Here is a 70,603-nt window from a genome sequence, read left to right as displayed (position 1 = left end):
ATACACTTTTAAAAAAGGTGCTTCAAAAGGTTCTTCAATGCCATAGAAGTCCCTTTTGCTTCCATAAAGAGCCTTTAACATCGGAAGAACCTTTCTGTTCTTTGGATAATAAAAAGTCTCTATGGAACCAAAAAAAGGTTCTTCTATGGCATTTTGAAGCACCTTGATTTTTAAGAGTGTATATATACTGAATAACAAAACAGAAGTCAGATGGATTCTGAACAGCAATTCAAATAGATTTTAACAAACATTTGCATAAGGCCCATGAACACTGTTCTGTCGTTCATATGCATTTTTGGAATCAATAAATGTTATGTAGATTTATTTTAGGACTTTAATCTTCGCTTAGTCTCCATAATGGCCACATTACTGTTTGCTCAACAATGTAGGAAAGTCTAAACATCTGAAGGTGCCATTCACAATTCACTTTGCATCCAGGCACATTGTGCAGCATCCACAAATTCACAGATGTGTTGGAGGGAGTTGTGAATCTTTGAAACTGGGAGTCTGTCAATTTTTGAACCCTCCTCATTTCACTCCATGCCCACCAGATGTATACCGTGAAAATTGCTCAGTTTCAGCAGTTTTATCAGTCATCCAGACCTCTCACTGTTGTCCACAGATAACAGCTGTGTGGAGGAGGTTTGATTGACAGAGTCTGGCCTAAGGTGGACCCAGGAGATTCACGAGGCGGACTTACATTGACTATTCTGGCTTTATTTTCCTCACCATTGTCTCCTTTCAGTACTCAGGTCTATGGTCCAGGGAATACATAAGCATTTCTTAATCATCCTTTTTCTCTCAATGTTTTTGCTCTGAAGAAGTGGCATCATTGTTCCTGTTAAAGGTTAACAAGTCGGTAGACAGTCTGTTTATGATACTCTTTATGAGGTAATTGAAGAAGCAGGCTACTGTCTGAAGACTTGTGTCTTCTTTGCTTAAAGATGGAATGGAATAGTTGAACTTATGCAGGTTATATTTCTAGTGTTGATGTATTTCCAGCAGAAAGGCAGAATATATCTAAAGATTCGTCTTAAAAATATGAATTTCTAACAAGGCAAAACTGAATGAAAATATACAACATTTTTAACTGCAAAAAGAACCTTTAACATTCAAAGAAACTTTCTGTTTCAAAGAAGGATCTTTGTAGAGGAAAACTGTTAGTTAGAAGAAAGAAAGAAATGGTTCATTAAGAACATTTGAATGAAGGTTCTTTGGAAAACAAAAAGAACCTCTTAAGAACCCTTTGCATTTTTAGAGTGTAGAGAACTTTTCGTTGGATGATCAATTGTAGACTATAAGAACAAGTCATCAGCATTTTAAATTTAGAAATTTACAATTTCAATATGAATATCTGCCTAGTGTTTTGTCAGCTTTCAAGTGAAGCATATACCGTAGAGGCAGTTTTTAATACACACGAGGAAAAGCTACGCATGAATATCATAATAAACTTTAGGCAAGACAAAGATTGAATGGCTAAGGTGTGAAAGTTAACACAGAAAATGTATTAGTAAGGAACATCTAATATTGGAATTGATTCAAGGTAAGACATCGGATAAGCAAAAACTGTCCATAGAACTTCTTATCTGTCTATCCAGGCGAACCGAGGACCAGAATTTGCCAGGATGGTGCTTAGGTAATCTATGACATTGAAGAATGGCTGTCTATGATCTGTTGCTTCAGTTCATGTGATATTTTTTAGTTGTTTTATTGTCCACCGGGTGAAAATCACCCAATCGATTTAACAATAGCAGACCATTCCACTACAAGCCAATAGTTATATTCAACTACAGGACAGCGATGTAAAAGGATCAACAGTGGTCATGGACACATTTTTCAAGAATTGGGACACAATTGGTTCAGTCGAACAGGACCGCTGCAGATGTGCAGCCAACGGGCTAAACAAAACAAAAATTTGATGTAGGTTGAATAATTTACTCGGTAAGCTGTGTTCACTTTTCACAGGGTTTCCACACAGCATAATTACATGATGGATGCATGTTTTGGTATTTGTTGTAAAATTACATTAAAGACTCCAGATGAGGCATCCGAGCCCCACAGCAGTTTTTTAAAACGGCAGTAATAATAGCAAAAGGCTTATCCAATGAAATGCATCCTTTTCGCCTAGACATAAACTAATCTGGAACAACCTATTCATCTTGGCACCAGAGACAAAGGTTGGTTTCAAATCCACAGCAAGCTCGATATTTAATTTCGCGCAGTGAATGTAATTATGTCTAAGAAATGATACTGTGCCCTGGATTAAATTAGGGAGTTATTGAGAGCGCCTGTAATTTTCATTCTGTTAGTGTGACATTACAGAAGACCCTCTGAGAAATGATAGCATTGAATGAGGGAAGATTGCCCCCTTGTGGCACACATCAGAGATGTTGCGGTATAGGAGTGAAATGCTTCAAAACATGTCATAACAAAAATTGTTTTGAATAAAAAAAGTATATTATAAAACATGAATCAACTTTTTGTAATGAAAATAAACTAGTTCTCCAAATGTTGTGTCTATTTTAGTTTTGTCCATTATTTCCAGAGCTGATTCTTAGTAAACTTATTAATGTAAATTAAGTTATTATAAGTGTAATGAGGACTGCATTTAATTGTCATTTAAATTAAAAATATGAAATTAAACATAAGAAGTACAAAAGCCAGACAGCACAGGTACGTCTGTTAGATGTCTGCATAAGATCTGGAATCTGCTCTGCAAAAACATTGAATAAACGTCTTATTTACATACATTCTAATTCATAAACATCTTACAGACAGCTTCTAGATGTCTATATGACATCTGACAGCAGACAACTCTTAGAAGCATTGCAGAGGAGCTAACAGTAAAAACAAATACGTAAGATGTAAATGCACGAATAGATGTCTGCCAGATGTATGTGTCAAACCTTTTAAAGTACAAAACAAGCTTCCTCTTCAATAATGGCATAACAAATATGGTATTGTATAAATTACAAAAGGTTTTTGAGAATGCTAGATCAATTTGTTGAAAGCATAAAAGACTTCAACTTAGCAAAAAATAAACAAGCACAACCAAAAGGAAATCTATTTGTGTGACATTATATTTGCATGTTATTCTAAGCAATGTTCGTCTAACTTTACATTGCAGACATTCTTTTTAACAAACAAGACAACTCGTGTAGATTTTATATTATTTTAATTACACATTAAATAAATGTGGTGAGATTAATGGGGAAAAAAACAGGTTTGCGCTGCATTTATAAAACTGTGCTGATCTGAGAACAGCTTCCCTCATTTTAATCGTATATTCACCAGAAAGAGGTGAAAGTTGATCTATGATCAGCACTTTATCTGAGACGTTAACACACGACCCTTAATTACAGGTAAGCGTCATTCATTAAATGAAAAAAAAGCAGCACAATTTCCAAAATATTCATCTTCCTTATCACAACCGCACAAAGGTTGTTAAAACAAGGTCCATATTTATACATCTGAACCATTTTATCAACATTTGCAATTGGCACATGGAGAGAGAGAGAGGACAATGTAGAAACCATTCCAAAAATATCAAAGAACCTTGTTGCTTGCATTACAGTCTGCTATTAACGTGATTTAAAGGGAACAAAAATCACTTGAAAATACTTTGCATAAGAGTGCACCATCCCGATCCACTTTCCTTTAAGATATCTCATTTAAATTCAGTATTAGTAATAGTCAAATTGTGTTAACATTTATCAGAAAAGTATAACTAGTAATGGTTAAGAACGCACGCTACAACAGTTTACCAAAAGTGTGAAAGCAACCATCTGCTTTTACGATATCTCCTATAAATGACATCATTTCATGACATCACCAGTATTGCCACACAAAATGAATCTAGATATCACTCTCTTTGGTTTGAGTGATGGCTGAAATTTGCCTTCTTTACAGTCAAGTTTTACCACGGCAAACTACTATTTCGAGACTGCATCTTGGGAACCTATCAGAGTACAATAATTCATGATTTAAATTGACAAGAATAGGGCCTTTAGAAAGCATCTTCATGGCAGCATTAGCAAACAAGGCATTTGTTTTTTCTTTTACGTACATTTGCATCACAATAACTAATAACTAATGGTGGGTTATATCACCATTCAAAAACTAGACTTCTAAGGAAATTTCAACATTATCGAACATCTAAGGCGCTGTTTGGCTCGGCAAGAGAGAAAATCTGAACCTATGCGGCTTTCACTAGTGTAGACCATCAGAGAAAAATACTTTATTCTGATTGGTCGAAACAGTATATTGACTTCTAAGAAAGGCCAACATTCTAACTTCATACTCGTATCGCAATAAAATAACCGTGTGCCGATCACCCAGTCAAGTGTTTCTTTCCCCATCATTTTTTACGACCTCAATGTACAACATCCCTTACACCAGACAGAAAAAATATTGAAGCTCATAGTGGAATTGGTCACTAATCATTAGCATTTGGTTAAAAAAATAAAAAACCAACATGACATTGGTCACATTGGCTGTAAGACACAACCGCATCTGAGCTGGGAAAACCCACTCGAAACTGTCAACAGCGCCTTTTATACAGTTTTAAACATTGATGAACCATTCTCTGTAGGTTTCAAGAACAAAACACAGCATGCAACCAGGGAAACAAAGATTACCAAGATTTAGATATCACCATATATACATTACCATGGCTTTAGACTGGGGCTGTAATATCACTACAATAATAGTTTACATGCAGATCACTTCTGGATTTTTGTAACATCCGAAGGCATGGTAATACCGCGGTAAATATTAAAAAAATTACCCCGAAAAGTGTTGGTCCTTAAGTTTCAGGTTTCAGTTCCTTGTAAAATCACACGGCCTTTTATCTTAAAGGGATAGTACACCCCAAAAGGTATTCTGTCGTTAAAAACTAATATTTGAAGTAGATAAAGATCCTGAAAAACATCTAAAAGATAGTCATACATCATTCATTTTTAGGTGAACTATACCTTTAACAGGCTAGTTTTGAAGAGCTCATTTTGATTTTTATTACATCAGTATTCTTCAAATATCCTCAAACTATTCAAGGTCGACCAACTAGCAAGGCAAAACCACCACCTGATAAAACAGTCCACTTAAAATGTCTCAAAGGACCAATATTTCTGGGGCAGCTGGCACTTAACGAGAAACAGCTTATTTCTTTTAGCGGCTAAAATGGGGGATTCGTTCTGTACTCTGAGGCGGCTAATAATTTAGTGTAATGTACAAAATGCAGCTGTGGAACTTTGAGTCCATGATTGGAAAGGTTCATTCACATTAGTACACATTTTGTCTTGGACTTCTTTTTCTTTTTCTTGCCCTCCTTGCTCATCTTCTCCTTGTGTTTCCGGATTTCTCGGACTAACGTGTAGAATGCGTCGTCCACGCCCTTTAGGATGAAAAGGAATACAATTTTAGGCATTTTGGTGACAACGTCAAAAGTGACAATGCTGAGGAGTTGAGACTGACCCATTATTATATACATCTAAAACCATACTTTCACCAAGGAGTTCTGAACATTAGCAAGAGAGTATAATGTAACTTGAAATCTCATGCTACGGAGATCCTTTTAATTTAGAGGGATATTTCACAAAAAAAAAAAAAAATCAATTCGGTCATCATTTGCTCACCCACGAGTTGTTTCAAATCTGTTTCGATTCGTTTTTTTTCATTTTAACACAGAGAAAGATATTTGGAAGAATGCTTGCAACCAAACAGTTCTTGGCCACCATTGACTACCATGGTAGTCAAAAGTGTCCCAGAACTGTTTGCTTTCCTACATTCTTTCAAATATCTTCTTTTGTGTTGAGCTGAACATAGAAATGTATGAACCAAACATTTCCAACTATTGGAGTCAATGGTGGCTAAGTATTGTTTGGTTCCAAGCATTCCTACAAACATCTTTCTCTATGTTTATAAGAACAGAGACATTTATACAAAATTAACTTAAGGGCAAGTAAATGATAACAGAATTAAAAAATTTGGGGTGAACTGTTCTTTTAACCCTGCCTATAAGAGCCCAAAAAGGTTAATCTTATGAAGGAAAAAAAAAATCACTCCATAATCAGCTCAAAAAAGACTTCAACATTTTCAAGAAAGTTTTCCAGTTCACCCAAGAGCAGGTCAAAAGCTTTGCACAGACATTGCACCCCGCACCTGGGTTATAGATGGACAGTGCTGCCCAAACTTACCCCTCTTTACATCAAAGCACATTTTTTTAGCTTGATGCACCGTGGCGTCTTTTCTTCTTTACTGTATTTTCTCAGCCGGTATTGCCTTATCTCCCGTACTAGAGTATAAAAGCCATCTTCCACTCTCTGCAGTGCAAAACACAACTCCCTTCAGTGTTAATACGCACAGAGGTCATTACTAAGAAGGGAAACCAGTCCGAATTGGATGTCAAGAATCTAGCAGAACCATTAAAGATTCATCAAAAGTTCATGATTACGAAAACCTAGATGGCTTACACAAAAAAAAACTAATTTCCACTTTTGAATATATTTAGGATTATAATGTTCCTGAGAACCACATAACAGAAATAAAAACACAAGAGACTCTTGAATGAATTAAATTATAAATAGGAACGAATCTGAAGTCACCGCAATGCGATTAACAGGAGCCACAAGGAATTATGGGTGTTAAAATGCAGCACTATTGGGGTGGTGGAGGACCGGAGATCAGTGTTTGCAGCAGATAAAGAAGTTAAATCAGTAGTTTTATTATATCACAGCACCAAAAGGACTTGTGATTTCAGCACTGCAGAGAGAATACAGCATCTGCCTTGAGAGGTCCAGACAGAGAGCAGTTCAGCTCCTCCAACATATACTGTGATTTAAACCCTTGATAAATCAATTCAAGATGCATTCCCCGCATTCCCTGCTCACAACAGATTCATATATGGCAAGGTGAAATCAAACCCAGAAGCACATTATGGTGAATGAACAAGAGAGACCAGGCATGAACCAGAGTGAGATCAGTTGTGTTGTGCACCTGATTGATTATTCATAAAGCCCATTAGAAACCAAGAATGAGCTCATGCATAAACCCAGTGTGACAATATGAAACATCCAGCTGAGATTATAATTTTAAAATAGCATGTAAATTACATTCAACTCATACATTTCACCCCAAATTCTTTACATTTGATTATGTTACATAAATTGAATGAAGATTTTTGGTTTGGTAAAATGTCTAATACCAATACAAATACAATATTTTTTATTGTATATACAGATGCGCCATCCCAAATTTTAATGTTTGTAGTTCACTAAAGAACTTATTTTGGTAACACTTTGGTATTAGTTACCTTTAGGAAATGCATTTACTAACCTGAACGAACAATGAGTAATATTGATTTTCAGCATTTATTCATCTTCATTAGTAAATGTCAATACAATTATTTATATTAGAGTATTGTGCATTAAAGTTAAAACACTTTTAGTTTTAAAAAAGTATTTGCAAATGCTGAAATTAACATTAATTTTGATGATATATATGCTGTGCTAGTGTTGTTCATTGTTATGGCACGTTAGCTAATGCATTAACAATTACAACTATATTATGTTACCAACATTTTATAATTCAATTTTTTTTTAAATGTAATTTTTGTTTTGGGGTGAAATATGACCCAAACATGTTCCTGAAAGTTTCTCTAAACCTACTACTGACTTTCTATTAAACTGAGCTGGGTCTTACGCTACTTAAAATTCTGATTTTATTCTACTTCAATATATTGTCGCTGTCCTTCTAAAACCTTGTATGTCCAAATTTACCGTTTTTCTGGAAATGGTAAACACTAGTTTCTAAAAAAAGTTAGAGGGATATTTCACCCCAAAATGAAAATATTGTAATCATTTACTCAAATTCTTCAAAATATCTCATTGTGTGTTCAATGCATCAAAAAAACACTATTTTATTTCCTACTATGGTAGTGGATGATGTCCAAGAACTGAAAATTGCTAGCAGTCCTCCAAATATCTTTCTCCGTGTTCATTGGAACAAAGAAATGTGTATAGGTTTGAAACAACCTGAGGGCGAGTAAATAATGGCAGATTTTTCATTTTTGGATGAACTATCCCTTTAACAAGCACTTTTTAATACTTTGTATTGGTAAGATATTTGCAAAACCCAGTGACAAACAAAGGTTGACTAATAATAATGATGATTCGTGGCAAAAAAACAAAAATCACGAAATATGGAGATATAAGGTTTCAGAAGGACAGCAGCCATATTTAATGCACATTTAACTTCAACCGCTGCCACAATATGTTAGTACGGCATTAAAGACGACATGAAATGTCCTTTACTACACAAATTGTAAACTATTCATTTAATTGTGTCTTCATATCAACTTTTATACATTCAAACAAAATGTTTAAATGACCTGTATCATAACAGACGTATAATGAAGTATTTCACATCACGATCAACTGGTATTTTCCATACCTGTCTCGTCTTTGCTGAGGTCTCTATAAATGGAATGCCGTAGCTACGTGCTAAATCCTGAGCCTGCTTGGTGTCCACAGAGCGGGACGGAAGATCACACTTGTTCCCCACAAGGACCATGGGGACATCTTCGGAATCCTTGACTCGCTTTATTTGCTCTCTGTGAAAGCAAACGCAGCATAACTTGACTACAATATAACGCGAATGGAGCGTTTCACAGACCTGAAGCTGGATGTTATGCAATTGCCACCCCAAATTGGTTTTGAGCAAAGCCGCACCTGTAGTGATGAATGTCCTCGAAGGACTTTGTATTATTGATGGCAAAGACGCAGAGGAAGCCCTCTCCCGTCCTCATGTACTGGTCTCTCATAGCGCTGTACTCCTCCTGACCTGCAGTGTCCAAGATGTCCAGTAGACATGTCTCTCCATCGATCACCACCTGCTTCCTGTAGGAGTCCTGCATGGGTGAAGAAGGTATTCAGTATTTGACGTAAAAAAACTAAATATTTAAATTTTAAAAAGGTAATTTTTCATCCTCTTTAACCACCTGTATAATACATTATCAAAAGTTCTATAACTTCCTGATGTACAGTTTATATGACTCTACCAAAAGCCTCAGATTACATTACAGAAGCAAGACTACTAGAAAAAAAAAAACCGTTCGCAGATTGATGTTAACATTCCACCACAAACGGTTTCAAGTAGTTTTCAATCATATTTTTTATCATAACGATTCAAAAAAATGCATTGACAGAAAAAGGGAAAGGTGTAAGACAATAAACGCAATCTAAAATCTACCTCTTTTAAAACGAGAAAAACTGGATTACGCTGTTGTGTCTTTGACTACATTTTTGCATAGTCACGTGTGGGTGAGTTTCACAGCTTTGCATGGCTGTTTGAAGCCCGTATGAAGCAGATCCGTTTCAGACACATGCCTCACCTCTATGGTTGGGTCGTATTCATCCACAAAGTGGTTCTGGATGAGCTGGATGGTAAGTGCGCTCTTGCCAACGCCTCCAGCCCCCACGACCACAAGCTTATATTCGGTCATTCTTCACCTGTTGGTAGATTGAAATGTTATAAAGCTTGTTAATCGACATCATGCCATCTTGAATGTGGCACTATCTTGGGAGGATGGCTGCTAGTGTGTTCAATGCAGTGTTTTGTTTTTCTAGTTCAATTTGGAAATATAACTATGGTAGGTCGGTCTTACGGTGTTAAAAAACTGCAATAGCATTACGCAGAGTCGTTCAGGAAAAGCCAATGGTTCTTTCACTTTCGATTTATCCATATATCACACAAAACAAGTAACGGTACATGTCCACACAATAATAGGAGCGGAGTATGATCCTCCCAAGATGGCGGCACCACAGCAACAAAGGGAGTGACGTCAGCTTCACATTCTCCATTAAAATTAGGGCCATCACGAAAACAGACTTTCTCTGTATGTCCAAGCCTAAAGTTCACAATACCGGTTTTATTACGACAGCAATCATTTTTTTCTTTGAAATAAACTCATCAGTCAACCTCATCTTTGATTAGGAAGTATGAAGCAAAATATTTAGACAAATTCGACTTTATAACAATTCTCAAACCATACCAAAACAATATACCATAATTTAAAGGGATAAATTTCCCCAAAATACAATTGCGTCCTTTGGTTCAAAACCATTATATGATACAAAAGATAATATTTTGAAAAATGTCTCTTGGGTATTGATTCAGTGTTGTTTGGCTGCCAACATTCTTCAAAATATCTTATTTTGTGTACTTCAGAAGTAAGTGACAAGTGAATACATTAGGGAATTTTCCTTTTTCCACTATCCCTTTAACACCGTATCGGTATACGATAGAAAACCCATTTCTATGGTCTCACCAAATACCATAGCATTGGCAGTAAAACTATTGTAATACATCTTGGAAAGACACCGGGTTACAACACTTTTACTACAAAACTGGCTTAACAAATCATTGACTAAAGCGCACATAAACATTCTACCTCTTAAATTATATTTTCATTTTGCCCTTAAAGAGTTTTAAAGCGTTTTTAAAATGCGATATTAAAGGGACAATGTCATTTAAACATGTACGTGCTCATTCTATCGGAGGGCCTGCATTCACTTGGGCACGCTATTAAAAATAATACACTAAAATAAAACATACATTAAAACGAAATGTCAACTCGAAACGAATTTTCTTTTTTGTGTGTATTATAATGATCACAAAGGATCGTCAACATATCTGCTTGTACGCATTTCCCGTTGTTTTTACCTGTGGGTTCGCTTTAAGTTCCGCGTCAGAAAAGCAATAACGACTCAAGCCTTTATCATGACCTTGCCATAACGCTTACACATAGATACTAAATGTGAATCCTCATATCCGCCGACAATCGGAATAAATACAAATCGATTATTCTGATCGGTATAAAACAATAACAAGGCGCAAAGAACTATGCGTCTGTCCTTCCCAGGCTACATGGCCTGTGTTCGGAGGCTGTGCTTTACATAAATTTGGGCGGATACACTTACCCCAAAATACAAACGATTCTCGGCTGTATGCGATTATTTTTAGTAGGTGGATGAGTTTAAAATGATGAGTAATGCGGAGTCAAGCAACCTCTCTCGAGCATCAGCATGCATCTTGCATTATTAGAGTTGAAACATCTGTAGAGACGAATAGTCCAGCGTCCGTTCAATGAGATGTGCAGAGCGGAGGGTTCGATCAATAACTGATCGATAACAAACACCGCCAATTCCAAGTTGAATTTCGTTTTTAAACGAAAATAAATGTGTCTTAACTGCAATGTGATACAACACGACAATGTGCTAGGACATATTCGACACACAATAGCGACCGGCTTTTGACAAGAGCTCAAGGCAGTTTTGGCTGAGACTGACTGGGTCCTTAAATAGGCCCTAAATATAACCGGAACGTGCATTTGCGTACGTCATCGCGTTTGGAGATTTTTATTGGGCGATTCTCCTGTCGATCAACATAGCTGCCTTTGCATACGTCGTGCAAGTAGCCAATCCCACGCGATTATCAAAAGACTACACAAATTATTCGACCTAGTTGTTAATCGTTTGACCTGATGTTTCACTCTGTATTTAAAGTGTCATAAAAAGACAGGGGCGAATTACGTTTGTTTTGTGTAGCTATAAATATCTTACTATGAGTTAACCGGTTTAGTTTCACTCTACACTAATCAAAAGGTTTCTGATTCGTAAGAACAACACTGACGTAGAGAAAGTTTTTGTAATTGGATTACAGTTGATGATTCATTATACTACATAATGCCATAGGAGTTATCATAAAAAGCAAAGATTTTCATTTATACACTATAGCATAAATTATTTGACCAGAAATGTCGGCCTATTTAAAAATATATATAGTACAAATACAAAGAATGTGGAAAATAAAATCGTATTGTATTTGTATTATAAATGTATTCTTTATATTACACAATAACGTGTAACATTTACATAAATCTAGGTATTCGAGTAAACTTCAAAACAAGAAAGACACAAGGGGTCAGTATATTCAAGTATGTCTCTATGTTATTCACTTTCGACATAAAAATATAATGTAATTAAATAATTATTTTTATTATTTGCATATAATAAATCTAGTATCCATGTAATTGTCAAAACTACTGTCAAAACGTCCGTTTATTTTTTGTGTTAAATATATTTATGTTATATGAGCCGTCAAATGCAGAAAAAATAAAATTAAACAATGATACCTTGCAATGTCATTTATAATACTATTTTTTGTTACAGTTTTTGAAAATAGAAAGAGATAAATTAGGTGGAAAGGAAATGATAAAAAGGGTAATGAATGGTAAACGCTTCAAATGGCTGCAAAAAGAAGGTAGGAGGTTGTCCCAAGATTGTAAGGTACGATGGGTCAAAATAATACGTTTTCTATATTACATTTTCTCAGGGTATTTTTTCAAATACATGCCTATTAAAGTAGTGTCATTAAAGTGATACTTCACCCAAAAATGAAAATTCTGTAATCATTGTCTTCCCTTCGAGTTGTTCCAAATGTGTATAAATCTAGAATCTAAAGATATTTGGAACAACGCTTATAACCAAACAGATCTCAACACCCATTGACTACCATCTGAGAAAAAATACTTTATCAGTTATTTTATTATGCTGAACACAAAGAAGTCATCTTGAAAAATGTAGGACAGCAAACAGTTCTGGGGCATGTTTGACTACCATCGTTTTTTCCTACTATAAGTCAACGATGGTTGAGATCTGTTTGGTTATAAGCATTATTTCAAATATCTTTCTCTGGGTTCTTCAGAAGAAAGAAACTGATACACATATGCAACAACTCGAAGGTATGTCAATTATAACAGAATTTTCGTTTTGGGTGAAGTATTCCTTTAAAGACCTTCTCACGTGGCCAGTGACATTTTTCACAGCGCTGACCACAGAGTGGACCAATCGGAGTTGTTGTTGGTGGTTACTGTGTAAAAAGTCGTTCGAGCGGATTCCTGTCATATGGACAAATATTTAGATTTTATAAATTAAATGAGTGTATTATTTATTATACAATATGCTTTAATAGGAAAAAATCTAGATGGATAAAAAAAAAGCAAAATAATCATCCGACAACATTTTGCCGCACAACGTTTTTCCCACCCGTACTCCAACAAGACCCGCCTGCAACTGGGGGGTGGACTACTGGGAAATCCTGAACACATACATTTGATTGGACAATTGGTAAGTCATACACGTAGTCGTACCAATGATTGCACAGTGATCAGGTTGAGGGCGGGATGTTGATGGGTGAAAAAAACGGGCTCTGTGATTTTGAGTGAGATCAAATGGTTGATTTTCCACACAGGATCGACGGACTGAGGCACAGCGTGAAAACTTTTTCCTGTGGGGCGGTGAGCTCTTCAGAAGAAATCCGCTCATATTTTGCGCGGAAGAAAAGAAAGTAACGTTAGTTTAAGATCTGATAGTTCATTTTAGATGATGCTTTCGAATAGAGTCTAACAGTACTTGTGTTGCAGAAAGTTTGGTCAACGTAACATCGGCTTGGACAAATCTGGACAAAATAGGTCTTGATTTTATATACAGAAAGGTAAGAAAGCCACGGTTTTTCAAATGTATTGTTAATAATGAAAAGTATCCGCAGTAAACATTTGAGATCTGTCTTATATGAAACTTGAGAAGTTTAATATTTGCATAATGTTTATAAAGACTTGGTGGTTGATTAAATAAAATACAATAATGTTTGATTGTACTGAAATTATGATTATTACAGCGGTATAGTTTTATTATTGAGTACGCCGCATAGAGATCAACAATGTACAACACAAAAAGCATTAAATAAACATTAAGTATCAACAAAATACTTGCTAAACAAATTGAAACAGAATAAGTAACATATGATCTTCACTTACAATATCAGCATTTTTAGCAGTTTTTTGAGAAATACATTATATTTGGTAGCTGCAGACAGTAATACCCAATTTTAACAACTAAATTAGGTGTATACAGTAGACATTTTACAATAATATATGTTTTCATATTTATATTTTAAAGGTCACTTCAAGGCTTTTTCATGAAAGAGCTATTTTAGAATTTGTATGTGGTAATTTGTAGTAGTTTTAATCATAAACACAATTTTTCATTATATATTTTATATTATCTAGTATTATCTAGATATTATAGTTAATTAAAGTCTCAAAATGCATTGTTCAACAAATTCATGTTGTCATGCACAGAATGCCATACACACAATTTACCAAAAATTTTGGCTCCTATAAAGGAGATTTGTAGTCACAGTATTTATTTGGTTATATATTATTTGGTTTATTTGGACTGAAACATTCAAAGAGATGCAGTGCTATAATGGCTTTTTTGTGTGTTATTTTATAATTCCTCAGAAAATTGTCCACATTCTTCATTATGGTTGTGCATAACTAAAGGAATGATATGAGAGATTATTAATAACCACTTAGTCATGTCGACACTTCATTCAGTACCTCGGTAACTTGGTTATTGGCTGGTTCTTCAAAGTCAGCTAGCTGATCCCAACCATGGCAAAAGAACAAAGGCAGCATTATATCGAGCTAAACCTGCCATCCAGATGTTAGCGATCCTGCCAGTCTCAACGTCCTGACTCTGGTTGTGGAGGTGGGCTTTGGGGGGTGTAGCTTTTTTATTAAAGCACCTCAGCTGAGACTTAAACTCAGAGAAAGTTTTACAAAACAGCTCTCGATGGTCCTTCATTTAAATAGCACAGTAGGAAGTCTGTTCTTGCAGTCTTGTTTTTGGGTCTCTTTGTTTAAAACTTGGCACGGCTTTATGTAATTCCTCAAACTGTTGTACGCTAGTTACCTTCAGTGAAAGCTTTGCACCTTGTTCCTTTACACTTTGAGGCTAAATGTGCCAAACTATGTGAAAGAATCAAACAAAGGAAAGTACATTTGGACACCAAAGGGACTTAGAAGTCAAGATTTCGCTGTGAATTCACTCACGTTCCTCCAAATGTTCTGTACCTATGGTTATTGTTTTACTGGGGTGGGGAAAGAAAGGCTTGTTTTTCTTCCTTTCTCATGCCAGCTGAGAGGTTTGGTGAGGACACAGATCTCCTGTGTTTGGATGATGGGGAACTCTGGCGTGTTTGTGCGTATGCAGCGTTGTTGTTTTGGAACATTGCGTTTGATTTGCACCTGCATTTTTTGTTGGGAATTGACAACATACAGTATATGAAGCTTCACATACAACAGCAAAGTTATAGCAATGCAAAGGTTATGTGTTATAAAAATGCAAAATAAAAATGTATAGCTTGAATGCAAAAAAGCATCTGTAAAATGCTAAATTGGAACACATATACAATAAGACAAGACATCGAGTCACATTTTCTTAAAAATGTACAAATCCGGTTTGTTGTTTTAGTACTTTGTTGCTAAGTTTTAAAATCATTCAAAATGGTTTCCTGATGCAAGTCAATGGCAACTGGGTTTTACAGGATAGCTGTTAGGGATTATACAATTCATAGATCTTTCAACAGAATGAACGTACGGTCTTTAACTAGAAAGTAAAGTATATCTCAAAATATGAGGAAAACACACCCCACTGCTCCTCTGACTCACAAAACACCTATTTTAGCTTTTGTGCGAAGCAACAACAACATTAAACTGCGTATGAGGACAGTCATTGTCGGTCCCATGATTAGAGAGGGAAGGCAAGAAATGTCTTATCTCATTCAGGACTCACAGAATGCTCAGCTGTGTGGAATGTGTAACCTCCATATTATCATTTTCCATTGGGTTACATCAAGGCCCATGTCTTCATATAACCTTCTGCATGTTTGTATGGCTCAACAATGATTCAGTCACTAGCAGTGACAGTGTTGTTATAGGGATATTTAATAAATAAATAAAAATCTTGCACGTACATTGTTCAAAACCTATATATGACTCTTTCTTCCGTAGAACACAAAAGAAGATATTTTTAGAAATGTCTCAGTGGTTTTGTCTACAATGGAAGTCAATGGCGGAATGTGGAATGTTTGGTTTCCATCAAATCAACATATTTCCTCAAAATATTTTCTTTTGGCTTCTGCAGAAGAAAGTCATTCGTGTTTAAAGCCCCTGTGAACCGGAAGTTGGGATCGTTTTTACTTCAGTATTTTGACACCTTTTCTGAGTGAAATGGAAGGTCGAATGAGAAAAAGAGGCGACGTGGCATGCCTTTTTCACTTTGATTTGATTAGATGTATAAATACAGCAGTTGTATTTTGAAATTGAACTGGCATCAGACTGACATTTGAAGGGGAGGAGTTAAAGGATGCTCAGCCCAAGTCGTCTAACATGTGTCATTTAAGATGGATAGTCACTATACAGGGTGGAAGTGCACTTTCAGATTTTAACTAAAGTTTATGAGGGCACATGGCATGCATTTTAAAAGGAGAATGACCCACACTGGTAAGCTATTTACTAGAGTTGAGCCGGATACTCGGCTGAAACGAGTATCCGGTACGGATAAAGCACTTTTGCCGAGTACGAGTATCATACGAGTAATACGAGTCAATATCTGTGCTCGGATTGAATAAAAATACTCATTGTGTTGCTGACTGTTTCCCGCTCTGCTCACTCACACACAGAACACTGAGAAGAGAACAGCGCTCTGTCTATCTGTCTCTCCCTCAGTCACTCAGGTTTGCGGGTCTTTTCCGTTAACGTTTAGGGTTTCTTCAGCGTCAGGTTTGTTTTTTATTTCGGTTTGTAGTACTTATTAACGAGAAGATTTCTGGTAAACGTGGGGTTTGTTCAGACGTGGTGCTTGGTAGAATGCGCCTCGCGTTGCGTCTCCGCCTGTCGGAGTTTATTTTTCTTTTTTAAACCGTCAGCTGGCTCTAACCAGTTTTTAATTACAAGTTAAAAAAATAAAGTTATGTTGAGATGAAAACTCTTGTTCATTACATTTTACTTCATAATTGCAACCGCATGTGTTGTATTCATTGTTGCCAAACTTGTTCTGAATATAGTTCGTTTGTTATCGTGATCAAAACCATTGATCTGAAGCTCAATGCTGATGCTGTCATGTAAATAGTTTTATAATCAGCAATAAATATAACAATTTCTGATCAACCCATATCAATTGCATGCTTAAAATAACATACCGGTTAAAGCCCCGCCCATATCAAGACAACCCGACCCACTTCCGGGTTAAATCCCGCCCATTTCCGGGTTAGGCCCATCCCAGTCCGAGTACAGATACGAATACAGATAATTCATATACTATTTACAATAAACGCTACAATATGTCATGGAAAAATAAGCATAATAGAATTTCCATTTTTTGAGTGTACTTTCCCTTTAAGCTACATCTAAAATGTACGAATGTTGTAGCCCTTTATTCTGTCTTTATGTTCTAATAAAATCTACTTGGCATGAATTTTCATGAGGTTCTTTGGCTATGGCTAGTTGCACTAATGCTTGACAACTGTAGAGTTTCAAATACTTTGACTTACTTTTGGTCAGAATGTTCGGTATGTATAGAAGCTATATTCCCTATTATCTGCGTATACATCTCAAATGCTTTCAATCTTGACAAAGTTTCAGCAGAGGCCTGCAACCAATTACTGAAGAGTGCATAAATTGCTAGTAATTACAGAGCATGGCAGCTAGCTTAAGCGCAAGGAGAATGCAAAATAGCTCAGCAATAGCTACACCACATCATGATATCTTGAGAAATTAGTTTATTCTTTTTGATTTTGGATAGAAGCTGGTACGGGGCCTGGAATCTTGAATCATTATATTTTAATTTATGCGTTCCAGGGGCTTCAGGGTTTAGCCTCTGTCAAGAGCTAACACGATAGCCTAACAAACAAAGAAAGGTTTTGGACATGCTGTGTTTTCATTTCCTATATCATTTTATAAAGGTAGGTTGTTCTGCATAAACCTTTGTAAAGGCTTTGTTTTAGACATATTTTGAGTCCCTATAATAAATAACTAGATTGAGAAGAGCTTGCCCATACAAAACTCAACACCACATTTCTACGTGGTTATGACTATTCACCAGCCTTAAGGTAATTGCACATTGGGTCTGAAATTTGCCTCAGAAATTTTCACACGTTAAAAAATGTATATGATCTCATGTTGTTCCAATCAAATTTACACACTGCCTCTGATGTTTTCATGAATTTTCACATGTTAAAAAATTTATATGACCTCATGTTGTTTCAATCCCATTTACACACTGCCTCCGATGTTTCGCAATGTCATAAAGACATTCTCTGATTTCTGCCTTTTTCGCATCCGTAGCAAGCATTTTGAGGGGCATTTTGACAATTCAGAGACACCAAAATTTCACAGTGTATGTGCAAAGACCTTTATTGATAAATAGATATTCTGGTCTGAACAGTAGATAAGGTTAAGGTTGACTCTACAGTTTATTTGCAATTGAAATTATCTTTGGAGTTTTTTGGAAACCCAAAAAGACATAGAGTTTATCGTCCAACGGGATAACATTTTAGGTGGGATTGCTTATAAATGCAATAGTAAACCCCTTTTATCAAGTTGGCCAGCATAAACATCAAGTGATTCAGTGTTGCACTGAGCCTAGTGGGATAAACATGCATATGGTGTGTCCTGTCTGACTCAGACACAGTCAGCACTCCAATGGCTTCCTGCTTGAGGAAATCTGGAAAGATCACAGGGATTCTTCCTAAAAACAGCGCAATCAATATCATCATCTTGGGAAGATTGACTGTTTCATCAGCTTCGCTGTTGAAACGGAGTGTTTTTAATGGTTACCAGGAAAATTATCAGTTATATTGCAATCTAAAAATTTTGCTAACTGAACATTGGCGTACTTTGGCATAGAGGAATGGCATAGACTTAAAAGAGAATAAATACTGCTGTTGTTGTTCCGTTTCCAACGTTCTTCAAAATATCTTCTTTTGTGTTCTGCAGAAGAAAGAAAGTCATACAGGTTTGAAATGACAAGAGGGTGAATAAATGATGGCAGTTTTTACCTGTAAGCTTTATTGCTAGTTTTGCTAATTGCAAAATTTAAATAATCTAGCATCTTTATGCAATAACAAGCTATAAAAGTCAAAGGTAAAATAATTGTGGGACATGTGGACAAGTGGCTAAAGCAAGCATGCAAAAATGGGTCGTGTTTGTCAAATAAATAGCGACAACAGCATCGGGAGCGGTTTAGATTTTGCATTTAGATTTATTTTTGTTTCTCATAGGTCTAGCTAGACTTGTTGTTTTAAAGACTGAACACAGACATTAGATGTTAATGGTTCAACGGATTTATGGGGCCGATTCAAGGCCAGCTTTTCCAGCCAAGAACCTGCAGTTTCTTTGGTGGAAGGTGTCTAAATTGAACATCAACATCCTTTTGATGGGGACAGGGTATTAGTGACAAGAGTTTCTTTGGTGTCCTTGAACCATGTGAAGAGTACATCTAGTTCCTGTTGTTAAGCTATCGAATGGGGTGTCTTTCCGATGACTCAAGGATGGGACAAAAACAAATTTTACATATTAACACACATGACACAATTAATTTCATATTTTGTGTCTAATGTTCAAGTACAGTAGCATGTTATTAGCTAGCTACTGAATGAATATTCTAATGCACAGTGATTTTTCTATATTCGACAGAAGCTGTTGTTCAAATCAGGTTTGGCGAGTCTGGTCAAAGCTAAAGTCAAATTAGTTAAAAAATAAGAAATTTGGAACTTGTTGTGCAATGCATTCATGACTCATGTCACAGATATGTAATTGTGGCATTCAGAAAAAAGAGACTAATTTATCCTCTGTGCTATGGTATAATAACCACATGTGATTTGTCGTTGTCATGTTTATTTGCAACACTTTTTAGGTTAGAATATACTGTAAGGATTGTTTCATAAATCATGTCTGCGTGTTTTTATTTCATTATATTTACAAGTTATAGTATTAAAACTCCCATGCAAAGAAGCAATCCAAGTTGATTTATGGGGTGATATTTGCTGCGAGTCGCACACTGGACTGGGCTCAGCTGAAATTTATCGCCCCAATATTTTGCTTTGGTTAATAAATATATAGTTCAAAGGGTGCCTTTAAACACCTAGTTTCAAATGGATCACATGCTGTATGTACAATATTAAAATATGGCTTATGCTAATGAGTTAGATAATGCTGCAATTATGTAAACGTCCAATTCTATACTTCTTAAGGAAGAATTTTGTTGATACATATGTTTATATCTCATATCTAATGCAGATCGTGGTTGCCTTTGGTTTTGGCTGCTTTAGTCAGACATACAGTATGCAGAGGAAGTGAAGTCATCCGTTAACAGGACTTCCTTGCTTCAGTGAGCACTTGTGGAAAAATGTCAGGATACAGCAGGCCGCACGCCACTTTTGTGTATTTTATAAGAGGACACATAAAATGGTCCGGGCTGATGCCCCACAATGCCTCACATCTGACACTTAGCCACGGGACTCCATCTGTTGTCACGAACGCTAAGGGCAGTAAGAATGAAGGACACAGAGCTATTTTGTTCAATAAGGACATAAAGTAAAAATGCAGAGAAATAATTTGTAGCCAACAAGAAATTTAAGTATGATTGAAATAAAGTTGTGGAATGCATAAATGTGAATTGTATTTTGAATGTAATTGTGTTCTCTGGTTTGGCTTAACTGCTCCTGAACCTGTATAAATCAAATCAAATTTAGACTTTTGGCTGTAGCCCGATATTGACTCCAGTTCATTTGGTTGTGTTGTAATAAACCATCATGGATTATTTTGGCTCACACTTCTGAGCACACTTATAGGGGTTCCACTGTACCATATGTCAATATACTGCACCAGAGATGGTCAAGTCTATATCTCTTATGGGGGTCTATAAGGCTGACCAAAATTGAATTGGAAGGGCAGCGTCGTGTTAAGTGTATAATTGTAAAGAGCTATTACCAGGTGATTTGGCCCAAACTAAGTACAATAATGTATATTGGGTCTACATTTAAATTTACATTTAGGCATTTGGCAGACGCTTTTATCCAAAGCGACTTACATTGCTTTATCCTATACATTTTTACATAGGTATTTGTAATCCCCTGGGATCGAACCCACAACCTTGTGTTGTTAACGCAATGCTCATACCACTGAGCTACAGGAAAGCTATAATTGTATAGTCGTTGACACAATCTCACAATAAGTTTTTTAGGAGATGACTAATTCATATTCATGTTAATTCGTCCTCATAGTATGATGCCAGTTATGTCAGTTATGCCAGTTATGTTAGGGGTTTTAATAATCATACGTTTTTTATGATTCACATTGTACAATTTCTTACGAATGAACCATCTCATAAAATAGATTGGAATTCCTGTGACGTCAGGCGGATGTATTACATTCAATATCAATTATTGTTTAAATTGGTAATTGGAGATTTAAGAGTGCCATTTTGTTGATCATGTTACATACATGAAAAAAATGAATGAATAAATAAATAAATAAAAACTAGTGTGTATAGATAGTGTGTTGTAAAATTTGAATGTGATTATATTTCCATATTCAGGTATTTCTATGCTTAATGCCATTACATATAAGTTTCTACTGCTTGTTAAAATAGTTTTTTGAAGCCATTAGGTTTTATTTTCAATTATAATGATATATCGTCATCTTTATAAATCTTCATTTGAAAATGTTGGTTAGGTAAACTTGGCAAGCTCTTTGTTTTAGCCACCTGATTTTCAAGCTTGGACAGAATCGTCCTTGGAGGACTACACTTAGTTTTTTTTAAGAAGCACATCATCTGGTGTGCTTGCAAATTTTATTTGAGCGGGTGTAGTATTTCATTGAGAGTAGAGGCTTTGTCCATATGCTGTGGTGTTTGGCCGAAGCAAAGCTTTACCTTTCCAGCACAATGCCCCATACACACACTAAATCATCTTTGCAGCCAACCTTACAGCTCTATGAGTCGATATGAAAAAGAAAGAATTTGTATTCACGTTAGCTTTAAATAACTAAAGAACTGCAGAAATTGCATGACAGACTATGCAGAATCCTTCAAACGTTGAAATTAAATACAGCCTGGTTTATAAAATACACTGAGTTTCACAGGTGCAGTTTTACTTGGTTTATTAAAGAAGTTAGTTCACCTAAAATATAGAAATGAAACATCTATCCAAATCACATTACAAACATATATATATTGTATATTCTCAAGTTGTTTTTTGTATTTTCGGGCACTGAAACTTATGATAAAAAAAGGCCAACGTTCTTTAAAATATCTTCTTTTGTGTTCTGCAGATAAACGTCAGTCTACAGGTTTGAAATGACAGGAGGATGAGTAAATAAAGAAATTATTTGGTGAATTATCCCTTTAATCCTTTTTTTATCCTTCATTATGATAGAATCAATAGTGGTCTTTTTGAGTCTTTTCTAAAGCTGAAGATTTGCTCAGGCATGTGCTTGCCAGCTCGCTGTCCTAAAATCGTACCTACTCGCAAAAGTGGGATGAAGATAACGTCAGGTCCAGCTGGTCTCACTGAATCCAGCAGGACATCCTTAATGCAGCCAACTGTTTATCTTGTTTTCCTCCCTCTTTTCGCACCCTCAGCACACCTCCACAACAGGCATAGATTCACTTTATTTCTTGGAAAATATGCTATTTCGGGACCACGCGTGAGCTGTTGTTTCACAGAGACTGAACTTATTTGTAAAAGCGGTCTTATTTCTTTGTTGAAAACAAAGTAAAAGCCTATCGTTTAACAAGTCGGATATCAGAGGAAGGAAACGCGCCCTTCTGGAAAAACAAAGGTCTCCTGCTAGAAACACAGTCATTTCCTTTAACAAAGCTTTCCTGATGAATAGACAGATTGCATGTAAATTGATATTTGTTGTTTGCTCAACAAAAAGATTTTGAAAACAATCTTGATTTTCTAACAACAAATTATGTTGTCATTACAGGTGTATGTTTTCTGTCGACTCTGCAAGGCAATTAATGTCTTTTCAATATGTAAGTAAATGTAATACTGTGTTCACACCAAACGTGAGTAAATTACATTCAAAATCAATGCAAAGACTCAGGCTGAACGATGCGAATGAAGTGAATCAGGTGCGAACGCATGTCAATCTTATCATCCACGCAAATTGAAAAAATTCTGAATTCGTGCTCATTGACACCTAAGCTGCATCAGAAATTGCGTACTTTGACAGCACATACTGAATTTAAATAAGTACCTACCTATTGGCCGTAAAAAGGGTTTGTTCTATATAGTATGAGTGGGAGTAGTATAAATACATTCCTGACATACTGGTCATGTGACCCATATGCTCTTTGACCTATGACGTATTAATAACAACCTACACATAATTTAGACATGAGAAATTCATTTATTGGTACGTACATTAAAAACGGATGTCCGCCTTAAATTTTCCGCTATATTTATTTGATTTACTTTTAGAATTTCACTTTTGCTCAGCTCCCGTTGCCTCATGGGATAGAGAGGTGTCCATTCAATCAACACTCACGAATCTCGGCGGAAGTAGTAGACCAGGGCTATTCAATTAGTTTGTCATGGGGGCCAGTTCATGAAAAGCATCCCAAATGAGGGGCGGGAGGGATATGTCTTGCAATATGAGGTATAATAAAAACAATAATAAATATTTTTTTCTGTTAAAATGTTTCTGAATTCTGTGTTTTACGTCCTTCACTTATCAAAAGTAATATATTTGCACACATCAAAAAATATTTCAGAATACTAAGTATTCACTTATGAAAGTTTTTTTTTAAAACCTGCAGTAGATACGTTGAACCATACATGGAAAAAGTAATAGAAATAAAAAATATTTGTTTTTAAATCTACTTAAATGTAAGAAAAAAAGTCTTAATTTTTAAAAGGTTATTTTTATAACGTTACTAAATTAAGTTTACTAAAGTAAATAATATGTTGTGGTAAACCAGACTTTGATTTTGACGGGTCGCAGCAAAGGGTGTTTGACAGTTGCTTTTTTCAATTCTCACATGAAACAGGAACAGTAGCCTACATGTGCACGTGTTCTCTGAAAGCTCCACCAGCACACGCAAAATAATTGCAGATTATATATTTAAACACTATTTGAATATTTCTAAAGTAAAAGCACAATTTGAATTTGAAATTCGTTCCTACATTTTGGTTAAGAAATAATACATTTGCCAGATTCCGTGCCATTCCACGTTGTACAGCAAACATGCCTGGATTATGCGATTCAATCATAGGGCCCTATAATGGGAGCCAGTATGTTGTATTTTTACATTTTTGCTCATTGAGACACCTAAAGATCTTTCCTTCATTTAAACATGCTGATTTGTTTTTTAAAACTGCATAACAACAACATTGGTGTGTTATAAGATGCCAATGCAGGCTTTTCTACATTCAACATGTTCATTGGTTGTATTTTGAAAACAAAAAAAGAAATTCAGTGAAACAACATTAACCTAAATAGGCTCTGTTATCCGACGCGTTACTCTCCGCCCTTGCCTCAGTACTTTGTAAATGGTGGTCCTATTCGTGCTAGCAAAAAGTTAGAAATGAAAGTAATGAATGTTCTCATCCGTCATTGTCCTGCTCACCGCGTCTCACTGGAGAGACTGCTTGATAGTCGCGCCACTCATCTGTGTTCACATCAAACTTGAGCAATCGCATCTATGCGCGTCTTTGCATTGACTTTGTATGTAATTTACTTTCGCCAAACTGTGCTGCTGCAGATCATGCTGAATTGAACAGACGTGTGTCACTTTATAACTGTAGCATCAGTTCCCGACTGAACAAATATATTCTAGAGATTCTTTTTCACACTATGATTGACACCGGAACAAATTTCAGGCCGCCAATTAAATAGCCCTATAGTAGACCATCCGGGTTTTTCTCGCCTACTGTTTTTTGCATACAGAGGTTTCGGAGATACTATTCATGACTCATACTCATTTTCGCCTTTTATATAGTATTGAAGAAGGCGATTTCGGACACAGCCCTACTGTTTGACATGTCCAGACACGTGAAGACACTCTCCACCATGTGATGTTTTTCTTGTCACTAAAAAATAACGAACTAGTAATAAAGAGAAAGGGAGGCGACGCTTCACTTTTGGTGTAGAGTAGACACAACGTAAGTGTAGTGGAGTAGGCGGGGTGAGACTGTGGTTCGAGTCCGGTGAGTAATTGTGAATAAGCGCCAGCTAATATTTATATTAAAACTTGTTTAAATGTTTGCCGGTTCCCGACTCCTTCCTTCCCTTTTATGGAGAGTGTTTTACATTGGTGCCGAAACCCGGGAGGAAGGAGAGACATACTGTCGGAGAGCCCTCGCTGCTGAGGGGCATTGCGCCGCTGAGGAGTTCGGGCAGCGCGGACGAGCGACGTCCGCCAGTGGCTGCCCGAGGCGGTGGTTCTGGAGCGAGGATTCGGCTGGGATTGAGAGCTCGCTGCCGTGCTCCTGGGCCGAGGTGGGGTGGCGGCCGTCCAAGAGGGAGCGGAGGAGTCAGCGCCGTTGGCCGTGAGCCGGAATCCTGCTGCCAACAGCCATGATGGTGAGTAGCAGGAAACGGCGGACTGACTCGCTGCCGATGCCCTCACACGGAGGAGCCATCGCCAACCGCCAGGAGGCGGAGGAGGATCGGGCTGACCACCGGACGTCCAGCACCACCGCATAGCACCGCGAGGATAAGCCTCTCGGCTGGTTGAGGAACGAGCGGCAGCATGTCGGGGAACCGGACTATAATTATTATTATTTTTTCCTCTCTCCCCTCTTTCTTTCCGGTCGCTCCGAGGGCTCGCGTCTCCGTTGTCTCGTCACGTCGCTGCATAACCCCCGCCCCACCCCCCCCGAAGGAGGGGGAGGGAGCTTGCACAGTCGCGGGGTTATCCCCCGGCCTGTGAGGGGTGATGGGGGTATGTAGTGGAGTAGGCGGGGCGAGATCGTGGTTCGAGTTTGTGAATTAGCGCCAGCTGTGCGCACACCGGGCTCGAATCACGTAGGAGATTGGGAGCATATAAAAGGAATGAGCGACCGGACCGTCGAAGAGAGAGGACCGGGCCTGAACATACGTTAAGTTTGTATTTGTATTTGTGTTTATGTTTTGTTCGCTGGCGGTTGTCCGTGAGGGGCCGCCGGCTGTTATTATTTATATTAAAACTTGTTTAAATGTTTGCCGGTTCCCGACTCCTTCCTTCCCTTTTATGGAGATTTTTTACAGTAAGAATTTAAGAACATCAGTTGCTGCTAAGAGGGCATATTTTGATGATATCATCACCGATGATTTTTAAAGTCACACACCATTAATATATTTTTTCTTGGATTTCTGACAAAATGAAATTAAAAGTGTTACACACATACTGTATAGAGCACACATAAAAATGGTGAACATGATGATAACCAGAAACTAAATTAAATCAAGATTAAATCAAAAAGGCACAGCTGAAACATTTCCATTTGTCCCATTTCCAAAGTGTTTCTTAATGTTGTGTTTTTCGCTTTCATTGTACAGAATTGCCATAAGGGGGATGGCAGCTGTAGCGCCGGACCCCTGGAGCAGGAAGGAATGACGTAGAAGGCCAGAAGCCCCAGACCCTGCAGTGTTTGACCCAGAATGGAGCTGAAGGTGTGGGTGGATGGAGTTCAGCGCGTGGTCTGCGGTGTCACAGAGGCCACTACTTGCCAGGAAGTGGTCATCGCTCTAGCTCAGGCTATTGGTGAGGAGTCTCAGTATGACCAGGAAATGAGCTGTTATTTTGATATACCTTGTAGAGGATGGTATGCAAAAGCTACTTTGAAAACAGCTTGTAAAGCTATAAACTACAATCAAGCTCTTCTATAAAAAAGTGTTATCTGACACAAAGACAGTGATCATCTCAATTATGGTTACATAATCACACTTGAACACATTTCCACTAAAACAAGCTAATTTAAAGAGTAGAATAGAAAGCGTGGTGATTTATAATATTGATCAAATATCAATCACTAAAAAAGGAAACTTAAAGGATGAGAGTGTCATTTCTGCACCTTTGTATCATTGTTTTTGGGAATTGAACAATGCACATTTTTTTATTTTTCTGTCATTACATCACTGCTTGGTGGGAGAAGTACATTAGGTTTGTGGAAAGTCACAAGATTTCAAAAAGAAGCAAAATCCCTCCTACGCTTGAAAAGTGCATTGAAACTCCCCAAGTTCCTCCCCAACATCAGACTTGAATCTTGAAGCTATAATTCGCCGCAAGATCGAGGATAATGCCGAAACCATCTGGCACCCTGGACGTTTGAGTAATATTTACCTGCCAAATAACTAAAAAGAGATTAAGCACTTGAGAGTGTGTGTTTTGGCTTTTGAACAGCTTGAGATGTCGAAAAACATAAGATTTACTATAAAGAGATGCACAAATGGTCTAAGAATCAGATTTACAGTAATGACATCTTCAGTTTGTTTTCAGCTGACATCCTCGTATGAAACAATTTTTAGCTGCACTCAGACTGGTATAATTTCAACAGGGCCACTCTTCTACTAGTGAGATAGTTACTGGCGCTTAAAGTGCCTGCTGACATGGAAAATCTGACTCATTCTAGAGAAAAAAAAACTATGAACACAGTACTGCTCTTTCAGTCTTTTAGGAGCAATCTGTCTGGGTTTGCAGGGTAAGAAACATATAAAGCTTCATTGGTCATCAATGTAAAAAAGAGACAGTTGATAAAACAAAAAATAACATCACCTGATGCAGAAAGTTCTTGCAAGTTGGAATAAATATTTTCTAGGATTCATCCAAACTCAAAAATGTATTAAATTAAATATTATGGTTATAATTGTGAGGGAAAATGATTGGATTCAAACATATCATGAGCACCACTAACCCCACGGTTAAGACCATATTCTTGAACTAATTGTATTTCCTTTCGTAGGTCGTACAGGACGCTACACGCTAATTGAAAAATGGAGAGAGACCGAACGCCATCTCGTTCCGCACGAGAGTCCCGTCGCTTCCCTAAACACCTGGGGGCAGTATGCCGGCGACGTGCAGTTTATCCTGCACCGCACAGGCCCCTCCCTCAATGAGTACCCCTCAACCGAGGGTCTTGCCCCTCGGGCCCCGGAGCGCGGCTTGCATCGGCAGAGCCTCCCGTTGATGGCCAAGCTCCGAGCTCCAGGTGACCGTTCGCTCCGTCGACGCGAGCCACGCCGCAAATCTCTGACCTTCACCGGTGTGCCCCGCAGCCTTAGGGACATCCTCAGCGGAGGCAGGCTCAGCGACAGTAGCACCAGACACCGAGTGGTTTTAGTAAACGGCGTCCAGACTCCACCATCCATGTCCCCTCGGTTGTCTGGCAGCCGCATGGAGGATCTCACCCAGCTGGTGAGGCTGCAGAGAGAGACCCTTACAGTTCTAGATCACAGGATGGAGGAGTACGAGGCAGAACTTCGCATGTTGAACGAGATGAGAATTAGAGGCAGGGACGACGATACGTTTGTGAAGGTGAGGGAGGAAGTTTCGAGTATGGAGAAGCAGGTGCGCAGGAACGAGGTGGAGGTCGAGGAAGAGGAATTCTGGGCCACCGAGCTTCAGATCGAAGGGGAGAGCGAGAGGCAGCTGGAGGAGCGGCTGCAGGAGCTGCACGATCGGTTGCGCAGCTGCGAGGCGGATCTGGGACAGCGGCTTATGTCCCTGCAGGGTGTACAGGCGGGGTTGGAGGTTCAAAGGCAGCATAAAGAGATCAGAGAGACCCAGCAGGCCAGTGAAGGTGAAGCGAAGGCAAGGATTCAGAGGGTGAAAGCTGAACTTAAGGCTCAAGCTCAGCACACGGCGCAGCTTGAGAACAGCTGTCGAGCAGTGGACAGATCCCTGACAGAGTCATGCAAGAGACTGCAGGTGTGTCAAGGTTAATATACTAAAACACTGTGAAACAACCAATAGTCATGACCAGCCATGGCTGTACTGTATAAAGATCCATGCTTGTCCAAGCTGTTATTTTCAGCTTTGCTCTGTGAAAAATACCGCTGCAGTGGCTTGAAAACTAAACTTACAAATGACGTATGTGTTTGGTAACGTGTGAGGTAATTCACCATTGTTACTGTTTATAGGTATTTGTTATTGCACTACGGTAGGCAGTTTGCCAGTTGCAGTGTTGGACAATAATTTTCATTAGCACCTCTCCACCCTTTTTCTCAGGAGACCCAGCACGAGCTGGAACAGTTGACCAAAGAGTTGAGACAGGTGAACCTACAGCAGTTCATTCAGCAGACAGGCACCAAAGTCACAGTTCTGCCTGTGGAGCCCAGTGACGAAGACTCAAACAATACAACAGAGAACAGAGGTACGCTTTTTATTAATACAGTAAACGAAGACAAAACATGTCCTATTTACATTGTGTGCAAATACTTCAGTACCAAAGTATGTGAGTGGAATGGAGAAATTGAAATTTCCCTTCCCTGCGCTGAAGCATTCTAGATACTTGTCCCTCATCCCACACATAGCGTTTTGCAGTTGCTCCACTCCTGTTTTGCTTCTGGTTTTCCATTACCACTCAAAGAATCTGAAGTCACTCCACTTCAGTTCCACTCCTGATTTTCCATTTCCCAATCCCAAGGTGACAGCACTGTACTTTCATTATATTTTGTTAAAAGCATTTATGTTTGCCCACAAAATGTAAAAATGTGTTTCTGCAACCAATTTATGTGATCATGTTAATGCAACACAATCATTTGACTACCTCAGTGGGAGCTCCAAGATGGATCCAGGGGGGCCACAGATTTCGTGGCATTTTATGAATTAGATTTTATGCAATCAAACATCAGAAAAATAAGACCACCAACCAAAGGAATTGATTTTCCAGCATTGTATAACTCAATATTTTCTGGTTTAATTAAAAAGTTTTAAGATCATAAGCCTTTTTGGGGGGGCCGCAAAGTGAAAAGCGCAAAAAAGTTGTCATAGAACCACTGGACTACATAATCTGTATAAGAAGACCTTTAAAATTACACTTTCAAATTATGTATGAAATATTTTGACAACAAAAAAAATTTTTGGGTAGTTTTCTAGACATGATTGTCGGGTTGAAGTGATGTCTTGAACACAGCGTTAAAGGGATAATTTACCCCAAAATCAAACTTCTGTCTTCATATATTCACCCTCATGTCATTTCAATCCTGTATGACGGTCTTTCTTCTGCTGGACACAAAATAAATTTTGAATGGTGGTACCCATAGATGTGCTTTGGTTTTCTGTCCATATAGAAGTGAATGGGTTTCACCCTTGTTCAGTTAACCACATTCTTCAAAATATATTTTTGGTTCTGCAGGAGAAAGTAAGTCATACAGGTTTGAAATGACAAGAGGATGAGTAAATGATGACAGGATCTTCATTTTTTACTAAACTATCCCTTTAATTCCTAAGGAGAAGAGTCGTATCTTTAAAATATATATACTACTATTGGTAGTCACAGAATGTGTAAACACTCGGTTGAACATGTGGCAACATGCAATTTCATATTGGGCCGTTATGATTGCGATGGTTCGAGTTTACAAAAAATGCTCCTCGCTCCAGGCGGTATCATGCTGCTCTCACACACTTTGCTTTAACAGTCGGGAATGAGGAGACCTCAATCGTGATGAATAATGAGTGTGTTTTATTATACGAACATGAGCTGCAAAATGACCGCAATTGGTTTCATTGAATCATTGGCAAGACTTCGCTATGTTCGACGCAGCTTAATTAATTATCCAATCTTTTATTTAAAAAAGCTTTTACAGACCACTTTTTGTGGATAATCTAGTTAAAAACGTGTTACCTGTTAAGACATAATAATGAGAGTGACTCGAGAGCACTGCAGGGTTCAAAAGTGACGCGTTTATTGCTGCTGTGGTCGACGGAGAATGCTCTTACCGCTGTCATTAAAGTGAGACTTAAAGGCAATCTATCTTTTATTATTGTCGTTAATGACGTCAATCCTAGACAAGTGATAAATACAATTATAGTTGTACAACGCTTCTGTTTACCGAAGACATAAATGCTGAGCTTTTATATTACTAATCAAAAGTGCCACCGTGTGGTTGCAGTTGGTATCGCGGATGTTCTATCTGCAATCACAGTCGGAAGTTTGGGTTCTGAATGTGAAACTACACTATTGTACACTGCATACTGTGAGCGCAGTATACACTAAAACAGCTTACTATTAAAAAATAAAGTATAAAAGCACACATTTCACTACGATATAGCATATTCCCTAGAGTTATTATAGTTTTGTTTTTAGTTTTATTGTAATTTTATTCATATTTTAAATGAGCATTTACAAATCACAGAAAGGTAAAACACAGCACAGTGCATGGTGTTTATAGACAGAGCAAGATCATTCTAATAAACAATATCTAATAAATAAATAAATAAATCCAGTCTCCGTTGAGCAAGCCAACACTGCCCTGCTGTAGCGAGGAACCCAAACTCCAATGATTGATTAATGGAGATAAAAAATAATGTTACTTTATTCCACTGTTGTCCATCATCGACCACAAAACAAGACCAGACCCACACAGCCCCAACAAATGAAAGCCCCACAACCAACAAGCCCCACTACCCACAAACACCCACACATCAACCTCCAATCAGGGCCACTGAGTGCAGCTATGACTTCAAACTGCTGACATGTGATGTAAATTTAGCATTAAATACCAAGTATTGTAACTTTAGCATTAATGTGACAAGTAGTCCATCTTTGCTGTTTTTTGGGTATGGAATTCCTGAGCTGGGATGGTCAGATGGTCGCCATTCTCTTGGGTGGTGATGGAATTGCATGAGATGAAGCTTGCATGGCCAGTAAGTCCGCAGGCTCTCCCAGAAGGATGGCTCAGGATTTTCAGCTGTATCTTTGGCTGGTGTAATCTCTAGTTGGCGATGGGCGTATGACGTTCATCTGGACCTGGCAGAATCTCTCTCTACCTCTGGATGGGCAGAAAGAAAATTATTAGTGTAGCTGCTGTTCATAAACTATGCATTAGTGAAAGCATGGTTAATTGACAGGTTGCATTCTAATATAACTTCTAGGTCTTTAGCTGTATTTGTTGGAGTAACAGTGCAGCCTTCAATTTGCAGGTTATAATCTGAGATATTCTGTTTACGTGTTTTTGGTCTGTTAAGTAATATTTCTGTTTTGTTAGAATTTAAAAGAAGGAAATTAGTAGTCATCCAATGTTTTGTATCTTCAATGCACTCTGTCAATTTGGATTGCTTGAAGGAATCATCTGGTCTTGATGAGATATAAAGATGAGTATTATCTGCATAAAAGTGGAAGCTAATTACATGTTTTCTAATAATGTTGCCAAGGGGCAGCATGTATATGGAGAAAAGCAAGGGTCCTAATACCGATCTCTGAGGTTAACCATAATTTACTTCCGTTAGATTTGACGATTCCCCTTTTAAATGGACAAATTGATATCTGTCTTATAGGTAAGATCTGAAACATTGTAGTGCCTGTCCCTGAATACTGGTATAATTGTGTAAACGATCTAAAAGTATTTTATGGTCTATGGTATCAAACGCAGCACTTAGGTCAAGCAGGACTAGAAGTGAGATGTTACCTTCATCAGATGCTATAAACAGATTGTTTGTAATTTTAACGAGCGCAGTTTCATTGCTATGATGCAGTCTAAAGCCAGACTGAAAATTTTCGTGTATGTCATTATTTTGTAGGAAAGAACTCAACTGAGTGGACACTACTTTTTCTAGTATTTTCTAGATAAGTACGGCACAGTGAAACACAGATTGTCTTTTTTTTTTCATTCGGATGTACTGTTATCCCAAGTAAATTTTTTCCCTCTATTATATTTTTGGTAATGTCAAGGAACTGTAAAACCTGGACTTGAAAAGACCCAGAACCTTTATAATTCTGCAACATGTTATTAAAAAGGAATTTAAAATTTTGTTTTTCCACAGATTTCGCTGCATTAACTGGCTCACTGAAACGTCCGGGTTCGTCTCACCCTGTGGTCGGCAGCATTCATGGATTGCCGCGTCCCATCTCCTCAGCTTTAAATCCTGAAGGCATCTATGTGTAAGGACCTCAGTTAATAGCAGAAGTTCAGCTTTCCACAGATGTCAGTGGATTTCTTTGTTAACCTTTACAAGTAAAAGAACTATAGTAACCGATACTGCATGAAGTATTGTACTGTGGTAATGGACAGTACTTTTTCAAAGCCATTCACCTTGACAATACTTGATCGGCTGTTCAACACAATGAGCTGGATAGCATTTTAAATCTAGGCATAAAATATGATGGTTTTGATACGTATAGTGTTTACTACAGCTGGATGAAGGATGAATTAAGAATATAAATATATATTTTTTTAATCTCATTTCATTATTATTTTAGCCTGTGTCTGTAAGAATGTGCAGCTTTTAAATTTGTATTATGATGAGATTTCATACCAGCGATATTTCATATTTTATGTTGTGGTTGGTTTGTTGCCTCATTTTGTCATCTATCAATCAGTGTTTTACAATGATGAGCCAAAGATAATCAAAGATCTTATTTTAGGTACATAAGTGACCACATGCACGCAGCAAAATGTCTGAATGCTCCTTGCTTTATTTGCCAAGCATGTTGTTGCTGATTTAAGGATTATGCATAAAATGTTACTGGCATGAACAAATGCAGATGTAGTATTGCTTGAATTGTATTCTTTATTTTAATCTTGTTGCTATACATTTGTACATATTGTGTTTTAGCCAAAGAATGACTTGAAAAGTCTTTAGCTCACATAACATAAGCAGTGCCTTACAAAAGTTCAACTGAAGCCATGTTAGGATTGTTTAATAATTGTGCATTTTAACTCCAGTGTATATATATATAAATCTGTTATCATATTGTGTGCTATTGCTCATATGTCACTGATTTGTACTTACAGTTGCATTTTATTTCAGTAGCTTTTACAGGTATTCAAACATGTTTTAATTGTTTTTAACATTGCTAATGGTATAATTAGTAATGTTAACTCCGTACCATTATTCTTTGTCAAGACACCAGTATATAACCCCCCACCCCAGTAAAAAAAATCATTCATAGAAGTTATATGCACAGCTGTATATGTTACCATAGTGCTGTGAACCACCATTAAACCAAAATAACCATGTATGACTTGTCTTCTTTCAACCCCGTATGAATTGCAAACAAAAGTGTCCAAATGGCACTTATAGTTCAAAATTGGGCAAGTCTCTTAGATTGTGAAGCCCACCGTCCCACAGTATGTGTGGTTTTACTACGGTGAGTATAGGGCTGCAGGGAGCTCCAGCCATACAAAACGCCTCGTCCACATCCAGACCCCATTCTCCAAGAATTTTCAGAGCAGAGAGACAGACATTTCTAGAGCCCCACGCTGTTATGAGACACGTGCAGAGAGGACTGTTCTCATGTCCAAACCTCTTCCTCATCTCACCGATGAGAACGGCAAACTCTTTCATGCAGATCTGGCAATAGAAGGATGAATTTAGCAGATGTCCCCATTTCAGTTTATGAGAGACTCGAATTACATTAGATGCTGACAGGAAAAGTCATTCATCTCAGAATCAGTTCACAAATCCACAGTTGTTTATTGTAGTTACAATAAAGAATTTTTAAGATACAGGCCCTTTTAACTCAATCAGAGGTCCCTTAATATGTGACTTTTTTATTTAAAGAAATGCATGACCGTAGAAAGCCAAAGTAGAAGAAGGATGCAACAATAATAAATGGTATTAGCTGAATTTATTGAATAATCGATTTTTTGGGGTCAATAACAATTCACACCATTTACACAGAAATTGAACAAAGAATTACATTTAATATTTGTATGTTTTATTTTACTCTTAATGTAAAAATGATCACCGACATCAGTACACTTTACACTATATGACCATGTATAATAAATACTAAATATATCAAATAAGCACATAGGGGAAACTATATACTTGGTGAAGCCAGCTTGCATAGACCGCAGTTACATGAATTTCAATATTTTGTAATTGAATTGCCTCAAATTAAAATTTAACTTCCGATTCCACCCTAAATCAAATTTGGGAACTGAAATGAAATTTAAAAAAACGTTTTGATTTAATCATATGGTTATTATTATTATTATTGCTAAATACATGATTTAAAAACAAAGTAATACACATTTTATATCAGGTGATTTCTTGAGTTACCTTAGCTGATTTGAAGGTCTTTATCTGGGATTCACTAAATCCAAAATCTGCAAGACTCTCAAGGGAATCTTCAGAGAGGCCAATTATATCTCCTGAGAAAGTAACTTTTAGCTGATCCAAAACACCATTCTGATCATAAAGCACAGCAGCTGGAACGTCTAGACTCAACAACACATGTGCAAACATTACACCACACCAGTACTGATATCACATGTGAGTTTCAGTTTCAGCACTAAAGACAAATAACAAAACATCATAAACATAATCAATACATTAATTAGAACGTAAAGCTGTTTACCTGCATGTAGGGCTTTATAGATATCATCACTATCTGAAGAGAGAAACAGCTTAACATTGTTTGACTGAAGAGTTTTTATGACTTCATCCTTTTTGCAGAAGTAAAACTTGCAGATATCCATACCTGGTATGAAAAAAAATATGATTCTAACACTTGAAAAAACATCATATTACCTATATCATGTTTTAACAATAACTGTATATTAAAGATAACTTTATAAAACAATCTTACCATAATGCTTGACACTCTCAACTATCTTGACTTTGGTTTCTTCTGAACACTCATTTGCAATGAGAATCACTTCAAAACCCAACGACTCGCTGCTGATGTGACTCACGAGTCTCTGATTCACTGTATGTACAGCCTATAGGCACAAAAAAAAACTCAAAACATCTGAATAAATATCTTAATATGACCATGCATGCATAAATCAAATGAAAATGATCTCTCCTACCTTAATAAAGCTGAATGCAATGCCTTCGGGTAGCACTTCTGTATCTGCGTTTGGTGACTTCAGGTCAAATATGTCATGATGTTGCAGAGCGATTATGAGAGGACGTGTGAGATTCTGTGCAAACAAACACAGCCATATGTGTAAATCAATTGTTGATATATTTGTATCACTTCACGAGCAATCTTGTAACTTGAGTTTACCTTTGTATCTTCCATACTCTGGCAATTTTGGTCCTAAACGTTAACAGACGCGGAAGTGTGAAACAGTATCGCGACCGGAACCAAAACAATCCTGCGCGTGGTTAAGCATGACATGGGAACTCCCAAGAGGCCATTTATGTGAGGGAGTGTAAAGTTTTATAATCAATTCATCAATCTTTAAATTTCATATCTGCTTACAATATGTTCATATGGTGCAAAAGCAGTGTCCGTAAACAATGAGTTTCATGTCACGTGCTGCAACCCTGCGCGGTGGAGTGGCAAAACATGCACGCGCTCTTGGATGCCTTAAACGGATAGTACACCCAAAAATGAAAATTACTATTCAAGTTGTTCAACATCTAGTCTCAGAATAAGACGTCACACCCACGGACCGTTGGCTAAACGACACTTTTCTGGAAACACTTCAGGACGTTCGAAGTCGTCATCTGATTGCTGGATCAGTTTTGTGGATTATCTCTAGAATTGTAGGATACACCTCATGGGTCCTCCGAATTCCTGTAAAAAAAGGTGTTATTTTAAGGGTGCATTCGGATTGTTATACCCGCATTTGTCACGAAACGAGACAGCCTCGATGACGTATGCGGATGAGAGATGCGACCTCCGGAGGACGCAGCCGTCTGAAACGAGACATACCTATGGATACTTTACTATATAATGAAACCATGGATCATTTCCAATGCTTGAGACCTTTATTAGTTTAACTTACATCCTCTCTCTTACAAAAAGTAGGTTAATTAAAGTGTGCTATTACATACTTATTTTAAACTAAAACTAACAAAGTACTTTAGATAGTTTCAAAGCAACAAGCGTTCCTGCGCATGCCCGCTTTTTGTGACCCAAACTCAACTTTTGGGACACATCGACAAAGAATAGACTCCCTGTAAATTATTTTTGATAACAAACAATAGAAATAACAAGTTAATCACATTAGCTAGCAAGTTAAAAGTATGTCTAGTCAGTATTATTTTTTGGTTACCAGTAGAAGAACCATTACTTGGCTAAACTTTAATGCAACAAAGTTACAGACCCATTCAACAAATTGTTTATTAAATAAAATGAACACAATAAAATTAAACAAATTGTTTATTTAATACAATTATTATACAATAAAATATAAATTAAAGAAATTGTGAATAGTAAAAATTTTAGCCTAACTATTCTTCAGTTTTTTTTTTACATTTTACTCTGTATACTTAAAATGACACTAAAGTATTCTTGACACTAAGTATATTTGGCCTATCAGTCTTTTAATAATGATATTCTAGTATATAATGAAGTATTTGGCTTGTAGTTGTGGTTACTGTTTTGTTTTAAATAGTTTGTTAAATATCTTTATTGCATAGTTTTACATACTGTGTTATAAACAAACATTTCCGAGTTAAGCAACAAGTCGACTTTGCGGTGGAGTTTCTTAAGTCCAAGTAAATAAAACATGTGTGGAAACACAGATCAGGAATTTATATATTAAAGTTTATTTCAAGAAAAAAGTAAATATCCACTGTAAATAGAAACATAGCTGTGTACTTAAAGTGCCAAAATAATAAATACATTATAAACTACTGTACAAATGTCAGGCTCACTTAAAAAATGACAAGTGAACTTTTAGTAAAAACACTACCAATCTAGTTCTTTTCATAGAGTATAAGTGTCTTATACTAAGTGTCTTATTAGTTATTCGACTAAATTGTTCAAGTATTGCATGTGCAAGTATTGAAGAAGCAAACTGGTATATGTTTGCTTCATGCTGCTATTCAAACATAAAGACGTAGTTGTAAACTAGTTGTCAACTTAAAGTTCTACTGTTTTACTTATAGTATACCAAAAGTATTTTATAAACCAAAAAGTGGGCCTACTTAGTCTGATGCAGACTTGTAGATATAGAAATAGTTAACTTACAAGTGTAGCCTACTATTGCTGATATTGATACACTCAAGTATACTTAATCAAATGAACTGAAGGGTTCTTTCTAACACAGCCGGTAGTTGGTAAACTAAGATTACAAATGCTTTTCATTAATGCTGAATTCATTAAAAAAGCTTTCCTAACATGATGACACAGAGACTGACTGACATACAGATAAATGGGTAACAATTAAATATGCATGACACAGAAGTGACAAGTTATCACAAATATTTACACAGCAGTGTTGAACAACTGGTATCTATTATAATTTAAAGCCATTTATATTTGTGTACTTACTATACTCAGTTTTATATAACTAATTACTACACTATGGAAGCTGCCTTATTGATTTCCTTCAGAATTTTATTTTTTTCTCTTCCTTGAGGATGTATTTGGAAAACTTTTGTTTGCCTTTTGTCATTTACCATACTACACCCCTGTTTTACTTTACATAGCTTTGCTGTGTAACAAGAGAACACGCGTGTCAGTTTTGTGTATTATTGAGGTGTGGCAGGTGCCTAGCTTTCATATTGAAGGAACACCTGAAGGAAAGCCCTGTAGTCTTTGATCAAGTTTTTGGATTACAAAAATGACTTGATTCTTATAGAACTGGACAAGAGAACCCAAGGAGTTACTGTGTGACAAAATACCAAATCTACCACAAAGGCAAGTTCAACTTCTTTTGAGTTTGTCTTTAATGTTCATTTCATTGTTTTTTTATGAAATAAAATCCATTAATGGAATTGTGTTTCGGAAGAGATATCAGGTTTTATCTGCAACAAATCATGTACTGTAGTCATAGAAGCTTCAGATTGTGAAGTTGTTTTTATAAAACAAAATGTAACAATTTTCAGCTAAATGAAAGGACATTTCCAATGAAGTTGAAGTTGTTTTACAGCATAGTTTATCACATCTCATTGTGTTGTGAACGCCTGCTACCATTTTAATGAGCAGTGTGAATGTCATGAATCAAATAAATAAGAAATAAAATACAGAAGAGGTGATATTTGTTATTGTTGACCAGCGAATGGGTCATAATGGCTCTTTCCTGAGCTGACCGAACTTCTGCTGTGGGCAGTAACTTCCTTCCCTCTGAGACTCTTCGACAGTAAAGCCTTCATTCACATGAGTCAGAAATGTGCTCATACTATTGTGAATATTATTGATATTTTTATACCTCAACCAAGAAATCAAGATCTAAACCAACTTATTCTAAAACAGTGAGTTTTGCTGTAATATTTGTGTTTATAGCACTTATTGATTACTTGAGCTTTGTGTGCCGCTTTTCTCCTAGTTTCATTGTGTTTTTTTGTTGTTCTGTTTTAATTTTTAAATTAAATTAATTTTTTATTCAACCCTCTAAGCTGGTTACAAGACGGCTGGTTGTTTTGTATTTCTGAATAAATGTACTTTAGAATAATTCCACTTCATGTTTTGTATCCCTAAGGCGACACCGCTCCATATTTTTAACAATGTTTCACTGGAAAAGAATGTTATCTGTAGACTGTAAGCACACCCAGTTTTAATGGGCTGCAGAAGGCTGTCAACACCTCTTAGATATTTGACTTTGGTGGTGACGAAATATCCTCTTTTTGTCATACAAGTGTTTAAGGTGGTTCAATACTTACAGAAATCGTCTAACATCCACTTACTGTAACTATCCTTTTCTTCTTTCTTCAAGCTGTTTCTACATTTTACTTTTCTTTTTAACAAGGAATAATTCACTTAAAGGAAAGGATCATTCTCCTTTCATTTACTGACCCTCAAATTGTTCCAAATCTGTATACATTTCTTTATTCTGCAAACAGAGAGAAAGATATTTGTAAGAATGCTTGTAAGCAATCAGTACTTAGTCCCGATTGAGAACCAGGACAAATGACAATGTTAGCCAAAAGTGGCCCAGATATCTTCTTTTTTGTTAAACAGAACAAAGACATTTCTCCTACTATGATGGTCAGTAGTGGACAAGTACTGTTTGATTACAAGCATTCATTCAAATGTCGTTCTCTGTGTTCATCAGAACAAAGACATTTTACAGATTTGGAACAACTCGAAGGTGAGTCAATGATGACAGAAGTTTCATTTTTGGGTGAAGAATCCTTTTAACGGCTTCATTGACTTCATTATGCACAATTTTTTGAGAAAGATCTGAACTATGAGTTTGAAACAACATGACAGTGAGAAAATGATGACTGGGTGAAATATCCCAATTATGTTTCAGGCTTTCTTAAATATTTCAATACCACTAACCAGTAAACCAGTAGAGGGCGACACACAACAACATGAACTAACCTCACCACAACTGCCAACCACTTTCTTTCTGTGTATATTTACAGTGACCCACTGACCCTCTCATCCATTTAACCATGCCACCAAACCCTCCCCGAATAAAACCCACTAAAACCAGCCCTCACACCAATAGCACGACAGCTGCTCCTGGGTTCCTGCCCTCCATACTGGACAAGATTCCTTGTGAGTACATCATATGAATCCTCATCTCAGCACCTGCTCTGTGAGGCCCCTATCTAATTCCACCCCTTGCGCACATTTCTCGCTTCTCAGCTTTCACCTGTTATGAGTTTAAGTTCCCTTAAGTCTCCTTGCTGGGCACTATCTTCATCTTCAGATGTGTGTCATGGTGCTATACCGGACCGCTGTTTTGATGTGGGAGATAAAATGACTGCGTTTTTACAACAGTGCCAAGATGGGCCATCTATACTATAATCGCTGCCATCATCCTGCTGGTTCTGATCTGCGTGGTGTGCTGCTGCGTAAAATGTTGCTGCAAAAGGAAAAAGAAGAGGAAGAAAGTGGAACACAAGATCAGCATGAAGGGGATGTCAGGGACCACCACCACAGCACTGGTGAGACAATGCCTTGGAGGTTTCAGGGTTCGGTTTCAGTAAGGTTCAGTGAGGATTTCAACAATGTCTCAAACAGTGCTCCGATTTGCCAAGTCAGAGATTTGATTCATTGTGAACCCAAACATTTCTCATCAAATTCTAACAAAACAATTAGTCAATTTTTGTTTGTACCAAGGAGACTTGTGTGATGTTTAGCCAATGAAGTGCAACAGTAACGTTTTATCAATGCTTTTATATATATATTAACTACCTTTTAAATTATATAAGTAAATATTTATAGATTTTCTTATTTAAAATATTAATTATTTAAAACATTGTTTCTACAAAGTTGAAACTCATTTAAAATGGCTTGGTAAGGTGTGAAATACAATCTAAGCAATAAAATGTATTCACAAACAGAACATTTGCTTGTGTTGACAGGTGCAGCCTGGTGCAGAAGATGTTGAAGGAGGTTCAGCCAATCAGCCGAGAGGAAAACTGCAGTACTCACTTGAGTTTAATGCATCCAGATCAGAGGTGCCACCTCACGGCTCATCTGAGAGCTTTTTTCATACTTTACGTTTACATACATTGATTATATACAAACTTAAAACTGATGAGTGACAGCTTTTCTTTTAGCTGTTGGTGGGAATAAAAGAAGCGGCTTCATTAAAAGCAATGGATTCAGGAGGATCGTCTGACCCTTATGTAAAGGTTTATATCCTCCCCAGCAAGACCAAAACATGTGAGACCAAAGTCTTCAGAAAAACACTTAACCCTGCGTTCAATGAACAATTTAAATATCAGGTAAAATCTGTTTATTACAACAGGTTGTGTTTATTATGGCTTTAGATTTAGGAGTTTGCTCTAAAACATTTTTGCATTCACTAACATGCGCTATGGTGAATATTTAAGTGTGTGTTGTATTTTTATTAAATTCATTGTTTTTGATAGTGTTTACCACATTTTGGTTGGTTAAGTTAGTCAAAGTAACGTTTATTTAATAAAGTGGAGTTTTTTATTTACTCATTTATAGTCTGTTTTGTCTAAATTGTCACTGTTGTGTTGTCATGTTTTGTAGATCCCTCAGAAAGAGTTGGTTGAGTCCACATTAGTTATGCAGGTGTATGATTTTAACAGATTCTCCAAACATGACATCATCGGCGAGATCAGAATGAATCTGTCCACTGTGGACTGGAATCATGTGATAGAGGAATGGAGCGATTTGACTGAAGCATCCAAAAATGAGGTATGGTCACCGTGAGGTCAGAAGATATAGGAAAATTTTGGCTTAAAATCTCAATTATTAATTTAACTCAAAATGAACAAGCTTAACAAGAAGTGCATGTTATTTTTATATGTATGTCTATTACTATACATCTAATATCACGTAACCGTATCACAGCAAGAACATCTGGGAGATATCTGTTTTTCTCTTCGCTACGTCCCGACTAGCAGTAAACTAACTGTGATCATACTTGAAGCCAAGAACTTGAAGAAGATGGATCATGATGGTTTTTCAGGTTAGATGCTCCTACGTAATAGGAAATAGGTAGAGTTCAGCCAAAAATGAAAATTTTATCAAACCTGTATGACTTTCTTTCTTCTTCAGAACACAAAAGAAGATATTTTGAAGAATGTTGATAACAAAACAAAACTCAACCCCATTGACTTCCATTGTATGGACACAAAACCATAGAGACATTTCTCACAATATCTTCCTTTGTGTCCATAGAATGACGTAAGGGTCAATCAATGATGACCGTAATTTTGGTGAACTATACAGACATTTGCGCATGTACAGATAAAATGTATTTCCTGAATGCACTCTCACTTGTTGTGGAATAAATGTGTTTGCTAAATGCAATAATATAAATGCATTTCTTGTAGATCCTTATGTCAAAGTTCAGTTGATTTTGGATAAAAAGAAGTGGAAGAAAAAAAAGACGTCAGTGAAGAAACAAACACTCAATCCCTACTTCAATGAATCAATCACATTTGAAGTATCATTTGAACAAATTCAGGTAAGCAACCCTCAGATATCTGTCAGCTAGCAAACGGCATTGATCCTTGTGCTTTAACCAATTGTTCTTGGTTTCGTGTTCCATCTTTTATTCAGAAAGTTCAACTTGTCATCTCAGTCTGGGACCATGACAAAATGACCAAGAACGATGCGATTGGTAAGATCTACCTGGGCTGCGATGCTACAGGAAACCAGCTGCGACATTGGGCAGATATGCTGTCTAATCCACGCAAGCCTGTTGCCCAGTGGCACACGTTACTGTCTGCTGAACAGGTGGACACCACACTGGCCCTGAAACACACAATAAAGATCCCATTTATAAATAAAACCTTCTGAAGACCAGGTTTAGCAAACCATTCCTTTATGTTATAACTACAGCACTTACAAATTCAATAGACGCTCTGCAAGATGACCAGACCGTGGACCAATAAGAATATGTATTTTTTTAATGCTTTTATTAGGGCTTGGGCGATATATATCGATTCGTATTAATTATACCTACCTTGGGCGATTGTGAAATCGCAAAGGCTTCGATTCTGTTTCATGCACACTTCTTCCTCTTTGATCAGTAGGAAGTAATTTACTGCTCAATCTAAATTCACTACGAGATTGAGTCGTTTATGACGTGCATTTGAAAAAGTCTAACTCGTCAAACATCATCATTATAAATATACTTTATTATCATGAAAATACCTTAAAAGGTTTGAAGAATGGCAATAGAACATGACCATTGGCATTTCCTGGAACTATGTGTGTAAATCGTACTTCTGTGTCCCGTGTTCAAAGTTTCTGCGCGAGAGCGCCCTCTGGCTTTTGGATGTTGAGGCATTTAACCTTAATTCATTGGGTACTGAGCAAAAGAATTGCATGATATATCGTCCAAGCCCTTTATTTTATTTGGCTGTATTTTATCAGTGAAATGACAATATTTGCACAGGTGGTGAGATACTATATCTTTAAATTATTTAAACAAGGCTTATTCGGTAACTGACTGTTCTATGTTATATACCTTACAAAACAAGCATGGCTTTATTCAAAGTAATTTTTGTCCAGGGCCGTCCCCAGAATATACAGAACGGGGGGCATTATTTTTATGTTCGTCTCAACCAAAATAACTACCTGTATAGTCTTTGAGAGAACCAAGCGCTGGAGATTTCCAGTTAAAACATTAGTAAGGCTATACGTGAGAGATGATACGTCAGTAAGCAAGACTCTATTTTTACAGATCGACAGATGTTCACTCGTCTTAATTTTTCAATGTAATTTGTTTGTAAGACAATGACCCATATTTAATCTACCATATGCACACACTATAAAGAGCAAAACAGCATTTGATGTTTGAAGTGGATTAAAATGACATAATTAGGATGCAAGACTTTTTCACAAACCACTCATAATTAAGTTAGACTTTGAAATGTTAATTTTTATTTAAAGTTAGTGTTGCTTAAATATATTATTGTTTCTTTGAGGTAAATGCTGTTGGTTAAATTTGAGTATGTAATCTGTAAAATGCGCGAAAGTTTTTCCAATGCCCCCCCAGACCACGTGCCTGTTTTTGTGTAATCACATTCTGAAATAGTATTATATTACCTTTCTTGTTTATTAGTGTATTGAAAGTGCAATGTTTTCATTCTTGATGAAATGATGTCATTAATCAAGCTCTTTTTTTAATGTTTTTTGATTGCTGTGTAAAGGCATATTTTCTTCTTCCCGTCCTGGATTTGTATAAAGAGAAGTTTAAAATAAACTTTTATTGTTTGTGTACTTTATGGAGACATTTTAAACTAGCTTAGACTTTTCTTAACTTTTTCTGGTTTTGAAGCTTGAGATGAAATGATCATATGTGCGGTGTTGTGGTTTTAAAATTCTGCACACACACACGCAAGCAATTGTACAGACACTGATTTCTCTTGTGATTTCAGTGCTCACGAGAGAAGGGTGTGAACAGCAGTGTGTCATCACACAAGTGGCCCAATTACAACACTTATATGAGGTTTCTATGAGTCTGCGCAAATGTACAGCATGCTTTAAATGACAGAGAACTCATTAGGTAATTCTGCACAGTCATGTTTTAAATGTTCAGATACGTCATTTAAAACGATCTGAGCTTCTTTGTTTTCAATCCTCTTGTTAAGTGGTGACATCAATAATACTGTTTTAGGGTCTAAGCCTCCAGCAATTTCAAGTGAGGTAACTATTTATATCACACATTCACACAAACTTTTACAAACTCACAATGTACAATACAGTCTCACAGAATCTCCAAAATCAATTTTTTAATAAATTGTAAAAATGAACCACTTTCTGGACATCTGGCTTTTGTTATGGAGATTAAGGTTAGAATCGTGTTTTTGTTAAGTTCTACAGCAAACCATCAGTGTATATCAACATGTTTTGTTATTTTTTTATGGTGTATGATATAGCGCTTGGACTGGGAAACGGGAAATGACCTTCCACACATGGTCTGGCTTCAAAAGCCGATATGCACATGGACATTTAAAAGTAACATGGATTCCTTTGTATTTTTGTACATTCTTTGTCTCTAGAAATCAAAAGCCTTTATATTTTTCTATAAAAAAGAGGTGCAATTTTACTCTGAAAATATATTTTCCATGTTGTTCTTAGCAAGCTGAGAAGGAGAACTAGTAGATTCGCATTGTTAGTGTCATATGTATTTGTTGCCCATATTTGTTACCAAATATCTGATCTCTTAGAAGATGCTGTAAATCTATCAACATATTTTTGCACATCACAGCATCAACTAATCGTATTTAGTTTTATTTCGAAGCATCTTGTCGTAACGAACCAAAGCCAATTCTTCTGTTAAACTACATCAGAATAAAAGTGGCCCCAGTAGAAAATAAAAATGTTTCCACTTACAGCTGATTTATGAACATTATCTCCATTCTCCTTCACATGGGAATCCACAGAACAGGTCTATGATCTATAAAGGTGGTAAACACAGTTGACATGACCTTTCCTCACAGGGGGGCTTTGATCTCTGATCAAGGGAATATTCCTACCAGTTTACTATGCTGTGCAGTACATACTGTATAAGGCATTTGACATAGGCCTAGGTGGGGTTAAAGTCCGAGTAAAGTGACATTGAAATATGTGTTCTGAGTTTGTCACACAACAGAAAAGTGTATTATTAACCACCAAGCCAAATTTGAATGGAGAAAATATCCAAGTAAATCAAATAAGTTATCAAATCTTGGAAAAGCAAGGAGGACTCTCTGCTTCCAAAAAACAGAGGCGTGTCCGATGTTGGCGCTGAAGCCACGCCCACTCACATTGCTCAACCTGAGTCCCCAGCCAAGTAGGCTACATGTGAATTATGTGAATATGTATGGGAGGATTTGAATTCATACATGTGTGACTCTATGCGCACGATAATCATTAATTGATAATTCGCGAGCAGGTTAAAAGGTATGTGTATTTGTCGTGCAGTCTGGGAAGGGGTCCGTACCCGGGAGTTTCTTCGGAAATCGGACTACTCTCCGCCTGTCCGGGGAGAAGGCCCCGGGCCCAGTATTAGCTTGAACCCAAAGCGTGTTGTGGTAACGAATAGCAGCCGGCAATGTTCAAAGATAGCATTTGTGCACGGAGGCATCTTAGAGAGACAGGCTTCAAAGGCAGTGGTGTCTGTCTTTGGTTAATTGTGATAGGGAAGTTTTTTCAACCTCAAAAGACGCTCGGAGATGCAGAAAAAGACACTGCCATTTTAAAAGGCACTCCGGCTTTTTTATGAAAATACGGTTTACTCCATTGGATTATAATTTAAAACAGACTCCAACACCTTAAAAAAGAGGTGAACACACAGCTTTGTCCATTTATAGTGGTTCTCTCTTGAGGTGATAAGGTAGATGCTGAGATTGCTGATAGCGAACCAGCCGGGTGGATTATATGCTCATACTCATCTGGAAATGTGTAAGTAAAAATCATATACAAAAGCACGTTGCGATCATGCGCAGTGATCCACCTTCCGTTCGCGTTATTCTCCTCCGTCAGTTTGCGTCTGTGTTACCATTTTCTTGTTATTTGGCGTGAGATTTGTTTAGTTGTGTTTAGTGAGAGCCTGAAAGCGTGTGCGAAAAGCTCACAACCCTGAGCTCGTGATTTAGCAGCACCTGATGCTAGGCGCTTTAGTGATAGGGGAGAGGCCATGCATGCTCGGAGGCTCCATTGCATCACGAAGACCTTTGCATCAGTTTTAGCCCCGCCCTAAAAATCCTGAACATGGAATTGGTAAAAACTGTATAACGGTTTAACTCCACAATTCAGTACTACATACTTCTGAGTCTTTGTAATGTGTTTCAGCAATATATTTGTAACATCTTTAATGTGTTTAGAAACAATTCTCAGAATTCTCTTTACCTGGACTTTAACCTTGATCTGTAACTTCTTTAGAGAAAAGCAGAAATTAATCCTCATGTAGCCTCAGTTTGCTGAGGCTACATGAGGTTGTTGAAAAAAAAGCTGTTGTTGAAAAGGACAGTAACATTTTTGTCATTTTTTATTCACCAGGTTTAAAACCTGTAGAAAACAAAAGTTAGTTTGAGAAATATGTCAGTGGCTTTGTGTCCATACAATGGAAGTCAATGAGGGCCAGCATTGTTCGGTCAACAATAACATATAAAATCTTCTTTTGTGTTCTGCAAAAGAAAGAAAGTCATACAGGTTTAAAAGGTCATAAGGGCGAGGAAATAATGTTAGAACATTATTTTTTTACATATTGCTTGCTGGAAGACCTGTTTATTATTAATATTATTTACACAACCTAAAATCACTGTAATGTATGGCCTTTTATGGCATGGTCACCATTAAACTTTCATGTGGAATAGGCTACCTTTCCATATAAACATTTTTGTGTACACAAACTTGTTAAAATTATATTCTGTCACACACACAGACACTAACTACTGCTTACTGACAACATAACCATAAATGGATATGCACCAACTCTCATTAGTGATTCAGTCCCGATGGTCACATTTACATGTCTCATGTCTCTAATTCAAATCTTGTTCTTTTAGGTCATCAGACCAGACCACTAAAACTGTGTAGGGCTGGACTGAAGCTGATGAGAGAATCAGGTCATAAGTAGTTGAGATCTTATTTTCAATTGAATGATGGAGGAACACAGACCTTTGTTATGTAAATAAAGTGTTACATCACCCACTGGCATTATAGGGAGCATCTTTATCCTGCATTAATGAAGGTCTCTTACAACCGTGTCTCATTGCTCAACTTAACATGGACTGAATGATCAAATCCTGAATAAATCAACATTTATTTATCATTTACAGTTAAAAGAACTGTAACATTGAAATCCTATACCATTATAGACCTAAATCAATAGGCGACAGTAAAATACACATAATTAAAATGCTTCTTAAGAATAATCTGCAGTGGAAAAAAACGGAATCTTAAAGGATGGCATTACTGCAGATAAATTGAATGGGTTGAATAAAAAAATGTGTGACATCATCATGGAGGGGTTTCCAGGATACCGGTTGCCACCTGAAGCTGTGTCAATTAAACAGTGAGACAAGAGACAGTGAGTCTCATAAGTGATTGTGTTCTCTGACTGTCCTCGGCAACAAGCTTCTTCTAACATCTACACTACAACACAAGATATCTAAAGGTATGATTTCACTAGAACCATTTGCATATCTGTTTTATATGAGAGATCTAGATTATATCTAGATTTATAGGTGAAGATTTTTGTTTGTTGCAGTGATTTGCCCTTCGAAAAGAACAATAGTTCATTATTTAAATTTCATGTATTTTTCTGCAAATGGGATCATGATATTTATTCTGATGTATATGGTCCTTGTATAAGGTATATTTCTTCAGTTTAATAGTAAAAACTGGGTATGTTTTTTATATATATTTCAATTTGTGACTTGTTCTCAATTTTTTATAATTTTTCTTAATATATACCTTAAAGCTTGTAAACACACATTGGTCTGACAACATGCTTTATAGTGATCCATGCTCTTACACTAAATAGGGTCGTCACAATCTGACACTTTAAAGCAAAAAGTAAACTGTTAAACTAGCTTTTTTCAGCCTGCAAAAACCCCATCTGTACACAGCCTAATGCCTTAAACTTAAAGCGTATGAATCAGTATGAATCTGCTTGCATGCCTTTTAATCATAGGAAATGCATAAATAAAGTTTTCACAGTTGGTAGTTTAAAAAAGAACTCTATTTGCCAATTCAAGTAGTATTTTTAAGTCTCTAAACCCCCCCCTACAATTTTGATCGCAAAATTTGAATAAAGCAAAATTCATTTTTGGACACAGAAATCACTAAAAATCTCAGCAAAATCTAGTGGATGCTGCATACTCTTCATTTGAAATCTGAAAATGAATTTCTGCCCTGAAATGACTATTCATCTCCAATGATGTAAATTAGACGGATTGGGCGGAGCATCAGTTAACTCCTCCACTGTCAGCCTACAGCCAGTTTAATTTCAAAATCAATGCAACAGTTGTTTTTACACATCTAATCAATTCGGAGTGAAAAAATCAAGCCACCCACTAATTTCTCCTTTGAAATTCCTTTTCACTGGGAAATGTGTCAGAATACAGAAGTAATAACGATCGAAACTTCCGGTTCACGGGGACTTTAATTCGTCAGCGGTCTACGTCAAGCAGCACACACTTGCGTGCACTACATTTCCCATCATGCTTAGCTCGTCGCTTCCGTGACGACATTTTCCACGTGAGCTTCTTCAGCTGAGCGCTGCAAAGATGAATGGCTGGGGTTTGTGTTTAAAACGTTCACATATTGCATGTTTTTCTAGCTACAAAGGTCACGGTTGTCTCTCATATGGATTTAATGATCGTTTCACTTAACGATCGTAAAACCATGCATGCATTGATCAAGAAAATACATAAAAGTACGGGTGGATAATAGAGCTACACAAACACTTCTGATGAGACATATAAGGCGCTGATTTAACGCAGCGGTGATCTTATTCGTGCCAGTCACTGTCTTGTGTTTTTTATAAACATGTTTGTGATGAATAACAGCTGATCGTGATATTATGCCGTGCATTTGTACACGAGTGTGTTTAAAGAAGTAGAGTGCGGGAATGCATCAGTGCGGGGGTGTCTGTCTATCCTCTCTTACTGCAGTCTCACAAACATATGCATCACATCTCACACTGCCATTATATGATCAGTCATGTTACTTCATTGCTTACAGGGGTTGGAAGATGGAAACCTTGGAGAAATGGAGCAAAAACTTAAAGGCGTCACATCAGCCGGATAAAATAGAGCATTCCAGACAAAATGGTGAGATTTGCTTCACATCTGCCTTTTTGGGAATTACGTGTTTGTGCCCTATCAAAAATACATTTATCTGTTTTTTTATTTTATGTGGAATGTAAAACAAGCTTTCTGTTGTCACACATAAGTATACATATTGAGGCCATGGAAAATCATGGAAATTTAAGTCATAAAAATGAAGAAGTAAAAATTATATAAAGATATATGTGAAGAGTTTATTTGCAAAAACAGATCATTTTAAGTTATGTTTTTACTGTGCATTCGAAATAATATAAAAAATACAGCTAACTAAAACAATAAAATCATCGTTACACAATAAAAAACATAATTATGAAATTGAATAAAAAGAGGTTTCTGTTTTTGCAAATTAAATCTACATATGTTTAGATATCTAGCTATGATCAGGTATGCAGACAGAAATGATAGAAATTGCTTTTGTAAATATAATTTAGTCGTTAACATATAAAATTTAATATCGGATGCTCATCATTCATATAGTCCCCAATATTAATTGTGCATATCAACTCCAACCTTGTACGTTTGAGATTTACGTTTCACTTATCATCATTTTGCATTACTACTTGATTGATGGAATGCATATACAATATAGCAAAAATGTTCCTGAATCATATCTGACAGTCGGACGTTGATTGGTTACTTCTGCAGAATATTTTTCATGTCATGTTTTACAGTTTCCCAACATTTCCTGAAAACAAATGAATGTTTGAAGATTGGATGATTACTGTCTATTGTTCACTCGCTCAAAGTAAATAACTAACCTACAATAATTGAATTTGGTAAATTGTTTGTATTGTTTGTTGACTTCAAAACTCAACAGTGCTTAAAGAAACCAACTAGGGATTCAATTTGGCAATGGATAATCTTAGTTATTGAGTCATGTTTATTCATTTCATTGTTCATTTAATCTAGGCATGATTGCCAAAAATCTGCTCAACTCTCTAAAGATTCGCAAACGTTTGCAGCTGCAACCCATTTCTCGTTCAGCATGTGCCACTGGTAAGTACTGTTTGGATTATTCAGCATGCTGTATAATTAGATTAGATTAGATTCAATTTTATTGTCATTACACATTTACAAGTACAGTGTAGCGAAATGTAGTTTAGGACTAACCAGAAGTGCAATTAGCAAGTGAAGGATATACAGTTTGAATAAATACAGAATACAATATTAGGAAAATACTATACAATGGGCACGTACTATGAAAATATGACAGTCGGTATGTACTATGAACAATATAAACAGAAGGCTATATAATGTAAACATTAATGTACAGGTGGTTATGAACGGATAAGAATATAGACTATACAACAGTGCAAGTGACTTGAGTGTGCATAAGTTACAGACATTAGCTATTAAAGTTACAGTGCAGTAGATGAGTTGATGCGGTTATTAAAGGTTTGGTGCAGTACCATGAGTTAATGCAGTTATTGAAGTTATAGTGCAATAATATGTTCAGAGTTAAATAAAATGCGTTTTAATAAAATGTAAATAAGAAAGGAAGTGTTGCCGCTTCCATGTAAGCCTTTTCTTAGTGTCGTGCACAGCGTTTGTTTTCATTTTAATATTGCACCTCCTGATGTGGCTGATGTGCAGACACTTCATGTTCAGCAGCAGCTGGATGAAAATCCAGTCAGATATTGTCTAAACAGCTGTTTGGTTGCGTCGTGTTAACAAACATGCAGATAGTCACTGAGCGTAACAGTAAATCAGCGGAATTGCGGTCTAAAGTGAGATATGTGGGAGTATTAATGCTTGAGTCATGCTGCTGTGGATCAAACAAACTCTCAGCTCCATATATGAGGGTCCTGGTTGAATCACATCCTCACCGGCAGACAGGTGCCTTATAGGGGAAATCTTAAGGGCTGCCCCTCACCAGCATGTCCATCTATTAGAGAACTTTACAATTTAGATGCATTAATTACTCAGTTCATTACTTTTTAAATAAAAGGTTGGTTTGTATTTAAAATCAATCTCTCTTAACGCTTCCTACTTCAATTCATTTGTTTCTCATGCTCCTAAAAACATTTTAGTCTATTGGCTTAAAGCAGGGCTTGACATTAAGCAGTGTCATGTGGCTGTCCTTCGGACAAGTAAATTTGTCATTCACTTGTCAGAGTACAAAAATTACTTGTCCAAAGATAAAAAAATATATATTTCATTTGAATTATTATATAATATAATCAATATGATTGTTTCGGATTTACAAAAGACATCAATGTTACATAAAGATGGATAAATTAGGGCCATATAATTTTTAGACTACCTAAATTTGTTTTCATTTTTCTAAGTTCTGTGTTTTTCCTTTTTTACTATAGAATAGTTGTATATTTGTCCACATAAATTACTGTAGTATACTATAGTATTTACTATAGTAAACTGAAGTAAATTTATTAGATACTATAGTGTTTTTGAACTTAGTATACAATGTTTATCAATTTACTATTAAAAGGGCACTACAATTTTCAATAGCAAATACTATAGTACACTTCAGTGTTTTTTGTCGAAGTGTTCAATTTAACGGGACTTTTATTTTGATGGGTCTTCAGGGAAGACTCAAGTTTTTGTGTGTTTGCAGATAGCTTCATTCAAACAGTAAAACGCTCGTAAAATAAAGTCTCAGAGCAACTCATCAACACAAGTTCATGTGTTCATATCCTCCTACAATGCAGAAACAGATAAATCCTCGACCATCACCCGTGTTGAATGATAACTGTGCACATAATTCACTCAGACGCGCAGAACAGCCAGATGACATTTAAATAACAGGATTCCACGTCCGTATCTAGTTAACGTTGCACTCAGTGCAATGCACAATTGATTATTGTTACACACAAACAAGCACAACCAAGACAAACTCACTTCACACATACACGCTGCTCTGTCTAATGCACATATTTGTACATTACATTACATTACATTTAGGAACTTTGGAAGACGCTTTTATCCAAAGTGACTTACATTGCTTTATCCTATACATTTTACATAGGTATTTGCAATCCCCTGGGATCGAACCCACAACCTTGCGTTGTTAACACAATGCTCTTACCACTGAGCTACAGGAAAGCTATTAATCTACTTAAATGTCGCACTGTCATTATTAATTTTGTTTTAAGTTACTTGTTAAAATTCTCTCTCACTTTCCCAAGCAGACAAGCAGACAAGCATTAATGTCAAGCCCTGCTTTAAGGGATAGTTCTCCCAAAAATTAAAATTCTGTCATCATTTACTCATCCTCAGGTTGTTCCAAACCTGTAACCATTTCTATGTTCTGGTCAACACAAAAGAACATATTAGAAAAATTCTCTGTAACCAAACAGATCTCATCCCCCATTGACTCCCATAGTATTTGTTTGACCTACTATGGCAGTCAATGGGGGATGAGATCTGTTTGGTTACTGACGTTCTTCCAAATATCTTTCTCTGTGTTCATCAGAACAAAGAAATGTATACAGGTTTGGAACAACCTGAGGGTGAGTACATAAAGACAGATTTTTCATGTTTGGGTGGACTGTTCAGAGAAGCTGAACCCAATGCAGACCCAACCCCAGTTATTAAAGGACAACTGACCTGAAACCAACAGGTTGTTTCCTCCTGTTGGGTTGAATTGGAGAGCTTTGCTATGATTCCCTTCATACCAAGCGTAAATATTTCTAAGTATATTAAAGCTTTATTTTATTAATATCGTCTAAAGTTTTGTATTTGGTAATAAACCATGAGTCTTTTTTCTTGTGGAAGAGGTGTTATCTTTTTCAAGGACTGACTACAATTGTTTTCACACAAAAGAAGCTTAATGTATTGGCTTCTTTCTTTCTGTCTGTTATGTTATAAAGGCTCCTGTCCGGATCTGATGAGTAGGAACGAGCTTCCTGACCCCCGGCCGCTTGCCATGGCCCTCACACCCCAACTGCCGCCCAGGACCCATCGGCCCCTCTGTCTCTCTGTGTCCTCCGACAGCAATGGACGCTTTAAAGCTTTGGAGACCCAGGAGTGGAAGAACAACCTCAAAGCTCAGGTGAGGCGATGTTCAGTAGCAACAAGTCTGCTGGTTATAATGAGCAGTAAGCAAAGAGCTCTAGTGGGAAAACACTGTAAATTACTGTTTTGTTGTATTTCCCTGTAATGTGTAGTTCTGTTTATTTCAGCTGTTAGTGCTGTCTTATTGTCGTTGCATGGTCTCTGAGGTGTGGAATTGTGGGCAGTAAAATGTGGGCAAAACAAATTGAAATGTTGGCCCTTGATTGAAATGTCACAGAGAGATGTGTTTCAAAAGTAGCGGGCAGACTAGCCGTCTACTGACTTTCACTTCATTTATTTATATGCCCTCATAATCTTTAATTAAAATCTGAAAAAGCACTTTGCCCAGATAGTTAGATTGTGGATTTTTTTGTTGATCGCAAATACAGGCGGATTGATTTCAAATTCAGACTCATTACCTATTTAAGTTTAATTTGACATCCAGTAGCCTGGAGTAGGTGGCTATAATGCTCCTGAGGAGGTATTCGTCATTAAACAAGAAGAAAGGAGGATTGACAGCTACTTCTGTTGATGCCGGGTGCCATGGGGTTGTCACTTTGCTGAGGAGGCGCAGCTATTGTTAGCTAATTGTGCATAACAATAACCTTACCAGAGCCAGTAAACTTTTGAGGGAGTAACCCTTGTCACTACAATTGGATCATCTGTCCTGAAAGATGTCCGAATCGACAAACATCAATGCAAATATTAATCAGATTATCATTTTGAGTGTCAGAGTGGATATTGCCTTCAATGGAGAAGGTAGGCTAATGTCTGTTTAATTTGCTAGCGGCTAGCTAGTTAATTGTTACTTTTTTATAAAGCTGTCCTTTGCCTTGCTAGGAGTTAATATTTTGCGTTTTAACGCAAATTCAACCATCATTTGACCGCGGGATTGTGCCATGGTAGGCTAGCTGGTTGACTGGTTGGTTCTGTGTGAATGTTACGGCTACCAAGGCAGACCACAGTATCTGCGGTTTCAAAGCCAGGAAAACCAATCCAGAAAACAGTAACTTCACTTACTGCGGTTTGCCTTGGTATTAGCTTGAGTTTTGTTACTGCAATTTTAACTCTCTCGTTTCTCAGAAACAGGATAAGATTGAACCAGGAGACTTTGTCTCAAGACAGAGTAGATCCCACAAAGACCATTGTAGACCTTAACTCAATTTTGACCAAATGTGTAGTTACTGCGCTATGCCTTTGGACGGCAGTATACATTTCTTTGTTTTGATGAACACAGAGAAAGATATTTGGAAGATTGTCAGCCATTTTCAGTTCTGGGACATCATCTGATACCATAATAGGATTTTTTTTACTAAACACAAAATTTTATATTTAAATAATTTAGGAAAACAAACAGTTCTAGGGCACCTTCTACTTCCAATACGCATTGTGAAAAGCGCTATATAAATAAACTTGAATTGAACTTCCGTTTAGTGGTACTACTATGGTAGTCAATGATGTTCCGGAACTGAAAATTACTAGCATTCTTCCAAATATCTTTCCAAAAAAAACTTTGTGGTCTTCCCAAAGTTTGCATGCTTGTCATTCAAGAAGCCTTAAATTGATCTCAAACTTTGGTATCTCCTGTACGTTTAAAAGGCTCTATATGGTACAACACCAAACAAATGAGGATCTCAATGTGGTTCCATCTGCAAATCATTTTCAAGTGATTAAATATTGTGTTTGTTGCTGACAGATGGAACAGGCCCACAGTGCCGGCGCTGCCAGCAGCACAGGATCCCTAGAGAGAGCGTCGCTCTTTTGCGCTTCAGGCTCCATGACCACCTTCAGCTCTGGCCTCTCCAGTCCAGTGGAGCATCTCACCAAGACAAAGTCTTCAAGTCGCTTCTCTCTCTTCTCCCCTCCATGGAACAGCAGCTCCGAATCCGATTCCAACCCTCCCTCCCGCTCCGGATCCAAGAAAATGCGCAACTATAGCCGAAGGGCAGTTCCCTGCGGAACTAAGACAGGCCCCGAGACCCCGGAACCCAAGCAGAACATCTCTGAGCACTTCCAGTACTCAGAACCAGTCATATCCAAAGTCACAGACTACATTTATGTTGGAAACCTGAACGCGGCTTACAGCGGACGCACGTTGTGCCGTAACAACATCGACAGCATCATCGACATGAGCAGTCTTCCCGGGGAGACTTGTCTGAGACTTATTCCCTGCACTTGTTCGAGGGGGGTGAAGCACAGCTGGTCTCGACTCAAAGTGGACATGAGCGATCTGCCGGACGCCGTCCAGGAAGGCCTGGCTCTCAAACACCGCTGCTTCGAGGACATCAACGAATGCATCGACGCCTCCACAGAAAAGAGGAAGCGCGTGTTGGTGCATTGTCGTGACGGGTTTTCGCTTGCCCCAACCTGCATTATTCAGTATCTCATGGTCAAACAAAACATGAAGCTCATAGCTGCCTACGAGCTGCTCCGAGCCAAACACCCCGTCAACATTCGCGAGTCCCATCAAAACGTTCTGGTCAGTCTGGAAAGAGCTCTTAGACCGGGTGGCAACACGGACCCAGAGTGCTTTAAACAGGCCATATCACGGAAAGTGGCCTGGACCTGATGAACGTACACTGGGAAACCAGTTTTGTACTTAGTGTTTTTATTTTTTATTTTGTTGAACGGTGAAAGGCAGCTTTTGTTTGTGATTGAACTAAATAGTTTATGAAGAAGTAAAAATGATGTCATTTATATTGATTTTGCACTCCTCTGACTGAACATTAACATTTTTAAGAAAGGAGATATTTTGAAGAATGTACTGATATATGTTTTTCAGTTAAAAAGAATGAAGAGTTTGGAAAGCTTTAGAAAGTATTCAGAAGCATTCATTTTTGTTTTGTTTTTGCAAAATCACAAAAAGGGCTGTCTTACATCTAATCGTATGCAAAATAAACGTTTATTTATAATGTATTTGTGTGTAGTGTGTATGATAATTGTGTATTTAGAAATACACGCACATACATGTTTATATTTTATAAATATTTACATCTAAATATATTTTATAGCTATATATAACTTCTATATAATATGTTACCTCTTAAATAAGAACCTATTGTTGAGCATTTATTGATTTCAAAAACAAGTTCTGAGCCTTGTGTGTATGTAAATATGAATTTTCTTTGAATATGTTTTTATACATCACAGTACATACACATGTGTTATTTAAACACAAACTTTTATTTTGCATACGATTAGTCACGAATACATAAAATTGCAAATGAATGAAAAAAAGACCAGTACATTCTTTAAAAAAAAAATCTCCTGTCTCTTACGAAAAAATGTCATATGAGTTTGGAACATACAGTTTTAATTTTTGGGTGAGCTGTTCCTTTCAAATTGAGCTGGATGACAAGGTGTGTGAGTACTAACTGTGAAAATAAGCTATTCGTTGGCCGTTATAGAAAACAAAAAAAAGACATTTTCATGAATTCGTTTAGCCTCAATTGAACTAAAGAAAACAAACTAACATAAAGATGCTTTATGCAGCTGCTAAGCAATGAGATGTGTCTGGAAATAAAAATGTTGGTAACGCTTTACAATAAGGTTGAATTTGTTAACATTAGTAAATGCATTAAGACTAGAAATGCCAGAGTTCGCTGTATAGTTATTTAAAAGCGCCAGCGGGTAAAATTATTGTTAGGTCACTGTTTTATGCGACTGTTGTCACAAATTAATGTCTAGAGACATGAAATTATAATTTTTAGTCATCAACTATGTTTTTGTACTTTTGTTTTATGGGTTTTTTATGTAAAGGAAGAAAATCACTTTTCTTAGCAGCATAATAATTGGTGCAACAACAAATTTAAGCACACAGTTTCACCCATTGTTTAGTTATGTAATGTATAAATCAGACGAGAACAAAACATGGGGTTATCAAAAAAATAAAGGCAGGACGTAAATTTGACCCAACGGCGCTTAATCTAAACAATTTTTTACAACAGGGGATTGTATATAACACAATTTTAGTAAAAGTCAATTACTGAGAGACTTGGATATTTTATTGATAATCTGTTATGTACATTTGTAAAACATCCACGGGTAAATTTTACCCTGTGGCGGATCTTGTGTTAACTAAGATGAACTAACAATTATTGGAACTATGAGCAATATTATGTTTCTGCGTTTATTTATATTTGTTAAATCAATACAATTATTCAGGTTACTTCATGGTGCATTATTTACGTTTGATTTTAAAAAAACTTTTATTCAATTCTGAAATTAACATGAACTAATATAAATAAATTTTGTAGATGTGTTGTTCATTGCAAGTTGGTCTTATCTATCAGATTAACTAATGTTAACAAATACAACCATATAGGAAAGTGTTGTTTTAACGTAAAACAGTACCGAATTACGAGGAGAAAAGTTTTGTCAAGAGCTCTCAGGAGACCAAATGATGTCACATTTGAATGCAAAATACCACTACTGAAACTGAAACATCAACCTTGAAGACACAAAAATCACAGTTCTCTTTACAGATTGAGATGTCGACATGATGTCGCCTTCGCTGGGCTCCTTATTCATTGGCAACTGGTGATATAATTTTTCTCTGCGTTTAACCAGGGTGGAAAAGATAAACAGAGTAGTCCTCTGTGAGGAATTATTTCATTTACTAAGTGTCTTTTTCAATGTAATATTCAATTATCCATTTCAGTGCTTGGAAAAATGTGAATTTTGTGATTGTGTAAACATTGAAACACCCCACTTTTAACCTTTATGGAGTGTTTGTATTTGAATTCTGAATTGTCGAGCAGTGCTGAATTTCAGGCTTAAAATTGCACTTACCACATAGAAAATGCATATGTCCGTATTTCTGTTTTTTTTCCCACGTGGCTTATTTTGATTTAACATTGTGCATTGAACATAGATAAAAATATTTTTTGATGACGGTAATGTTTAAACTTGGCTATAATGATTGTTGTTCATGGTTTCTATAGTATATTTTTTTTTTGGTTAGCTGTTAAGAAAAATGTAACAACCCAGCTAGCACACGAATGTCACCAGGAGATACCCTTTTTTTGATGTTAGATCGCTAACGTTATGATCAACGGAAATGTCTACGAAAGCTAAACATTGAGTTTTTAACTATAAAACTTTATTTTTTTTACTGTTGGTGCATTCTTCCGGTGCATTGTAATGAAACATGAAATAATTCACAGGACTACTTTAATGATTTTGAAGAATCTAAATTTGCAAATTTGAAGATATTTACATAGTTTTTATCCACAATTTTCCCTATTAAGAACATGTGTATTGCCATTATAAGTGACGTGCGAGTGCTCGCTGGATCTTAAATATTCAATTGGTAAGCAGTGATCATTATGTTTGGATATTTGATGCGCGGTTTGTTGTCGAAAGAACCTCTTTTTGGTTTTGGTGCCTTTTGTTTGAACTCGTCCAGTGTGATTATTGTGACATTCACACGCACACACTGTATGCACTCATCAGGTATGAACAAAATGTCGTGTTAATGCTTTGACATGTTCAGGAAATGCTTAATGTTGGTGTACTTTTGTGACATGTGGCAGAGATCAGGTCCATCTAAATAATTCTTGTATAAAGGTACATTACAGTGCTCGCAGTGAACAGTGCCTGTATTTCATCCGGCGTGATGGTGATGTCAATCAATGTAATCATGACCTCTCCTCACAGGTGTGCTATTGGCTTCAAATATTAGCAAAGCTATAATAGAATATTTACTGTGGCTTTACTAGATTCATTACACTGTAAGAAATGCAGTCCTCAAACTGTCTAGTGACTTGTTGTATTAACTTTTTTAATAGATGCAACAAATCACTTGAAAATGTTGGGCTCTGTTTTTTTTTTTACAGTGAAGTCTATTTAAATATATTTTTGGATGGTTGGTCTCGCCCTGTAAAGGTCTAACAAAATAAACTCTCAGGTTAACTTATTGGCCTAGAAAACATTCTCAAATAGGTAGAAAGCAGAATAATGTGAGACAATGTATTTTCCCTATCATGTTTTGGAGTAAAATGCATTTGAATATGTTGATATTAAAGAGAAACTGATGCACTGATCAATTTTAATGTCTGTTTTTTTTTAGGTAACTATTAGTTCATTTTTTATAGCCTATCTAAAGCCTTCAACCAATTTCTAGAAGGTTTAAAAAGGTTTCCTTCATTATTTGGACAAACTAAAGTCCTGCCACAAACCAATGGAATTGTGTTAACAGAAAATACTATTATAGACAAAGTTTTTTAGGACTTCAAGTGATATCTGTTAGACAGTTTTTTTGGGCGTTGCAAATAAATTTCTTACAGCAGGTGTTATACTGAATTGCAATGAAATTCCAATCAGATTCTTGTAAACCATTTTAAATCCAAGTCTATTGTTTGCACATGCAAGAGGACAGTGATGATGTTCAGTCTGTTATTCAGCAAAAATAAAACAGTTAAGCAATGTCTTCCAACAGCTGAAGATTTAGTTTAACTTATATCAACATTCTTCCAGGTAATTATATTATGGCATAAAGTACTTTTTTGTATTTGGGTGACATGACCTGAATTTTTATATAAAACCAAAATATGTTTTTTAATTAAATCCATTTTTGAAAGTTGTTAATTTTTAAATAAGCGTCATATGCATTTAACTATGAATCGATTATTTTCTATTCCTCACTGGATCATGTTCACTGTTTCCACCTGTTCCTTTAAATTCTAGTCCCTCTATTCTTGTTCTTTAATTGCCACATTTCTCAGACTCTCCCCGGTTCTTCCCTTTCTGTTTGCCAGCTAAAGCCAATTACACCATTAGATTAGAGTGCCTGGGGTGCAAGAGTCCCAGATAGCCATCAGCACCCCAACCAGCCGTTCCCAAACAGAAATAGAACATTAAGAAAGCTGCGTCTCCCTGAAGGCTTATCAGGAGCAAAAGAGTTCCACCTCTCTCTCTGGACCTGCTTGCCATTGCTTTCATTTGACAGAGATCTTAACATAGTGGCATAGAAGGTAATAATTACATCTTCAGAATGAACAACTAGTGGACTCCATACTGAGAAGTATTGTTTTCTGGCTTTCTTGAAAAATCGTTGAGGACCAAATTGTGTACTTAAGTTCTTTATTTGTGTGTGGCTGTGTTTATTTGATATGAGTATCCCTCAAGTGTGCAGATGGTTTACTGTTTCTGGTGAAAGCCTGAAATACAGATCCATTAACACTAACAGCTGATGTTACCAACTACTCATTGCGAGTGGGAGGAGTTTAGGGATTTTGCAATGATTTTGTACATTCAAAAAAATCTTACATTTTCTGTGAGCTGGAGTGACAGAAATGAACCATAAAAATGTTGTCCTGTAAATTACATGTTTCCACAGTTTTCACAAAATTCATTTTTTTACATTTTATGTGGACAAAGTAACAGAAAAAAATCAGTCAAATTAAGTACATTCATGGAATTTGTCAATTATGTCGAAATAATACATGAAAATAGTGATTGAAAAAAACTGCAATGCAATAAGTTGTATTTTAATGTGTGCGACTGTTCACTATTGAAATGATGATATTTGCCCACTTTTGTTACGTTAGTATGTGACAGTTTTGCAACACACTCAAATGTACTTTCTTATCACGGAAAGTACATACTTTTAGGCAAACTGGGCAAGTGTGTCCATTAAAGTAAAGAATATGTTAAGCAACATAAAAAAATGTAACGTCACATGATCTCAAAATGTATGTTTGTTTGTTAAGGTAGAAATGTAAAACTTTTTTAAACCATTCATTTAAAGTAACTTGGTACATGAAACATGCCCAGAATGCGTTCCTGATATTAGTGTTTGCTAATAGTTATTTATTAACCAAGACGTTTTTATTAATTATTTTTAATTGTTTTAGTTACTTTTTGTTTAAGTTTAATTTAGATAATAATATAAATAATAGCCTAATATTTATAAATAAACAATAATTATAATAAAATGTTATCTTAAAAACAATACATACAATATAAAAACAATACTAAAAATAGTTGTTGTTTCAAATAAAGCTTAGTTAAAAAATCTATATTATCACAAAATGGATGTTATAGTTAATATTCATAGCCACTATTCAAATAATATAATGTAAATTCAGGTATTAATTCACGTGCAAGAGATATTTTTTAGATTATGAAAAAATACACTTTTGCAAAAAATCGGAAAATATTTTTTTATTCATCATATATCAGTTTCTTTAAGAAACGCTCTCCTTTGTGGGTTAAGAAAGCACCCACACAATGTTAAAAAGGTTATTTATATGATGGGGGAGGGATGAAGGATTTGATATTGTGTTTCAGGTGTGACAGCCCATTGGTTCTCTGAATGAATCTATTACCATAAAGAGAGAGATGGCATATCCTTGGTCATTTGGGAATGCGATATATACTTAAGATGCCAGCACCCCGCAGAGATCCTATCCTTCCTCCGTTATCCATCCTCTCTGCTTCATCTTACTGGTGAGACCCTGTTTTCTCTCTGCTTGACCCTATTATTCATGTCTTTATCCCTTTGGATTAGCACCTATGTCAACCATTGGCACTGTGGCTTTAAATACAGTCAATGGTTGATCTTAAAAGTTGAATTCTGTCAATGAATTTAGATATTTTAGCAGAATTTTTCTTTTTGCGATGGGTTTAGAGGATATTTTGCGGATTGTGTTTTTGATCTTACAGTATAAGCATAATTCGAATGTGTATTGTATTATGTGAAAAAATATACATCTGGCGTTTTCTTTCTCAAATTTTTTTTTTTACTTTAACATCACATCCTGGGAAAATAGGCAATAGCTTTTCTACTCTTTGAGTTATTTTGGCAAAACACATGGTGCATGATAGATAAAGTGTTGATCTGAGTTATGGAAACTTGATCTGTTTGGGCTTTTACATTCGGAGTGTGATATGACAATGTTTACTTTGGTGTCGAGGCAAAATTTAGCATTAATTTTAGGCTTGGACCGGTATGCTCAGAATGACACAGAGATATCTTTTGTGCTGTGGACGACGTTATGCTGCTATGACTTAAATGTGGGGTTTCTGCCAAAAGCTTTGTTCAGATGAAATGCCCATTATTTGCTCACACCATGATTTACATAGTCAAAACTTAAGATATACAAAAGCCTAGAAGAGAGAGCAGAGAGATTTAGTTTGATTTTGAATAATAATATGAATAAGACTATTCATTAGTCAAATATCATGTTAATCATATAAAAGTTTTTTTTAACATAAGTATTTTCACTGGAATAATATAGTAATGTCACCTATCACCATAAAAATGATGAGGTGGCTCTTTCAAATGAATTCATATACGGTTTTAAAGTTTAGATGTGGAGCTTCATTATTACTTTTTTCTGAATTATATTAATTTATTCCAAAATAATAAGTCATCCTATAAAATAGTTATGAAATTAAGCTGGTGAGTGTTATAAAACAAAAACATCCCAAATGTGCATCGATTGAGTTTCAGAAATACATCGATACTTGATACTGTTGCAAGTTCAAAGGGTCACCATTAAATAGGTTGGAAGCAAACCTGTTTTCATGAAAACATCATTAAGTGGTCATCTGAGATGGCATGAATAGAGATGGGGTCATGTTTTGTTTGTCACCCAGAAACAGGCTTAGCACAGACCAACTTGATGAACACAAAATAGTTTACTCCTACAGTGCTCATTTTCAACAGAATGTTTGTACAGTTCAAAATAGTGATCTTAATATAATACTATAATACATTTATGTTTAATAATACATATATTCTTTCACAACTACCTTGAGTACTATATACTTAATTCTGATTAGACATTCACAGCATTCAGTGGTCAAATAAGCCTTGAAAAGATTATATATAACATATTTCATGTCTATGTGTTTTTTTATTTGGTAAGTATCTGTGCAGCGAGCCAGTCATGATCACAAAAAAACACCTTCAGAATTATCTGGTCACCCGGTCAGGTTTTATTTAAATGATAATGTACAGGCAGCCGGTTGTTATTTAAGAATAAACCCTGACAGTGATGGGATCAAGACCCAGCGCGAAGCAAAGGAATATCGCCTGGTTTTTAAAGGTCCAGTATGTGAAATGTAGCAGCATCTAGCTGTGAGGTTACAAAGGCTCACTCCAACCCTCCCCCTTCTTTGGAAGCACTACGGTGGCTGACACAAAACTAAGATGTTGTCACATTTGCTTCTTTCCTTAAGGAGAAAATCTGTTTACGAAGCGCACTATATAGATAAGTTTGTCCATTTAGGGCTACTGTAGAAACAACTTACAGCTTTCCTGTAGCTCAGTGGAAAGAGCATTGCGTTAAAAACGCAAGGTTGTGGGTTCGATCCCAGGGGATTGCAAATACCTATGTATAAATGTATAGGATAAAGCAATGTAAGTCGCTTTGAATAAAAGCGTCCGCCAAATGTCTAAATGTAAATGTAAACTTAGAAAATTCCATAGAAGGGGGCCTGCGGTGTATTTAGATAGAAAAAGCTCATACTAAGATAATACAAACATAACGCTACATTATGTAAGATCTTTATACACATCTGAAGACATAGTTATGTATATTATATTGCATTTCTGTCAATACATCCTCCTAAATATCAAACTTTGCACCATTAAGTCAAAACACCAAGGCCGGACTTACCATTGGGCTTGACTGGGGCCCCGCCCTTCAGGAGGCCTGTCTGCTCTCGTTCATTTGATTTGTTTAGTTATATGCCAGTCATTTTATTTTTCATTTAAACTTTGTTCATTGGTCTAGCACGATTCAATACCACCGCCTTATGTAAGGAATGATTTCGTTTAATTGGCTAAACTTTCCGTCAGTCATGCTGGCGTTACTGATTGGTTATTTTTGGATTCTATCCGTCACGTTCACCGCAGTGAAATCTGTGTCTCTGCATTTTTAACTAAATGTTAATTTAACAGAATGTTAATTTAACTAAATTAACATTCTGCTAATTTAGTTAAATGGAATGATTATTTACCCATGGGACCACATGATCTTTCGGCAGAGGATCCAGAGTATACCTGTCAACACTCCCGTTTTCACACACATCTCCCGCCACCCTCATGTTTAGTTATTTTTCCTGTCCTTCAGATATTTCTCATTTGAAACTGACGGGAACCGGTACGCGTTCACGGGGTGGCTCTGTGGCTTGAGTCACTTCCCATTTTGTGCCTCACAGTCTGGCGCTCGTTGGTAGGCGAAAAAGAACGGTAGCCGAAGTGTAGTAGTGAAAAACTTTCTCTTATCACACCAATAAGGGTCCGAAGAAATTCCACTCCGCGTTTTCCATTTAACGGTCGCTCCTCACAGTCTGTGTTCGTCAGATCGTTTCATCGACATGTAGATGAAACACAGACTACTTGCTGTCTACTTGCCGTTCTGTGACCATAAGCGGTTCTTGTAAAAACATTCTGCTAATTAATCAACAAAATTTAAACAACTGAACTACGGGATGCGCAAAGGGACAAACTGCTCGTGGTTTTTCAAACCGCGTTTATATGGAAGTTATTTCATGTCTGACATTGAGATCTCTGGCAAAAATTAAGATTATACCTTGCAGATATACTATTCATGGATTCATGGCCCTGTGAGTTGCATTTAACAATCTCTTAGATTTACATTTAAGAATTTGACATGAAAATTATGTTATGTTAGGCATTACATTTATATTTATTGATTTGGCAGACGTATAAAGTAATTATAACGATGTATAACAAAGGGGTTCCCTACTGCCCTGCACAACCTCAGTTAACTAGACTTTACAAAACTATGGACCCATCTAATTTTTCTGAAACTATTCAACCCATAATAAGATGTTTCATCTCATTATTATTATTATTAAGTGTATTTCAAACTCATAGATCTGTCATATGCTTAACTGATGGAATTGCAATAGAATACTTATATATTTTTAACACTTCACAACGTTCCATTTGTTAACATTAGTTTAGCATTTCATATCTGCATTTGTAAATCTTCATTTTCCGTATTTACTTATGTTTTTAAAAACATTGAACATGCACCACGAACTAACATAGCAATTGTATTTGGCAACAATAAACAAGATTAATAAATGCGGACAAGGCTCATTGTTGGTTTCATGTTAATGCAGGGGTTCCTACATTTTAGATCTGAGATGTATAATCTCTCAAGATCCTCAAGAAATACAGGCAAAACACACACAAATGTCATTGTTAGTCAAAACATTAACTAATGTTAACAAATACATGATTTTAAATAATAGGGGGCACCGAAAACAACTCAAGCCCAGGGGCACCCATCCTCCTAAATCTGCCCTGCAAAACACACAGTTCAAACGAGACAAACACACAATTTGGTTAAATTATTTGTAAATATAATATCACATTTGTTATTAAAAAATTGATATTTATATTTAACTTGTGTGTTATATTTAACTGCATCTGTCAAAATGACTTACAGTACCTGGATGACTGTGCATTAATAGTTTTGCATGGTCATTTTCAGGAAATAACGGACTTTGGAATGTCGTGACTAACCAATCAGAAAGTATTGCACAGCTGACTACCTGACTGTATATTAAACACTACTTATACCATGGTGTTTTTGAAAACTCGATTCTGATTGGCTGGAAGTTGTGCATTAAAACCGTTCAACGCGCAGGTAGCTCCAGTAAGTTTGATTACATTTGAAATTTAACTGACAAAATCACTGTCATTTTCACCTGTTTAATCTAAAATTTCAAGGTAAACATCAATAAAAGATTTAATTTGGCAAATGATCATGGTATAAGAGGGATAATCCACAGCTAGCCATGGATTAAAGGATTCTACACGTCGAGTGGTTCTTGGCCTCCACGTCGTGCATTAAAACCCTTTAACACACGGCTTGCAGTGGATTATTCCTTACATATAGAAAGAATTCATTACATGTTAAATATTGAGCTTCATAAAAATATATCATATGTTACATATCAAGTCCTATCAGATAAAAAAATATATAATAATGATTTGAATTAGTGCTGTCGAATCGATTAACCGTGATGAATCAATTGCAAAATAAATGTTTATGTTTATATAATATACTGTATGCCTGTATTTTATATATTTACAGGTACATGTGTATACATAAATGCACACATGTATATATAAATATATATATATATATATATATATATATATACAATGCCCATATTTCTTAAATATATACTTATTAATTCATGAATAAATAATCTTACTTTTTAATTAAACCCATTTTTTATTCTCTTTTAACTCAGTGATTTAAATTTTGAGCACTACTACAGAAAATTAGTTTTAATGTTTATTTGTGAATTGTGTTTTATATCACAGGTGTTTAATTAAAAATCTACCAAGATGTCGGAGTGAGTAAACCGTTTCATTGATTTTTCACAGTTTTTCCGTTGATTCAAGTGTTTGTGTATATTTAACAGCACAGTAATGTAATGAGTTAAAGTGAAGGTTGTGTGCTTTTGTTAGTTGCATACATTTGTTTAACACAATGTATTCTGATCATCTACCTCAACATTTCCAAACCCCTCAGAAAGAAGCTGTCGTCCAGTCGGAAGCATCATTTCAAGGTATGATTTTATATATGTATAAAGAGAGAGAGAAGTTGTATTTGAATAATAATAAGTGCATTCTTTGTCTCCCAGAGTTTGATGCTCGCCATCGCTAAAGGTTTACTAGAACAAGAAGAAAAAGATCGAGAAGTGGAGAAGAAGAGATACATGGCAGAGACATGCCAAGCTCTGTCTCTACCTGGATCTATGCAGGCATTACAGGTAGAGATAACACGACACAAAACTAGAATAGATGAACGCCAAACATCTTTCTTGGATGTAATATCATGTAGTCACACAATAAATACTCTTTGTCTTCATGAATGTTAACAGGAACTATGCAGGGAACTTCACCATAAGATCGATGTCATCGATGAGGAGCGGTACGATCTGGAATTGAAAGTGAACAAAAGTGCAAAAGAGGTGTGATATCTGCTTTTATTATAATCCAGATGTGTCATCATTTGTATGTTGTACAGATGGCATGAACATTTACTTACTCTAGATTGAGGACTTGAATATCAAGGTGATCGACCTGAAGGGCAAGTTCAAAAAACCGGTGTTGAGGAAAGTGCGCATGTCTGCTGACCAGATGCTTCAGGCTCTTCTGGGGTCCAAGCACAAGGTCTCTCTGGATCTCAGAGCCAACCTGAAACAAGTCAAGAAGGAGGTCAAAGAGGAGGTGGGAATCACATCTTTAACACAAGGATCTTGGATTTTATGCATTACTTTTGAACTACATGCAAATCTTTGTCCTATATAAGTTTGATCAGAATCTAAATATTTCTTAAACATTAAGACTAGATATAGACACTCGTTGTTATTTATTTTAAGGATAAGGAACTGCGTGATGTTGGTGACTGGCGTAAGAACATCGAGGATAAGGCTGGCATGGATGGCAGGAAGAAGATGTTTGAATCCGAAGCTTAAAATCTGTTTTTAGTTCTGCGTTCAAGTATAACTGGCATAAAAACGTAGATGTTTAAGTGCCAGAAATATCTAATATTAAAGGCCCTTCATTCGCTTTTTATTTTCCGGAATACATGTTATAAATCTGATTTCTCAGTTGTTTGTTAAGTATTCAGAAACAAGCATTCTCTATCCATGTACTACTGTGTTACACAAATAACAATAAAAACTTTAAGCATTATGTTGAGCAAAAAGTCATTTATTAATACTGACACATGAAGTCAATGAAAATAAACCAACGCCAACATTTTTATTACTCCTGCCATAATCTTTGGTACAAGTGAGTATTTATTTTCCATAACATTTATATTATTCATATGGTCATAGGGGTTGAATAAACATTACATAACATTATACATTTTGTTCAAAACAGGTAACTCTGACTTCTCCCCTCTGTGACCTCATCCGTAATAAACTAACACCTCACAGTCCTCAGGTAAGTATTTTACATGTATTCTGAAATATTGAAATACTGTAAGCTCCTTTGAAGTATAATAATTGCTAAACATATAGCGGTTTCAAAGCAACAACATAAACAAACGTTACTACTTCTTCCGGTATACATCCGTACACAATATAGAGTACCTGCAGATTATTTATGATAACAAGCAAAATAAATAACATGTAAATTACATTAGCTAGCAAGTTAAAAGTATGTATAACCATTATTATGTTGGGTTACCAGCAGGAACCGTAGCTTTGCTAAACCAAATTTTCTTTTTTATAAAATGAATATACAATCAAATTCAACAATTTTTTTTAATGCAATTATTATTCAATAAATATTACAGTAATATAAATTAAATAAAAGAAAACTAGCCAGACCAATGAACAAACACAAGACCAGAAGTTAACTTCCGGCCAGGCACTTACGTATGATGAAACTGTCTAACAGAACAGAAATGCTCTAACTGCATTGCTTTTGTATACATTATTGGTTGATAAATAACAGATAGATAATTGATAAATTGATAGAGAGAGATAGAGAGATAGATAGATAGATAGATAGATAGATAGATAGATAGATAGATAGGTAGGTAGGTAGGTAGGTAGGTAGATAGAGAGAGAGAGAGAGAGGTAGGTAGGTAGGTAGGTAGATAGATAGACGTCATCCTCAGAATAAAAGACAAAAGACATACAGGAATAAGTGTTGTGAAGGACGGGTTATTTATACTGAAGGAATGGCAAAGGAGGGATAGTGCTGTATTTCATGACCTTGTCAGCCCATTGGTTTGGTGGTTAATCCACTTCCATAAAGAGAAAGAAAGGATTTGCAAAGAGATCACAGAATGCAATATATAACCTGCTTAACACGTCCGTCTACAGCAGACAGCCTGAAAGACGTTTCTCTGTTCTTCAGAAAGCGGGTGAGATCAGTTCCTTTTCTATGCCTAGATTCAAGAAATATAGTTAGTCTTAGATTTGTTGAAAATGACAAAAAGGTGGAGGAAGTGATGAAGGCAGTAGTCATGCGGACAGACTCTTGTATCATTTTGCATCTGCTGGGAATGTCTTACTGTTCGCTAATGCTTTGTTACTGTATGCAACAACAGTATATATTTAGATAAATCATGTTCAGTTTTGTGACTAATCTGTAAACTAAATATTTACACGTCTTTTAATATTTGATAAAGTCAGTGTTTACAGAATGTCTCTATCAGAACAATACGGTTAAGAACAGAGAAACTGTTTTCAAAGCAGAACTGACGAGGGAGGTCAAGGATTGATATACTAACTGGTGATGTGGTCGTTTGAAAGTTAACACCAACATGAGCAATAAATTTGAGACTGATCCTCAAGTAGTTCTCTACCCATCAACACCTTCTTTTGGTTCATAACAACAACTGATTTACGCAGACTTTGAACGAATAACTTGCAACTCTCTA

The 70,603-nt window shown here is 36.4% G+C and overlaps 7 protein-coding genes across 23 annotated transcripts in view; 5 read left to right on the top strand and 2 right to left on the bottom strand.

The window, feature by feature from the left end:
• Positions 1-3,158: 3,158 nt before the first annotated feature.
• kras (v-Ki-ras2 Kirsten rat sarcoma viral oncogene homolog) lies at positions 3,159-11,339 on the bottom strand. Of its 2 annotated transcripts, XM_056739698.1 has the most exons (6): positions 10,977-11,339; positions 9,389-9,506; positions 8,727-8,905; positions 8,449-8,608; positions 6,195-6,320; positions 3,159-5,392 (listed from the first exon to the last, which is right to left on the bottom strand). In XM_056739698.1, exons 2-5 carry the CDS (start codon positions 9,497-9,499, stop codon positions 6,201-6,203), a joined length of 570 nt encoding a protein of 189 aa, XP_056595676.1. In that variant the 5' UTR covers positions 9,500-9,506; positions 10,977-11,339; the 3' UTR covers positions 3,159-5,392; positions 6,195-6,200. The 2 variants fall into 2 exon arrangements, with proteins under 2 accessions (XP_056595676.1, XP_056595677.1); XM_056739699.1 differs by lacking the exon at positions 6,195-6,320.
• A 1,929-nt stretch (positions 11,340-13,268) lies between these two features.
• Positions 13,269-34,072, top strand: LOC130413789 (ras association domain-containing protein 8). 7 transcript variants are annotated; one of them, XM_056739225.1, is made up of 8 exons: positions 13,269-13,404; positions 13,481-13,551; positions 22,895-22,943; positions 24,912-25,495; positions 26,453-26,657; positions 27,856-28,820; positions 29,121-29,265; positions 32,877-34,072. In XM_056739225.1, the coding sequence occupies exons 5-8, from the start codon at positions 26,555-26,557 to the stop codon at positions 32,996-32,998; spliced, it is 1,335 nt and encodes a 444-aa protein (XP_056595203.1). In that variant the 5' UTR covers positions 13,269-13,404; positions 13,481-13,551; positions 22,895-22,943; positions 24,912-25,495; positions 26,453-26,554; the 3' UTR covers positions 32,999-34,072. The 7 variants fall into 7 exon arrangements, with proteins under 7 accessions (XP_056595203.1, XP_056595201.1, XP_056595199.1 ...); XM_056739223.1 differs by lacking the exon at positions 24,912-25,495; XM_056739224.1 differs by lacking the exon at positions 24,912-25,495 and having other exon boundaries at positions 13,298-13,409.
• Positions 33,606-37,658, bottom strand: LOC130413792 (cytosolic 5'-nucleotidase 1B). The gene is made up of 6 exons (XM_056739230.1): positions 36,073-37,658; positions 35,873-35,986; positions 35,650-35,782; positions 35,419-35,541; positions 35,121-35,278; positions 33,606-34,406 (listed from the first exon to the last, which is right to left on the bottom strand). Exons 1-6 carry the CDS (start codon positions 36,085-36,087, stop codon positions 34,131-34,133), a joined length of 819 nt encoding a protein of 272 aa, XP_056595208.1. The 5' UTR covers positions 36,088-37,658; the 3' UTR covers positions 33,606-34,130.
• Positions 37,659-37,693: 35 nt separating this feature from the next.
• Positions 37,694-44,998, top strand: syt8 (synaptotagmin VIII). Of its 3 annotated transcripts, none has more exons than XM_056739226.1 (9): positions 37,694-38,661; positions 40,332-40,467; positions 40,693-40,859; positions 41,280-41,375; positions 41,478-41,645; positions 41,920-42,087; positions 42,244-42,361; positions 42,729-42,862; positions 42,958-44,998. In XM_056739226.1, the coding sequence occupies exons 2-9, from the start codon at positions 40,362-40,364 to the stop codon at positions 43,195-43,197; spliced, it is 1,197 nt and encodes a 398-aa protein (XP_056595204.1). In that variant the 5' UTR covers positions 37,694-38,661; positions 40,332-40,361; the 3' UTR covers positions 43,198-44,998. The 3 variants fall into 3 exon arrangements, with proteins under 3 accessions (XP_056595204.1, XP_056595205.1, XP_056595207.1); XM_056739227.1 differs by lacking the exon at positions 37,694-38,661 and adding an exon at positions 38,908-39,215; XM_056739229.1 differs by lacking the exons at positions 37,694-38,661; positions 40,332-40,467 and adding an exon at positions 38,908-39,215.
• A 4,606-nt stretch (positions 44,999-49,604) lies between these two features.
• LOC130413813 (uncharacterized) lies at positions 49,605-60,169 on the top strand. Its single transcript, XM_056739261.1, has 5 exons — positions 49,605-49,635; positions 50,080-50,168; positions 51,093-51,179; positions 54,014-54,195; positions 55,894-60,169. The coding sequence occupies exons 2-5, from the start codon at positions 50,090-50,092 to the stop codon at positions 56,764-56,766; spliced, it is 1,221 nt and encodes a 406-aa protein (XP_056595239.1). The 5' UTR covers positions 49,605-49,635; positions 50,080-50,089; the 3' UTR covers positions 56,767-60,169.
• Positions 60,170-62,570: 2,401 nt separating this feature from the next.
• LOC130414101 (troponin I, fast skeletal muscle-like) lies at positions 62,571-68,898 on the top strand. Of its 8 annotated transcripts, none has more exons than XM_056739799.1 (8): positions 65,236-65,383; positions 66,677-66,841; positions 67,519-67,550; positions 67,730-67,766; positions 67,842-67,970; positions 68,082-68,171; positions 68,254-68,430; positions 68,583-68,898. In XM_056739799.1, the coding sequence occupies exons 3-8, from the start codon at positions 67,543-67,545 to the stop codon at positions 68,676-68,678; spliced, it is 537 nt and encodes a 178-aa protein (XP_056595777.1). In that variant the 5' UTR covers positions 65,236-65,383; positions 66,677-66,841; positions 67,519-67,542; the 3' UTR covers positions 68,679-68,898. The 8 variants fall into 8 exon arrangements, with proteins under 8 accessions (XP_056595775.1, XP_056595777.1, XP_056595776.1 ...); XM_056739802.1 differs by lacking the exon at positions 65,236-65,383 and adding an exon at positions 65,416-65,777 and having other exon boundaries at positions 66,677-66,832; XM_056739796.1 differs by lacking the exon at positions 65,236-65,383 and adding an exon at positions 65,417-65,777.
• Positions 68,899-70,015: 1,117 nt separating this feature from the next.
• Positions 70,016-70,603, top strand: part of tnni2a.2 (troponin I type 2a (skeletal, fast), tandem duplicate 2) — a 4,107-nt gene continuing 3,519 nt past the window's right edge. The window contains exon 1 of the mRNA XM_056740001.1: positions 70,016-70,084. The gene's annotated coding sequence lies outside the window, so the exon portion shown is untranslated. The remainder of the gene's footprint in view (positions 70,085-70,603) is intronic.

The sequence above is a fragment of the Triplophysa dalaica genome, chromosome 24 (genome assembly GCF_015846415.1).
Source record: "Triplophysa dalaica isolate WHDGS20190420 chromosome 24, ASM1584641v1, whole genome shotgun sequence".
Lineage (NCBI taxonomy): Eukaryota > Metazoa > Chordata > Actinopteri > Cypriniformes > Nemacheilidae > Triplophysa > Triplophysa dalaica.
This window is presented reverse-complemented; position numbering and strand designations above follow the sequence as displayed.

Excerpts from the sequence above, each read along its gene's own strand:
- kras (XM_056739698.1), bottom strand. The coding sequence starts at position 9,499 with ATGACCGAATATAAGCTTGTGGTCGTGGGGGCTGGAGGCGTTGGCAAG. Across the intron at positions 8,906-9,388 it reads AATACGACCCAACCATAGAG|GACTCCTACAGGAAGCAGGT; the intron begins GTGAGGCATGTG and ends TCACCCATGCAG. Across the intron at positions 6,321-8,448 it reads CCTCAGCAAAGACGAGACAG|AGAGTGGAAGATGGCTTTTA; the intron begins GTATGGAAAATA and ends TTTGCACTGCAG.
- LOC130413789 (XM_056739221.1), top strand. The coding sequence starts at position 26,555 with ATGGAGCTGAAGGTGTGGGTGGATGGAGTTCAGCGCGTGGTCTGCGGT. Across the intron at positions 28,821-29,120 it reads AGTCATGCAAGAGACTGCAG|GAGACCCAGCACGAGCTGGA; the intron begins GTGTGTCAAGGT and ends CCTTTTTCTCAG. Across the intron at positions 29,266-32,876 it reads CAATACAACAGAGAACAGAG|ATTTCGCTGCATTAACTGGC; the intron begins GTACGCTTTTTA and ends GTTTTTCCACAG.
- LOC130413792 (XM_056739230.1), bottom strand. Across the intron at positions 35,542-35,649 it reads TGAGAGTGTCAAGCATTATG|GTATGGATATCTGCAAGTTT; the intron begins GTAAGATTGTTT and ends TTTTCATACCAG. Across the intron at positions 35,279-35,418 it reads CTATAAAGCCCTACATGCAG|ACGTTCCAGCTGCTGTGCTT; the intron begins GTAAACAGCTTT and ends TGTTGAGTCTAG.
- syt8 (XM_056739226.1), top strand. The coding sequence starts at position 40,362 with ATGCCACCAAACCCTCCCCGAATAAAACCCACTAAAACCAGCCCTCAC. Across the intron at positions 41,376-41,477 it reads TTAATGCATCCAGATCAGAG|CTGTTGGTGGGAATAAAAGA; the intron begins GTGCCACCTCAC and ends CTTTTCTTTTAG. Across the intron at positions 42,863-42,957 it reads TATCATTTGAACAAATTCAG|AAAGTTCAACTTGTCATCTC; the intron begins GTAAGCAACCCT and ends TCTTTTATTCAG.
- LOC130413813 (XM_056739261.1), top strand. The coding sequence starts at position 50,090 with ATGGAAACCTTGGAGAAATGGAGCAAAAACTTAAAGGCGTCACATCAG. Across the intron at positions 50,169-51,092 it reads AGAGCATTCCAGACAAAATG|GCATGATTGCCAAAAATCTG; the intron begins GTGAGATTTGCT and ends CATTTAATCTAG. Across the intron at positions 51,180-54,013 it reads TCGTTCAGCATGTGCCACTG|GCTCCTGTCCGGATCTGATG; the intron begins GTAAGTACTGTT and ends TATGTTATAAAG.
- LOC130414101 (XM_056739797.1), top strand. Across the intron at positions 67,767-67,841 it reads GTCGGAAGCATCATTTCAAG|AGTTTGATGCTCGCCATCGC; the intron begins GTATGATTTTAT and ends TTTGTCTCCCAG. Across the intron at positions 67,971-68,081 it reads GATCTATGCAGGCATTACAG|GAACTATGCAGGGAACTTCA; the intron begins GTAGAGATAACA and ends GAATGTTAACAG.